This window comes from Pleurodeles waltl, chromosome 12, assembly GCF_031143425.1.
Source record: "Pleurodeles waltl isolate 20211129_DDA chromosome 12, aPleWal1.hap1.20221129, whole genome shotgun sequence".
Lineage (NCBI taxonomy): Eukaryota > Metazoa > Chordata > Amphibia > Caudata > Salamandridae > Pleurodeles > Pleurodeles waltl.
Window position 1 is genome coordinate 72,832,362 of NC_090451.1, and position 63,653 is coordinate 72,896,014.

Below are 63,653 nucleotides of genomic sequence, written 5' to 3' on the forward strand. Positions count from 1 at the left end.
CCCGGTGCCCAATATTTCCAAGGTACTGTTTTCCGATCTTCCCGACACTATAGCTGGCCCGCGACGCAGCTGCCTGCCTGAACTGTTGGATGTGTTGTTCATGATTCTGTAATAGCCCCATATTTTTAAGTTAATTCTTGCAAAATTCATATCTTTACTATTGTATGTTGGTTTTTTCTCATTTTCATCTTGTTTTACTTAGATAAATATTGGCAATTTTTCTAAAACTGGTGTGGTGTCCTTTTGTAGTGTTTTCACTGTATTACTGTGTGTTTTGTGGAAATGCTTTACACATTGCTTCGGAGACAAGCTTCACTGCTAGTGCCAAGCTACAAAGGGGAAGAGCAGGGGCTATCTGAGCTGGGTATCTCCCTTATCCTGACTGGACTGAGGGTGCCTACTTGGACAGGGTGCAAATCATCTGCCAACCAGAGACCCCATTTCTAACAGAATGAATAAGGCCCCTTTGAAGGGTATGGGAATCCCTTGATGGTTAGGGGCCCTCGTGCACCTGAGGTGCTTCAAGGGCCTGATTTAACCCCCTGGATAAGAGTACAGAAGTGGTCTTCAAACTTTTTAATGACCAGCCCCCTCAGTTAAAGAATATAAATCATTGCCCCCCTCAGAATGTTTCACCATTATTTTATAAAGATGCCAATGTTTAAATATGTCTAGACTCATCTAAAAATGCAATAACGTGTTTCTGCTTAAAATAAAGCACTGTTATCTGCATAATGCATTTTTGGGCCAGAGCCTGGTGCCCCCTCCACCCCACGAGATCACTCGAAGCCGCCCAAGGGGGCCCACCCCCCAGCTTGAAAACCCCTGGTGTACAGTGAAAGGACTTCCAGTGTCCCACTGAGCTCTTCTTTTCTTCTGGGGGGATAACAGCCTCCATAGGGCTAATTGTCAGATCCTATATTAAGTTCTACGGTGTCACCAACCTGCTCATGGTTGCGGGCACTTAGCATTTGCTAGCTAGGTGCCAGCCAATCTGATTGGTGGTGGACAAAACAATAAAATTGGCCCAATGACTTGTGGTTCCTCAGGAGAAGATGCATGAGTGGTGTGTTGGTGATGGCGTTCCCGCAGTGGTAGGGCTTTGAGACAAGGTCAAGCACTGAACCAAAAACGTTGACCATCCCGCTACAGGTGGCAAAGTGCCATCCTGCGTGATGTCATCATTTCTGACTTCCTATTTAAAGAGATGTCCCGTGGGTGCCGAGTCACCAAAGATGTCAGCAGTAGTGAAAATGACATCACATACCCTTTAACCCCAATGTCATCGCACGGTTGACCCCTCGTTTCACCTTTGGGTCCTCAACGCTCACGTTTTTGTTGCTGAGGACCAGGGGACTAGAAAGAAGTAGAAACTACAGAAAAGTAAGGAAGGCTTGGGCTTTCTATAGTTAACTCTAAACTACAACACTGGACTAACCACTATCCTTGGGGTTTTGGAGCAGCGTCCTGCCCAGCGTAAAGCGCTTCAGCGCCTCTTCAGTGGTGTTAAGCACTATATAAATGCAATTACAATCTACAGATTCTGCTGCTGCCTGCAACATCCCCGATCCCAGGAGTGGCCAGAGCGCTGGCAGGGGTACATAAGGCATCCTGTGGATAGCAGTTATGTCGCTGTCTGCCCCAGTGTGACGTTCATAAAAGCCCCATCTCTATCGGAGCTCGGGAGTGTTGGGTGCCTCAATAAACAAGCACAGACACCACTCACAGCCAGTGGCAGAGAGTGCACCAAGCATAGCCCAGATAAGAGAGGAAGCCCCCCCCCCCCCCCGCTGTGGGCTGCCCTCCCCCCCCCTTCAACACACAGGTACAGTACACACGTCTTCTCTTCCTCTGTAGGAAACCACCAGAGGCTGTCAGGCCTCAGCCCCACCGCAGCCCCGGGGAGATCTGGAACCCCTCCAGTTTCACAACAGCAAACATCACCTCCACCCCCGTCTGCACCCTCTCTCCTCCCAGCCTCTATGTTCTCTCATTTACACTCTTTCGTTTCGTTCTCTCTCTTTCCCTCCACAGCTGCTCTGTTCTTTTTAGCTGCTACTTCCATTTCTTTTTCTTCATCTTTCTCTCCCTCCCTTCCTTTATCCCGTACGTGTTATTTCTTTCTTTTAGTTTCCCTTTTTTCATAGTCTTTTCTATTCGTTATTTCGTTCTTTCTTCCTCTTTCATTCTTTCTTGTTATCTTTATGTCTTGCCTCACTATTTATGTTTCTTTTATCAGTCCTTCTAATATTCCCTTGTGACTTTTGTTCGCTTCTTTTTTTTAAACTTTATTTCACCTTTATTTTTACTTAATGTCTCGTGAACCCCCCTCATTTTCTTCACTCTCATCTCCCTACTTCGTTCCTTGTCTTCCTTTCTTCTTCTATCCTAGGCTACATTTTCCCCTTTCATTCTTGTTCTGTTTTTCTCTGTCTGTGCCCCTCTGTTAATTTCCCATCTTTTTTTTAATCTGTTGTCTTTCTGACGCTTTATCTCTCTGTGTTGCTCCGTGCTGCTAAGCTCCTAGGCGCTTGCTGCTCTATCTCGCATGTGTAAGAATTTTAGACACAACCTTATATTTATTTCTCCCCTCCTCAAGCTCATCAGATTGTGGTGGTGACAGCTGCAGGATCCAGAGACGCCCCCCCCCCCCCACACACAGAACTCCCCCACCCCACCACATGAGGCTGATTCTTCATGGCCCAGGGAACCAGGGTACCTCACCACCCAGAGATCTGCCTGACATTTCAAAAATGCCAAACTAAGATGGAAGGCGGCAGCTGCAGGCTGGCACGAGGCCAGCCCCTTTTCTCTCTCTTTTTTTTGCTAGTGTGTACGCCTGTATGCCTGTCTGTGTGCGTGTGCTTGGAAACGTTTAATATCTAGGTGGGTGCGCTCTCTCCCCACTCTCCCTCGCTCTCTCTCCCATGCCAGTGAAAAAGTGTCCTCCTGCGCCCCCCTAACGACACAAAGGTTGTGCCTTATTTACAATATGCCACACCATGCCGGTTGTTACCACAACAGCGTCAAAATGTTTTATACTATTTTGGTGCTTTGCTGCACTAGTGGCAAACATGTCGGCCAATAGGTCAATACAGGTGCAATACTTAAACTCGGCATTAAAAATGACAGAAAAATGGCGCAGTGAAATCTTGTAAATTTCACTGCGCAATGTTTTCAGGGCTCCGTGTGGGGGAACATTGGTGCAGGCATAATGTGAAGCAAGGGGATGCGCAGTGACGAAATGGATGCATTGCGCCACTTTGTAAATATGGCGTGGGGGGATGGCCTACTTAGCGCCGCCTTAGCGTAGAACAAAAATGAGGCTAAAGTGGCGCTGAGAGGCGCTAGGGGCTTGTAAATCTGCCCCTTTGTATCATGCCAGTGAAAACGAATGTACCACAATAAAGCACTATTTTTTTTTGCAAATGTACTAATAACTGTATATTCACATATCTATTACTGCAGCATATAGGATTACATCTGTCTGTCTGTCTGTCTAGCTATCTATCGGACTGTCTATCTACCTGAAGTCCAGATGGATGGACAGATAGATTGATAAGGAAAGGGCAAGGAACAAACTTCTTAGAGAGTTCCCGTTGTGGAAATAGGAAGAATGTTGGTTAAAGCCTGTATCAAAAACTGCTGGCGTGAGGACACAAGGAAGGGCATGGCTGAAGGGTTCCCCTTGTGGTTTGCTGTAAATATTCATAGTGTATTTGAAGAGTTATGCTGTAAAAAGGCCTGAAAGGTTTAATTTTAGCGCCAATACACCCTTTGAGTAAGGACTGGATCAGATTTTTCAACAACAAATCCAACCCCGAAAGAAGAAGAGCTTTTTGTGGTTGTTGAACCAGCGATTCCAATTGGGGAACCTCAGAGCACCTGCCCAGGCTAGCTGTTAACTATGTTTCTATTGATGAAGTCAACCACAGACGATGTTGTGTTATGTTATATTATGAGTTACTTATAGAATGCACTGATGCCAATGCTTCCTGTTATAGTATGTTATGCTATGCTAAGTTGTGTTGTGTTGCGCTGTGCTGTGCTATGCTTTGTATGTTGTCTTTTGCTGTGTTGTGCTGTGCTATGTGATGCTATGCTATGATATTTTTTGTTGTTTTGTACTATACTATGTTATGTTATGTTGTGTTATGTTATGCTATGCTATGTTATGTTATGTTATGCTAAGCTATGTTATGTTGTGTTGTGCTATGTTATGTTATTCTATGTTATGTTATGCTATGCTATGTAATGCTGTGTTACCTTATGTTATGCTATGCTATGTTATGTTGTGTTTGCTATGTTATGTCCTGCTGTTATGTTATGGTATGCTATTTTATTTTGTTTTGTGTTGTGTTATGTTATGTTATTCTATATACTATGCTATGCTATGTTATGTTGTGTTGTGCTTTGTTATGTTATGCTATGCTGTGCTATGTTGTTATCTTATGCTATGTTATGTTATGCTATGTTATGCTATGCTATGTAATGTTGTGTTGTGCTTTGTTGTGTTGCTATGCTATGATATGTTATGTTATTTTATGTGTTGCTTATAGAATGCACTAGTGCCAATGTTTCCTGTTATGTTATGTTATGAGTTATGTATAGAATGCACTGATGGTAGTGCTTCCTGTTATGTTATGTGTAACGTATAGAATGCACTGTTACCAGTGCTTCCTGTTATGTTATGAGTTACTTATAGAATGCACTAATGCCAATGCTTCCTGTTATGTTATGTTATGCTATGCTATGAGTTACTTATAGAATGCACTGATGCCAGTTCTTCCTGGCCGTAAGTGACCTTATGAGAACACCAAAAAACAGGAGAGCCGGGCACTTAGACAGTAAAAAGACAAGTTTTCAAATATTTTCTAAAGATAGGAAGGGAGAGGAGGGCATGGAGACAAGGCAGGAGAGTATTCCAAAGCCTGTCAGCGACAAATAAGAAGGTCTGCCTCCAGAACAGGCCTTCCAGGAGCTGGGAATGTGCTAAATGTACTGATTAAAGGATCTTGGAGAACAAGAAGAGCAGGACCAACTAAATACGGCCGCCAAGAATGATGGATAAGGTATGTACACTTTTCTGTATTTTTTTGTTTTCTGAAGTTTTGTATTTTTGTGTTATACTAGTTACTTCAGAGCCTTCATTATCACAGATGAAGGGTGAGCCTGTCGTATAAATTGGATGTAAGAGCTTAATTGAATGTTTGAACCTTGTCTAATGTCTTCATTGCAACTTTTTCATGAGTGAAGTTGAGATGTGTATTAGGCCCCTTTGAAGAGCTATTTGTTCCTAGTTTTCTGAAGAAGCATGTAGTTTGGGTTGGTTCTCGTGTGGATTGAAGGTGGTCCTTCTTTGAGCACCCTGGGCTCCCACAGATCTACTGCTGTAATTCAAGGTAGACGATCATGGATCAGAGGCTTCTGACTGGTGTGTAGTGGTGGGTGGTGTTACTCGGGGTAGGTAGGATGATCCTAGAGTGCCGAGGACCTTGATCCTTGCTTCCACAGGAGCCACTGCATGGCTTGAAAGGGATGTCTGAGGTGGATTTTCAAAGGTTCAGCCCCATTCCTTGAAGCCCAGTGCAGATGACTTTGCAAGACTTGAGGTTGGCCAAGACCAAAGCTCTTGTGAGCTGGACAGCTGCATGTCGGTCATGGCGTTGACTTGAGAGATGAACTGAAGGTCAGCTTAGTAGGTATTTGCCAGATTTCTAACTTTTGGTGATGCAGATGTTATTTACACTCTACAGATTACAAGACACAGTGCAATCCAACCTTCCCGGCTGAAGGGTTTAGGAGAGCAGTAGTATCTGAAGAAAAGGGAATGAAGTGAAGCTGTTCAAAGGGAACAGAGGCAGGCATGTGCCTGCGAAGGGGCAGTAGGTCTGAAAGTAGAGGAACAATGAGAACGCAAGCATGAAGGAGTAGAGAATGATGGACAGAGACAGACAGACAGAGGGATGAAATCTGGGAATGGCTGATGTATACCGAGAAAAACGTTCTGAGGATGGAGGGCTAGGAAGACAGAACGAGAGGAGAGAGCAAGAGAGAGGTCAAAGAGTGGAGGTTCAGTAAGAAAAAGCGTGGAGGGGAAAGGAGAGAAAAACACAGAAAGAAACAGAGCAAAACATAGGGGAAAAGAGGGGAGAGGTCTATGAGCAGAGGACAGAGAGAAGTGGTGAGGGGGACAAAAAGAGGGACTAGTCTGTTAGTGGAATGCCATGACGCCAGAGAGAAACAGAGAAAATTAAACATAAATATACAGACATCTCATACTAAAAGGAGGAAGAAGGGACAGAGAGAGTGAGAAAAAAGAGCGAAAGAGTGAATGGAGGTCTAAGGAAATTGTGGGGCAGGAAGAAAGAGTGTGAGGAGCAGAGATGGAGAGCTTATGTATCGGAGAAATGTATGTATGTAGTAAGGATGAAGAAGAGTGAGTAGGACTTAAAGTGTGTGTATTTGTGCGGATAGTATGCATGTTCGTGTGGGAGGAAGAGGTGGGGTGGCAAAGGTGCATGCACTGCATTCATGGAGGAGAACAAGTGAGTTGGTATGGGATAATGTATGAGAGGCACAGGGATTGATAGCTAGAGTTATGTCCTGGTAAATAGAATAGAACATGGTGGCCATTTAAACTATGGTGATCTGGCCTCACCGAGGCAGGAGTTGCAGAGGCACTACCTCCACCACAGTCCCGCATTGCCAGTCCTGTCAAATTTAAAGATTCCATCCGTGTTGCATTTTTTCCTGTTCTTCCCCCTCCACCCAAAGACGACTAGAAAGACCAGCACAATCTGGTACTAAGTCAGTAGAACTGATAAGAGCCTATGGAGGAGCCTTATACGGTAGAATATATCACTTGATGGTGGCTGCTAAATGCAACAAGAATGACAGTGTGGAAGGTTGCTTCCTGAATACTGACTTACCAGCTCTGGACAGTTAGTAAGTTCATGGAGGACACCCACTTGAAAGGTAATGGTCCGAGGTTTTCCTATGTTATGCAAGACTTCCATCTCAGACGTTTTCAAGAAAATGCGGTTGACCGTCTTCCAACATTGCTTTCATATGAGCACTTCATAACTCTTTATCACCCCTTTACTCTCCTGTAACTTGAGGTGTTTCTGGATATTGTTGGCATACCAGTGCTATCCAGTCCCCTAGCGGCTGAGGATTTGCACACTGGGACCATATATTAGTCTGAGGATCAGCATCGGGGCACATCATGCCAGATTTTGGTCACCTGTGATTGGTAGGACCCCATTTTAGCTGTTCAGTGTGGTTGACGGGGAGTGGTGCAGTCATTATAGTGTTGTCCAATCAATTCCAATAGGGTTCTTCAGCGGATGAAGCAATGTACAAAAGTTGCATCAAAAGCTGCAGAGTGATCAAGGAGGATCAGGGCAACACACATTCCTGGTCTCTAGTAGAAACCTCCTCCCTGTTAGCTATGAAGGTAGCTTTAGCTGGGTCTCGTTAAACGGAGTGTGGCAGTCGCTCAGGAGCTTCATTGGAAAGTGACCTTCAGTTCACAGACATTTGCAGGGCAAAAGAGGACAAGATACCACTCTGATGTATATTGCAATGTCTGTGTCAGTCATTTGCCTATGGGATGTGATGTCATGTTTGAGCTTGGGGAGGGGGGCTTTCCTATGTTCGAGTGACGTTGCACATGCCTTGATGATGTTGGTGACTTGGAATTGCCTGGTTGGGCTATACTTAAAGAGCGTGGCCATGGCACGTATGGCCTTGGGGATGTGCCAGTAGATGGGAGAAGTGGTGTTGCAGTGTTGCCTTCAGAGAAGGAAAGCTTCAGCAACTTTAACTACATTTCATTTCATTGTCAGTTATTTATGTATAAGGCTCATACATGCCCGAAACCTAGATTCAATTTCTTATTGTAGATTAATCCAGTAACATAAACATGCAATCGTAGGTAAGTTGATTAGGTGGAAAGGAGACGCCTTGGTAGCTGGATGTATTTGGGTGTCAAAAGACAGAAATGAATCATAGACTACTCCAAAATGTCTTGTAGTTGACACAGACTTTGACACGGGGCCTAATATATATGGTCTGAAACTTGGTGCATTTGGTTTAGGTGTGATTCCAGAATTTCACTTTTGCTTCTGTTTATGCTCAATCCACAGATAGTCATCCAGTATTTTACTACTCTAAGACATGGTCTGTAGCGATGTCCATTGACTGTCATAAACACCCACAACAATTTTGGGCTATTGTGTCCCTACATGGCCCTCCATCGTAAGGGCCAGCGGGATCATATAGGTTAAAGAGTGGGGCAACAAGGCAGAGGGCTGGAAAACTCCAGTGCGTAACTTGAGACGGTGGTTGCAGGTGGGGTCTAGCAGGACTTATTTTTTTAGGACGGATAGTTATTTTTTCTCATAAGACTTTCCCACAGATCAAGAGACAACAAAACACAAAAGGGGGAAAGAAAGAGATAAGAGAAAGACAGAAAACAGTGACAAGGGGAGAAAGCAGGGATGAAAAAGAAGTGGCAAGTGTGAGATAACGGGCCAGGGAGCGCCTGGTAGTGAAGTATGAGATGGAATCTGGACTGCATTGCCTTCGACATCACGACATTCAATAGTGTTGACCACAAACTCCTGGGCAAAACATTTGGCCTAGCACTTATTGACTATATAATTTTTTTTTAAATAACTGAGGATAAATTCCTCCCTGTAAAAAACATTAACCAGACATACTGTGTCCTCGGATAGCATGAAAAGGTTTGCTTTAAAAATGCAACTGGAAAGATACCTTACTTAGACGAACTCAGGTTTAGTTTTGCTACAATACAACCCATATATTTTGGACATACTAATTTTCATACATTAAAATAGCACTATGAGACCTATGTTACGTGTTGTTAAGAGAGGGGTCGCAACTTCCGCTAAAAGCAGTTATGAACACAGCCGGTAAGTCCAACAGAGGGAGTCTGTATTGAAAATCATTAGAGGCTGGTGACTTCTGATAAACTCCACCAGATGTTCCCCAAGATGTCAGGCAGATGTTGGGCAAGTTGAGGTAGTGAGGGCCTGAATCTTTACATATGGTGGACCTATAATGTGATTGGGAAGTTTTTGAAAGATGTGTTGGCGGGCATTAAATATATAGAGGGGGGTTCAGAGACTATTTCACCTGGCCATGAAAATATGAGGACTATGCCCAGTGGACTGGGAAGAGTTTGTCTAGGGCAACTGGAAATTAATATATCAACTATTGTTAATAGCCAGCATGAGAGTCGGACAATGGAAAGAATGAACAAGTTGACCTGGCATGCATTATGCTGGAAATTTGCAAAACAATGCCTGTAAAGAGGATGTCTGCGCACATTCATAAAGACTGAACAACTTGTTGGCCATCTGGTAACCGGTCCTAAGATACTTTAAGAGAAATCAACAGGAAGCCTCCTACGTTGAAAACTCTTAGAATGTTTGATGCATATGAGATGGGTATCACCTCTCAAAGTGTATAAACAGTGAATTGCCGGTCAATGACTGTTTAAGTCCTACTGATCAATTGTAGGCCGGTGTGCTTTAGTAAGAGTCCAATGTTGGGTGTGTTGGATATAAGACTCAAAGGTTGGGTGTGTTGTAGTAAGCATCAAAGGTTGGGTGTGTTGTAGCAAGAGCCTACAGTTGGGTGTGTTGTGGTATGAGCCAAATGTTGGGTGTTTTGTAGTAAGAGCCAAAGGTTGGCTGTGTTGTAGCAGGAGCCAAAGGTTGGGTGTTGTGGGCGGGGGCACGCCAATGCATGGCGCGCCCCCAGGACAGGTGCGGGCCGAATTGGACTGGTCCAGGGAGGCGGGCCAACGGTGGGCACCACGCAATTTAGAATTTTCACGCTCACCCCATGGGGTGAGCCTATTGGCAGATGGAGGCATGGGGGGGCTCCTGGGGCGATCGTAGACGTGCCCTCACCTCCAGAGGACTCTGAGAATTTTTTCCCACCCACCCATCCCCAGTGGATAGCACAGCCTGAGGACCTTGAGAGGGAAGGAGACATCATTGGGCACAAAGCAGGTGGACAACCTTGGCATCAAGAATACTAGTGCAGGTGAATTCAAGACGGAATCAGAAGCCTTTTTGGCTCAAACCAGGGTGACTGACGGTGCTGTGGGCTGTAGAAAAGGGGCTCGGGACGACTGCTACCACGAATATCCATAGCACCCCCCCCTCCACCCCTACCCACGGTACTCCATTACATGGCCCTGGGGATTTGGGGGGGGATGGAGACTGCGCCAGGATTTCTGCAGTAAGACTCAAAGGTTGGGTGTGTTGTAGCAGGAGCCAAAGGTTGGGTGTTTCGAAGTAAGAGTCAAAGGTTGGGTGTGTTGTAGCAGGAGCCAAAGGTTGGGTGTTTCGAAGTAAGAGTCAAAGGTTGGGTGTGTTGTAGCAGGAGCCAAAGGTTGGGTGTTTCGAAGTAAGAGTCAAAGGTTGGGTGTGTTGTAGTAAGAACCAAATGCTGGGTGTTTTGTAGTAAGAACCAAATGCTGGGTGTTTTGTAGTAAGCGTCAAATGCTGGGTGTGTTGTAGTAAACACCAAAGATTGGCTGTGTTGTAGTAAGAGTCAAATGTTGGGTGTTTTGTAGTAAGCATCGAAGGCTGGCTGTGTTGTAGCAAGATCCAAAGGCTGGATGTGTTATAACAAAAAGGTTGGAAGGGCTGGACAGGGCAGTACTCGAGTAGATACGCGTGTGGAGGTGGTGGGTGGCGGCTTGGAGCTGGGGCCCCAGACTGACAAGCAGCCCCGCCTCAGACACAGGATTCTAAGGACCTTGTAATGACTAGTCCTTGTGTGCCAAGTTTGATGAATTCTGGCTTTTATTGCAGATCTTGGATTTATTGTCAGATTGGGTGGGGGCGGCGAGGGCGTTCATCTCAGGAATTCAAATCATGGAACTGAGAGACTTCCTTGCAAGTGGTGGCCAGGTGCCAAGGTGAGCGCCAGCCCAGGGGGTTTACAGAGTAATGGGGGGCTTTCGTCTGGGGTTGGGGGTCTCCCATCCTACCAAGGCCATGGAGGAAGGTGACAGGCCCCGCTTTGATGTGCACACTTTATATTCATGTTCGTACCATAAATCTGCCGGGCTGCTCTTTCCCTGACAATGGAACTCATTCTGATGGAAATATCCTCAGGAGGACTGCAGCTTAATTACCTCCTCATTTGCATTTTTGCATATTAATGACTGCGGAGCAGCTAATTTTGCTGCATTATTTTAAAGGCGAAGTCTGCGTGTTTGTCTCTGCTTCTCTGTTGTCTGCCGACACCTCACATGTTGTTAAAGCGCCCTGCGACAAGATCCAGGGCTCACGTGGGTTCAAACTCACACTCGGATGTCACGTTATGTAACACACCACGGCCCTAGGACTCAGTCACGTAATACACAAACAATGTGTGTGTCCATCAGACTCGTAGGTGGCTTCAAACACGCACTGCGCCGTTACATCTGCCAACACTTTGACACCAGTGCCCTTGCACAATACTCTCACACCGGTGTGTGTACACAAGTGATACATCCGAGTCAACTCTGGTGATCTCGCGCCCCGTCTGACTGCGTTGCCCACATATAGCACTTGCACACTCATCTCCACAGCTCACAACTGGGTCCCACGGCAACCACAACACTCACACCTGAGTCCAGTAGAACAAACTCACAGCCAGAAATAGTACAACCTCACAACCATCCCAAAACATAACACTCTCAAAACGAACCCCAAACAGTGCACGCGCAGCTGGGTCAAAAGACAAGCTTTTCAGGCACAACTAAACACAGCTCTCTCACACAACACGTAGACACCGTTGTCTGATGGTCATGGACAAACACAACATTCTCGCAGCGGTACACTCGGACACGGACAGCACTCTTACACAATACTCTCCTGTGTACACGACACTCGCAGAGGCTTGCAGTGCTCGAGCACACGCTCTCACAGCCGGGCCACCCTGCGACGCTCTCATACTTGTGCACAGACACAACAATCCCACTTCAGCCACCCTCACCACATCCACTGCCCCGTGAATGTCCCACGGGGGCCACAGTCACACACAAATACGATCAGAAAACACCCTATTAGCCACACAACCTTGGTGACTACGCAACACTATTGAAACCACTCGTCCACTGTGATCCACCCAGACCTGGAGGGTGGGTGCTGTGAAAACTCGCCTGGTGACATCCTCTCACACGTAGGTGGCTTCCTCACACTCAGATAGCTTTAACACCCTGTCTCATTTCTCTGGCACCCAGCTGCTGTTCTCACACTTACCTGTGACTTCCTTCTCAGGCTCCCAGGACCCCTCCGAGGCCCTGCGTTGTGTCTCCCACAGACAGACCCTTTGTAGAAGCGGGCTCCGAGTCTCTGGCCCATGTGGTCTACAAAGGACTCCTTATTTCATCATCACCCCGTGGGAAGTGACTGTTGCTGATCGGGGCATCTTTCCCGAGCAATGAGACGCACATCTCCCGCATCAGAGTCGAACACCCAAGTTTAACAAGTCAGTGTGTGTGTAGCTCATTTAGTCCAAGTGCATTCTGGTACTTGTAGTTGCGTTTATAACAGAATAAAGGGGATTGCAAGTACCAGAATGCAAAACAAAGCCCAGGTTTTGGGGGATACTCAGGCGTGTATCAAATCGTACCAATGCAGAATTTAACTTGCAGCACATCCCTAACTCCAGTTACAAAGACTGATGGCAGGGCCACTGAAATGATCTGGTTTCTGTATAAATGTGGGTTTACCGCACTTTCCACATCATACAATGTCTGGTGTATACATTACAGATTTTTTTTAATGTGTTTATAGGTTAATAGATCAAAAGTTTCTACAGGAGAGCAGCACACGCTGCCGCACAGTGGCAGACTCTACACAAAGGCTAACTGGCCTCCTTTGAGTTGCAAATTGCTCTGTTCATGTGATAAACTGGTAATAATGAGGTGAAGGTTTACGTGGCAGCAGAGTGTGTGTTGCTTTAGGCCAAATTCCCCTTTTCTTGCCGCATAATTGAATCACCTTTCCTACGGGGGCCGAGGAGATTTCACGACGGGCAGCCAGGGCTGGGGCAGTGCGAATCATGGCAGGCGTGGCATGCCATCTCCTCTGCCCCATCTCTGGCGGGCTGTCAGGGGGAACTTGTCAGCTGGAACCACCCCCATTCCACTTGGGTTACCAGGCCAGTCCCCTGGTTCCATCTTTCAAAAGTCCTGGCCCCCTCCCTGCGTCAGAAGGATGCGTCAGGGACCCTGTACAGTCCCTCGAACTCCCACTCGGAGGGCGATCTTGCCAGCGCTCGAGGGCCAAGCACTCTCCCCGTCCCCCCTCCCCTCTTGCAGTGCCATTTGCTGCCCTCTACCCTCCATCTTTCTACTTCCCTCCATATTTCTCCCAGTGCTTAATTTGAGCCGGTGGTTTCCGGTGTGGGGCACCGGCACTTATCTTTGGGGGCCGGCACTTATTTTTCTGCCTCAAGCCGTTACTGCGTGCTAAAGGCACATATTTTTTAAAGAGGGAGGAAGATAAAAACGAGAAAGCGTCACAATGGGAGAAAGCAGAAAGCTTTAAGAGTGAGCTGAAGGGGCCGGAAGTGGCTCTAAATGGATTAAACACTGAAATGCTGTAAATATTGTGTAAATATAATGGGATTACTGCGTATAATTTTAATGGTTGGTGATTGATTTCTGTGTTCTGTCAATAAAAATACGGACAGGGGTTCATGACCGCCAAACCCAAAAGATGTGTGGTTAAGTACAAATCCAGGTAAGATCGGTTTGAGGTATCCTTGGAGGAGTGGTGTGGGAGTTTGAGGCGGGAGGCCTCGTCGTTACCTGGCCGTATGTGCTCCCACATTTAATTGCAGCAGCCGCATTTTTCAGGGGGGCCTTTGGGCACCGGCACCTTTTTATTTACAAATCAAGCACTGCTTTCTCTCCCCTCTCCTCTCATTCTTCACCATTTATTTCTTTTACATTTTATCTTCTCTTCTACTTTCCTTGCCATCTGCCCTCCCCTACATTCAGATGATTTCCGTTTGAATCCCTTCTGTTCCGTTTTCCTTCATTGCTTCCCTCTGGGCTCATTCTTCCTTTCTTGTCCCTTCTCTTCTCTCCCCCCCCCCCCCAGTCTCTTTTCCTCCCTCACGGTTTCCTCCTCGCTTCCCTTTTCCTCCGCTTGTTCCCTTCTCCACACGTCTTCACTTTGCGTCCCTTCGAAACCCCTTTTCTTCCTTCAATCCCCATCGTTTGACCCCCTCTAGTTTTTTTCCCTCTGTCTTCTCTTCTATCCTTCTCACTGCTCCCTTCCCCTGTTCTCCATTCGCCCACCCCCTCCCCATTTTATTTCCTTTCCATTCACTTCTTGTTTCTTTGCTTCTCCTTCACCCCTCCCCCCCCAAACTTGCTCCCTTGCCAGCCCCTTCTCACCTTCATCTTTTCCCCTTCCCCAGACCTCTGTAGACGACTGTTGGCATCAACTCCTTTTTTTAAAACATTTTTGCCCCCGCCCCCGTGCCTGTGCGCGCGGCTGGAGGCTCTGCGCCAAGAAGCGACTGTTTATTACAAATGCGTAATAATTCAATGTAACTCCTCGCCTTCTCCTCCTGTGCTCTGATATATCTAGGTCTCTTGCCATCTCTCCCTCTAAAGTCTGCCTCCCCCCACCCCCTCCTTCAACACTCTCACACCAGCACCGTGCGCCTCCCCTCCAGTGCGGGGCTGCCAGGCGCTCGCCCCTTCCACAAGACTCCAATGGAGGACCAGTGTCTTCTCCCACAACAGTCTCCCCCAGGGACAGGGACAGCAGGAGGGTTAGTCACCCGTCTCGAAGTGGGGGAGGGGGAGGCACAGACATAAATAAACCCCCTCACGGCCAAGACGTGTGCCCTCTGGCACCGGTGCCCGCAGTCCCCCATCCACTTCCGTTGCGGCCGCTGCCAGGCCCGGGGCACCGCAGGCGTTATCAGCCCTCCCATCTATCAGCTGGGAACTGTGCCCGCTCGTCTCCCCGGAAAATCAGCTGGCACGGTGCCCGGGCCTCCCCTCCCGCCCCGCAGGGATCAGCGGCGCGGCCCAGATTCCATCTTGGATCGTGCGCCAAGATGGTGCCGTCCCCCGGGCGCAAACGCCGAGCAGGGGACACCAGCGAGCCCAGCCTGCCCTGGGATAATGCGCAAAAGGGGCCTGCGTGCCCCGGAATCGTTCCAAAATGGGGCGACGGCCTTCTAAAGTGTGGGCCGCACCAGAGAACAAAGCAACTAGTATGGAGTCCTAGGGGGATGAACTCAGGCTGCACCAGACCGGAAATACCAAGGCCACAGGGCCAGGGGCTCACTGGGGACACAGGGCATCCTGCTGCTGAGGCCTATGCCCGGGCCATGGAGGGAGGCTCGACAATGTAAATATATACAGGCGCACTCGTCCAAATTATAAATGTGTTTGCATCAGGGGTACTGACGTGTGTTTTTAATACTGTAACACAGCAGCAGCTCACTAATATTACTGCAAATAATCTCTGTCACCCTCCCATTTCGCATATACAAGTCCCGTTTTGGTCTAAAAAAAACTTTTTTTAATGGAAATTGCATGAAATATAAACACATTTCTCTGCAAAACGTCTGTAATAGAGACTCCACGTCACCTACATTAAAAATGAATGAAAGGAAAACGGTATTTAAAACAATCTTTTTAAGAATTATTTCAGGTCATCAGGGAAAGACTCTACAGACGAGCTGTGACTCTATCAGGGCTCCCTGAACAGCTGAGCCCACTTTGCCCGAGCCTTAAAACGTCTCTGGGTGAGTGAGCATGGAATGTGATTTGGCACTGGGGGTCAGTCCTTGGTGCATGGTTAAAACGTCAGCACCCCAGTGCGGTTGAAGATTTTGGGGGGCCCGGTAGGAGCAGCTCCATGTGAGGTGGCTCGGGCAGGGCTGCAAGGGACAGGAAAGCAGCGATGGCACATCTCAGGGGACCTTTCTAGACTTCACCATCTGCCAGGGAGGAATGGGTGTTTCCTACTGACATTTTAAAGAGACACAGAGGTAAATACCACCCAGTGGCATCGTTTTACGCTTGATGCTGGTTAGACTGTAACATAGCAGCATTTTGTTAACCGTCCAAAAGCTCTGCCTATCCCCCTTGAATAAATGACATCGCTGTGTCATTATATTTGAGTATCTATACTAGGGCCACTGGAATTATGCAATTCTGCTGCTGCTGTGTTTTCCACATAATTATGAATTTTCTGCATTTGCCACAGGATTCACCATCTATTGCATAATTTGCAGGTTTTAACAAAATTTGCAAACGATGACTGGTCATCTTTCAGTTATTACAGTATGTGTTTGTTAAATTGGTACTAATGAGGTGAAATCTTTTGCCAAGACAGTGTTACCACGAGTACAAATGACAAAATAATGGTCATTCTATCACAAAATATGCCACATTATGACACATAATTTGTCATTGCTTGCCACATAATTTAGTCAACTCAGCTGCATAATTTGGTCCTCCCGTGCCGCATATTTCCAGTGGTCCTGCTTGCATCCCAACAAGCATTGACGGCAACAGGCTAAGGTGAATTATTTCAACTCTTGACTATGATAGGATTTCAGAGCCTTACACAAGACACCCTCTCCTTGCACAGCACCCCTTGGCACTGGTGTGTGGGCGCTAAAGAGATTGACACCTTAGCTAACAAATCTCTAAACAAGTTGAGCTCTGGACATACGTGTGATGGCCTCCAATGCCTGAGTCTAGAAGGCACTTCAGGAAATTTGTCAATGCATGTTTTTTTTTTACCATTGTTTTTGTAAAAGTTTACTTTTTGGGTTGCTGCTGGAAAGATTGTCTAAAAGCAAAAATATTTTCTGGACTCAAAAGGTAGACATTTCCATAGTAATCCCTGCTGAACTGAAGGGATGTGTGCGGATGTGGTCATTGAGAATGAGTAGAATGCCTTCACTCACAGTTCAGTTAGCCAAAGGCAGAAGTGGGCTGACCTACTGCCCCATGCTGTATCTGGCTGAAAATAAATATGAATCACATAATAACATAATGATGGATGAACAGGGATGCCTGAATGCTCCTACAAGTAAGTACACAATACTTAACATTTTAGTAAAATCAAAAGTTTTTGGCTTCGGCCAGACATAAAAACTGCGCAACAACCCTCCTAAGTTGCCATTTACAGTTGATCCGATTTTATGACTATATCTACCAATTACCCTGGTGACGAAAGGAGTTCTAGCAGCCTAGGGACTGGATTTTGGTTATAGGTGTGTGAGCAAAGTCTTTGAAGCTGCACCGTAAAAAGGCCCTAGATTTAGGTTAGTCACCCTGGGCTTTAGAAGTAGACCTGGAAACAGATGACAATCTTATGTGGGGGTCCCCAGTCCATCCAATCACCTGTTAATTTCCACTAATACACACAACAGTTTTCCAATTAAGTGATGTATAGCCATATTTTTCAATATGGTGTTGATATTTGCCTAAATCGCATAGTGAACATGAAAATGAAGGAAGTCCACCGACAAAAAGAGACATGTTTCTGCTCTGGAATCATGGATGTGAGGGGTAGAATCAAAATGCAATCCTTTTATGTCAGTGTAATGATCTTCCTAAGTTTGGTCTTGTTTGGTCATTGTTGCAAGAGATGCCATTTCCCCTTTGCTTTCTTCAAGTGGCAACTCTTTGTGTTTCCTACTAGAGTTGTGCTTATACTTTCAGTTTCATGTAATGAAATAGGTGGAGACTGCATACTACTAACTTTAATTTCAGAGGTTTATCCAATCAGTTCTTTTATTTGAAAAATAGATTAATCTTTTAAGCATGGCATTTCCTTCTATTATTGGCATAAATGCTTTTCTAATTCATTTTGCTGAGAGTACATTCCTAAATCTTGTATACCATATCACTGTTTTACCGATATCACTGTATTCAATGCATGAGCACCGCCGTGCGATCTTTGCATCATGATTCTAGCACTCCTTCGAGTCTCATGCTCGACATCCAAAGTTTCTGGGTGTCAAGAACATAAACCCATACCCTCTCCCATGGACCTGGAGGTGATAAGTATAAATAAATGTGACATACATTGAGCACTGCCCCAGATCTCACATGCGATAACCAAACTCTTCCAACATAGGCCACACTATAAACCCGCATTACACCGATCAGGAATAAAATATGGAACTCTATGATCTACCAACTCTTCACTTCACTCCAAGCTTAAGTGCAACGACAAGGCCATAGTAACATGACAATTGAACACTTGCAAACCTAACTCACGGCAACAAAACTCTTACTGAGCAGAGCACACTATAAAACCACACTCGACCAACCAGGTACAACAGAATAGTCTCATACTCAACAATGTTAAGTGTACATAAAGGTCACTGTGCCTTTTTACACCTCTTTGCTTCAGCTCAGCAACACTTTTCGGACATCACAGTTGTAGCTCTCTTCCGAACCTCTGTTACGAGTGTCAAGCTGTTTGTATGTAGGCCAAGAGGCGACCAGATACCTCCATCACACCCAGGGCTGGAGGAACACAATCCACTTATTTCTTAACCTGTCAAAGACAATTCCCGCTAATCATCTTTCCTCTCGGTTGGTGGCCCATCCTGTCCACCCAACAAAATGTTAAGCAAGGACCCGACAGCTGCCTCTGACGACGCCCAGTCTTCTTGCTTGAAGTGATAGCTTTAGCATTTTTTAAACATACATCAAACAGTGAAAATCTCCACAGAGAGCCCAGAGATGTGCGGCCTGCTTCATCTCCGCCCTCAAACACCCTGACCACATCTCAGTGGCTAGCAAAACCCTTCAGTGGTGTTGCTAAAACACTGCATCATTTTTAAGGCTGTCTTTCTGAAACAGTCAACCAGACAACTAAGGTCATCTTTCCAGAGATGTCTCTGTGACGATAAGCCAAAATATCAACACTTTAGAGGTGGCTACCCCTACTTCAAAGGCATCACTCTCTTGAAGTCTATCCTATTGCTCCACATCTTGAATCTCGAGTTATTTGAGGTCAAAAAACTGCTGAGAGCTGAAGGCTCTACTGTACCAGTGATCCTAAGATGTTTGGAAATCCATTCATCAGTCTCAGCCACGTCCTCCTGCTCTCTTGATATCCGTTGTGTCTACTGGAGGATTCTGTTGGAGACCACACTTGATTTATTCACATTTGTTTATGACTTCCTTCCATTCGTGCACTGGTTCTGTTGACTTGCGGCCACTGCAAGGTTCTCTTAAAAGCCAGGTGTCTTCTTTCTGACGTCTGGGAAGGGTCAATTGTTATAGCTAACTACCAGGTCAATGAGTAATGATGCAGTCATAGGACCTCAGGTATGGTTTAATTTTTTATATTTGTGTCCAATGGATTGTATGGTGCATGGCGCTGTCTTTAGGACATCAGTGTTGGATCAAGAGCTGTGGGGTTTCCATCCGAATGGATCTGGTGCACGTTTGTCTCCCTCTGAATATGGCCTGACCCATAGTGAAGAAAAGCCTGAACCTGAAGTCTCTTGCTCGATTGCAGCAGGGCGACTCATTCACGAGGCATACAGGGCCTTTGTCTCAGATGGCTGTACAAGTTTTAAAAAGCTCACCTCAGAGGGCTCCAAACTCCTGACGCTGCTGCTGCAAGCACCCAACTTCTCACTTGGTACATTCAGTGGTGGTGTGGTCTCAGGGGGTGATATTGATGAAGTTCCACCAAACAAACCTTGGTTTAACATTGCACAACCCCTCTTTACCAAACAACAGAAGACATAGGTTTTTCTCTAAAATGTTTCACTTGGTTGTGCCCTATTCTCAGTTGCCTTTTATTGGCCCACCCGCCTAAGTCTTGTGGTAGACTGGCTGAGAAGTTACAACATCCCAGGTTACCAACTCAGCAGTACTCAGTTGTATTCTCCCCCTACTTTTCCACCCCGTACCTTCATCCTGACTTCCTCCCCACCACTTGTATCACCCCTCCCCTCACGCATAGTGCTCCACCGTATTATAGATTTGTGTTTTGTAAATATTCTACATACTTCCATACATCTATACTTACATACACACATACCTTTAGATAATTGTGCCTAAGAGGCTACACCCCTCAATCAATCAATCATATGTTTTAGAGCGCACTACTCACCCATAGGCTCTCAAGGCGCTGAGGGTTGTGTCCTCAGAGATCAGTTGAGGAGCCAGGGCTTGAGGTCCTTCCTGAACTGAGGCAGCGATGGCGACTGTCTGAGATGAAGGGGTAAGGTCTTACAACCTTTGGCTGCCAGGTATGTGAAAGATCTTCCTCCAGCCCAGGACTTCTTTATACGGGGTACGTTGGCGAGTGACTGCTGATACGAACGGAGAGGTCTGGAAGGGGAGTACCAGGTAATGCTGTGGTTGAGGTAGCTGGGTCCGCTGTCATGAAGGACAAATAAAGGTCACAGCTGGCCTGGCGTGTGGTGAGCACCTATGGTGTTGTCGCCAGGTCCAGGTATCCCCTATTAGTGAAGTGTAGACAGTGTCTAGGAAGCCAGGGCTCTCTAGCGGTAGATGAGCAGCCAAGACTTATCTAGGAGACATGGAAAGCATATGCAATAACACTACAGACACACAGTACTTACACACATGAAAGAACCACACGGTGTTACAAAAATGAAGGTACTTTATTATGGTAAAACAAATACTAGAATACTGAATAGGCAATCCACAAACTGGAGGTAAGTAAACACATTATTATATACACATTAGCAATCAGTACATAGCATAGAAAGCAATAGGCATTGGTAAAAGCAGTAGTAAATAGTGAGGACCCTAGGGGAGGGCCAAACAATATACTAAAAAAGTGAAATGTGAAAAGCAGTCCCCCACCCAAAGGCAGTGGAATCAGTAGAAGGGAGCTGGAGGAACTAGGAACCCCAAGAGGTGAGTACCAGAGTGACCCCCAGCAATCATGAGAGCAGAGGTAAGTACCTGGTTTTCCCCATAACCAACAGGAGGAATTTGGTAAAGGATTATGCAAGACCTACACAAGACTGGAAGTACCCAAAGGTGGATCCTGACAGAACAGGACCTGCAAAGGAAGGGGACCAAGTTCAGTTCAAGTTGAAGTGTCCGGTTGTGGCAGGACCACTACCCACCCTTCTGTGTATGCAGGACCAGGTCGACGGTGGATGAAGAAGGTCAGCAGTGCAGCCCAGGAGCCGAAGGTGAATCCCAGAAGTGACGCAAGTGATGTCCCACGTCGGCAGTTGAGATGCAGTCAGTCAATGGTGATGGAAAACCACTAACAAGCCTTGGCAAATGCAAGAGTTGGAGAAGAAGGTTTGCCAGGCTGAAGAGGACCAGCAAGGTCCAGGGACTCGACCCAAGGCGGGGAGTCTGGGGTGACCCTGAGCAGCTGGGAGAGTCACAAGAAAAGGAGGCACCCCCACAAGCAGCCCACTGGCAGCAGGCATAGGAGCCGCAGTGAGGCTCACTCAGGATACCTGAAGAGGAGTCCCACGTCACTGGAGCAGCAGGCAGGAGACTGTGCTTTGCAGAAAGGAGTGCTAGAGCCGGGGCTACATGGAGCCCAAAGATCCCTTGGAGGAGGAACAAACATGCCTTGGTAGCTGCAAGAGTCAAGGTGTACAGAGGTACTGTTCTGCAAGGAGAAGCAAGGGCTTACTGTCTCCCAAGTTGGACAGTTGGTAGAGAGGACCAAGGGGACCACTCCCCACTCCAAACCACCACCTGTGATGCAGGATCAATGCAGCTCCGGAGGAGAGAAGATCCATGCAGCCAGTCGCAATTGCAGTTGGTGACTGCGGGTGCAGGGGAGTGACTCCTTCACTCCAAGGGAGATTCCTTCTTACTTCCTGTGCAGGATGAAGACTTGTCGCCTTCAGAGGATGCACAGCCGGAGAAATGTTGCAGTTGCTGGAAGGAGACGGAGAAACAGTGTTGCTGAGCAGAGTTGTCACTGGTGTTGCAGATTGTTTTTTCCTGCAGGGTCCAGTTGCAGTCCCAGTGGCCAGAAGATGAAGTAAATGATGCAGAGGAGTCCTGATGGAATCTTGCATGGCAAATCTGAGGACCCACCCAAGAGGGGGACCCTAAATAACCCAGGAAGGGGGTTTGGTTACCTAGCAGGGTGACCCCCTATCAGGAGGGGGCTGTGACGTTACCTGCCTGACCTGGCCACTCAGATGCTCACCTTGGATTCAAAATAGCAGAATTAAGTGTCCACCTTGAGGAGCTCTTGGCACCACCCCCAGGGTTGTGATGGACAGGGGAGTAGTCACTCCCCTTCCCATTGTCCAGTTTTGCACCAGAGCAGAGACCAGGGGTCCCTGGACTTGTGCAAACTGCTTTATGCAAGGAGAGCACCAAATGTGCCCTTCAAAGTATACCAGTGGCTTGGGGAGGCTACCAGGCTGCCCTTCCCAAGCCATGCAACCCCTATTTCCAATGGAGATGGTGTTACCTCCCTCTCCTACTGGAAATCCTTTGTTCCGCCTTCCTCTGCTTGAGCTGGTCAAGCAGCAGGAGGGCAGAAACCTGTCTGAGGGGTGGCAGTAGCGCGGACTGCCCAGAAAACCCCAGAAGACAAGTAGGAGCAATGCTGGGGGCCTCTAAGGAGCCCCCGGAGTACATGGAATCATACAACCAATACTGGCAACATTATTATGGTATGATTCTGATTTGTTTGATACCAAACATGCCCAGGTTTGGAGTTATCATTATGTAGCTGGACATATGTAGTGACCTGTGTTCATTAAACTCGTAAAATGGCTTCCCCGCACTTATGAAGTCCAGGGTAATGGGGCTGGAGTTCGTAGGGGCACCTCTGCTCATGCAGGGGTGCCCTGACACACAGGTGCCCGCACCTTGCCCTCTGGGTTAGGCGGGCCTACCATAGGGGTGATTTATAGTGACCTGGTGCAGTGACCTGTAGTGAACGGTGCATGCACCTTTTGACGCAAGCTGCAATGGCAGGACTGCAGTCACATTTTGCATGGGCTCCCCTTGGTGGCACAATACATGCTGCATCCCTTGGAGAACCCCTGGTGCCCCAATGCCCTGGGTACCTAATGTACCATATACCAGGGTCTTATATGGGGGCACCAGTATGACAATTGTTGGGTGGGTGTGCAAAGTCCTAGCAACCAAATTTAGAGGGAGAGAGCCCAGTCACTGGGATCCTGGTTAGCAGGATCCCAGTGAAAACTGTCAAAGCACACTGATGGCAGACAAAAAGTAGGGGGAACCGTGCCAAAAAGAGGGCACTTTCCTACAGTGGAAACCTGAGGTAGAGATGTGTAAGGCACTAGGGTGTGGAGGAGAGTATGGGAAGGAGAGATAGAATGGAGAAATGCAGCTGGGATATAATGTTGAAAGTGAGGGAGTTTCAGTGCGGATTTCTAAACTGAGGGCCCGAAACAGACTTCATACACAAGAGAGGTGAAGGGGTTCAGAAGTGAAACAAGGATGTTATTCAGTGAAAAGTTAATATCCATCCATGTGGTATATGTAGAACCTGTGATGTACAGCGTTTAAGAAGCAGCAGAAGTGCGCCGAGGCGCTATAAAGAGAAGTTATTATTACATCTCTCAGTTTCCCCGCACGGTTGGATTCCAGTGGATTTGGGAACGGCACAGAAGAGTAATCTCTGCCCAAGAACACAAACCGAGCTGGAGACGGACCAGACTCCACGGTGCTGCACGAGACACGGCAGGGGGAAGTTTGAATGGCCCATATTGTAGTTGTGCTTTTTCATGTATTTGTTTACCATCTTGAACGGGGAGGCAGACGTTCTCATCTGCCTTTATGTACGTGCTTTAAATTGATTTTACACACGGGTGCGGAGAGGGCTTCCAGACTTAGGGTAGAAAGCGTGGAGGGGGTGGGGGAGTATGGAAGTTACCCGGATGCTGTGCTAATGCTTCAAATTTCCCAATCCCTCGCTCCGCCTGCCCGGGAGTTAGTGGACCCCGCCGGGGGAAGGCAGGGGATTGGAGGATGTCAGGGGAGCTGGCAGCTGGGGGCGGGGGTGGGGGCATGGGGGAGCTGTGGGGGAGGTGCGAGAACAGAGGCCTGGAATTCAGAGGGAGGAAGCCAGCAGAAGGGGCTGCAGAGGAGGCGCGGCTGCTTCAAGGCTCTTTGTAGCCCGAAGTCCTGCCGGGCATGCAGGGCGCTTTGTCCTGCCCTGCCCTCTAGTGGCCACTGCTTGCTACGACAGAGGGAACTGCTCCAGATTCTTAGAAGTGAGCTTTTCAAAGGCTTATTTTAAATGTGTGTTCCAGTTAACTTTCTCAAGTGAGGAGTCGTAAAATCACACCCAAAGATGGGCTAATTTTTTTTTTAGAAATCAGGATAGTTTCAAGAGGAAGGTTTTTGGGAGAGCATGAGAGAAGCGCGTGCTTGCGTGGAACACAAACTCCGACTGCCTTTTGTTTTTTCCCTCAATTTGAGAGCTAAACCCTCCGATCGATTTGTAAGTACCGGTGTCAGAGTAGGGGGCGGGGGGTAGGAGGGATTTAAGGCACACTCCATGCAAGGAAATGGCTTCAGCAAGTTTAGATTTACTTCTGGTTAAAGACAAGGCAATCTGTGTGGAAGCGCTTTAGGGCAGCACATTTGTTGAGTTTCTTGTTCCCTTTTTAGAATTATTTGTCTTTTTTTGGACGTTACGACGTACACAGTTGCCTAGGTGAATCATTGACGAGTTTTGACAGCTTCTGTTTATTTGACGAAGAACAAAGCTAATAGATTTGCGCTTTATATAGCGCCCTCTACTTTAGTTGGCTGCCTCATAGCACGGTAGATAACAGTCGTTACCATTATTCCAGTCTAAACCTCTTGCCGACAAGGTGTTAATGCTATCCTGAGGGCATTAGGTCAATGCACACGTCCCCAGAACAACTAAAATGCTAATGAGATTAAATTATTAGTTTTAGGAGGCAGAACAGATGAGCCAGTCCTGGCGAGATTTGAACCCTTTTAAACTACCACGCGGAATTCAAACTTGCTCTGCCACAGAGGCGCAAGCTCACCATCACCCAGGAGGCCCCCGAGGAGGAGACCCCTGTGGAATGGCTTATATTCCCATTCAGGGCAGAGGGATAGCTGTTCGGCTCCATAGACCCTTTTGGGATGCGTCTCTGCTGAGCCCCAAGTCTCACTCCGTGAAGTTCAGAGTGAGGTAAAAACTTACATTGGAATCAACCCTGATGTAATCCCCATTTGAAAATGTTGATTCAAACATTTCCATCCATTTCATTTTTTTTTTGCTAAGTTGGAGGTGTATCCATCTCCATGTGAAGAACCCAAGAGTGCCTCATTTTACTTCAAAATATAACCAATAAACAGTGCCGGGTGTCACAATTCCATTCAGTACTTACATATGAGGCATCACGGCAGCCCAGCATAAAATAAACGAAAGAAGCATTACGCAGTCTTGTAGCCAGGACTACCCTATGCCCCTTTAGGTAACGCAGTGAAGTTTCCTCCAGGGCACCCATATCGCTCCAAAGCTCTTACGAGATCCAAGGCGTTTTCTATATGACCTGCTCCTCCATCGTGCATTAGGGCCCGATTATGACATTGGCGGTCCAAGGACTGCGAATGCCACAGTAGTATTCTGACCGCCACATTATGAGGTTGGCAGGCAGACCCGCCAACCTACCGCCACCCCTGCCAGGATCTTCGATCCTGACGGGCTGTTGGCGGGCAGAGGTTTCAATCAGCCAGAGAGGTGCTGAATGCAGCTCCACCCTGCTGATTACAAACTTGTTCTCCGACAGCCTTTTCATGGTGGTACCAGCACCATAAAAAGGCTGGCGTAGAACAGGTGCAGGGGTCCCCCTGCCCAGCAGCCTCGAAATGCACACTGTCTCATGTGCAGACAAGGCGCATTTCAAAGGTGCCAGTGCGCCCGGCATGCAGCAGCATTGCTGCCAGCTCAATCATCAGCCGGCAACAATGCTGCCGCCACTTGGGCTGGCCAGCGGAAACCTTGGTTTCTGCCGGACAGCCCAGCGGGAAAGTCATAATGGGGCCGACTGGGAAGTCGCCAGCATTGCAGCGACCACCCCGTCAGGAGTTTGGCAGACAGGTGTTCCCATCCGCCAAACTTACAATGGGACCCTTAGTCTTAACTCCGACTTCACTTGCCATAGGTTGGAGGCATTCAACCACTCCATGGTTTAACAATGTCCCTTCTGGTCACAAGCATGGCTCTATCACCAAAGATTTTATTATACTTGGGAGTGGTTACATGGTTGTATTGCTCCAAAATCCCAATAGAGTAAATGCTCAGGTAGTTCAGTTTAAAAATTGGTTTCAGTATTTCCAACTATTTATCTCCGGGCAGCACTTTTTCCAAGCCTTGCTTACAGCACACATGAGACTTCAGCTCTTCAGGCTAGGGTAGCTCTGCAACCAACAGCGGGGTGTGGTAACTTGAGGACACACATACATCCCAACAGGCCCCAAGTCATGTGCTGCACTTCCAGCTAGTGTTCACCTATCAAACTACAGCACTTTGCATTCTGGGGCTTGTATTTTTATATTTTCCCGTCGCACATATGGCCACGGGGAGGACGAGTGGGTCCATTGGGACAGTAAAGTGTGACCATGAAGCTGGAGGGATGGCACAGTGAGGGGAGTGCTCGTTGCTGAAAACTGCGGGGTTCTGAAGGTTACAACTTTTAATCCAGTAAAATAAGTACAATACATTGGATTATGGCGAAATAGTTTAGGTAGAGAACACAGAAATGACAGAAGTGTGGTACTTAGCACCATAAAACACAAGTTATTTTTATAATTTAAGAAGGACTGGGGCCAGGATATCCTTCCGAGTGGGGGGACGGTGAGGAGGGGGGAGGAGGGGTACTTGATCTTCTGATTTCTATACTTTATAATATAGTCCCTACAATCACACATTTCCAGACCTTCTGCATTAATCGGCGAGGTGTTCCTGAAGTTTCATCTCTCGGTAAACGGAGACCTCGAGCTGGGTGAGGGGACTCTGCAAGGCTTGTTTTATATAATCATATTTTGCCCCAGATCAAGAGGGAGGAAAGAAGAAAGAACGAGGAGGAGAAAGATAGTAAAACAACACCAAAGTGAAAAATTATGAATGCAAATGATCCTAAAAGAGTGAGATATAGAAATACAAAGTGTTGCGTGCTTAAAAACAGAGGCATTCTGGGGAATCAAGGCCAAGCGTCCTGGGCATCCGGCAATCCCAGAAGTCAACTTCACCGGCAGTAGACTCTTAAGAAAAAAATGTATATATCTCTTACAGATTAAGGTCTGGACCCATTTTATATTGCCATGAGAAAGGGAGCGAAAGTCGGAGATGAAAAACACCTCTAATATTTTGAACTTTTAGTTCCCCTCCACTCTTTCATCCTCTGTTGGACACAGTGTAAACAGAAGAGGGAAAGCAGAAGAAATAACTAAGGTTTTGGTTGACAAAATAAACTTGGTACCAAGAACACTGGAAGCAGCCCCAAGGGTCAGCTAAAAACATGACTTTTTTGGGGGACAATCTGCAGTTCACTTAAATAAAAACACAGCTGCGGCCTCTGAGGGGTTGAGAGAAAAATAAATCGACTCTTCTGTAGAGGTGAGAGTGGACAGCTCTGGAAGATGCACGGGGCAGATGCTACGAAGAAAAATAAAGTGAGAAAATGTTATTTATGTGGCTGCCTCAGGCTGTGGAATCACAACCCAGCCAGTCGGATTCTGTGACCCAGATTTACAAAGACTGCTGGTGTAACGTGACATGAGAAGACACAACATTTAGAAAGGGTATTTACTTTCCGCCAAAGAAGGTATTTGGAACTAAAATGCAGTGTTTTTTTCAGTTCAGATAGTCTTTTGCACCACTTTGCGTTAAGGGGTGTAACTTGGGTGTTTCTTGGGTGGATGTATGCACCACCCATAGTTTTTTTATTCAAAGCATGATCTACAAAGATAGCCAGACCAGACTTTGCTCCAAAAACGATTGCCTCCTTGAAGCAGCGCCAGCCAAGAGACTTGGCTTCTCCAAACATTCTGCACAATGCACACCTGCTGCACTGCACAACATACATTCAATGTGTGGAATGTTTCAGAATTTGTCTAGGCATAGGATTTGGAACTACAAGGGAATGCTTCTCTTGCAAGTCCTTCGTTGGACAGCATGCACATACTTCTGCATGGTGCAAAGATTGTGCATGCTGCTGGGCAGGGTCAGAATGGGACAGAGAATAGTCCCAAGCACCGAAATGAAAGTGGACCATGTTAGCGAATCAAATAGCTAAAACAAATGATCCATAGTTCCAAATCAGGCCAGTTTTAAACTTGTAAATGCGCGCTTCATGGGTAATTTGCAAGGTATACGAGATTGCATGCATTTGTGTTTGCTGCTGGCAATGTTTGTTTCAATATCAGGTGAATCAACACTAAAAACCAGCCCAACTAGCCATAAAACAATTTCACAAATGCTAAAAAATCAGCCCACACGTTGGGCTGCGAGACCAGTCCTTCGGGTACTGATTGCTCTATAGGCCAGTCCGACCGTAGTGCTCGGCAGCCTATATAACTCACCAGCGCAGGAGATGACAGCAGCAGTAGGCCATTGTTATTAATAAATATGCCTCTGTGTTACTTTCTCCCCTTATGGAATGTAGTGCATAAGGTCTTGTTGCTGCGCTGTGTTGCGCTAAAACAATAATGTCTGCCCCTAAGGGCTTGGAGATAGTTCATTAGAATTGATGAGCAACTGGTTCAAAATAATATAAAGCATCATTGCTTAATTGTGCACGCTTACATGTGATGTCATAATTCCGGATGATGCATGTTTATTCGTATACATCTTAAAAGTCTGGTTTTAAATGCGAGTTAAATTCTCCTCTGTTTGGCAACCAGCATCTCCTTTACAACTCTGCGACTGTGACAGTGGGCACAAATGGTGACAGCACATGGCCAGAAACACTGCAGCTTTAGCGGAACTAGACACTCTTGTGTCCTGCTGTATGTGCCGTCACTGTTACTGCGCTTCCCCAGTGTCCTGCTGTATGTGCCGTCACTGTTACTGCGCTTCCCCTGTGTCCTGCTGTATGTGCCGTCATTGTTACTGCGCTTCCTCTGTGTCCTACTGTATGTGCCGTCACTGTTACTGCGCTTCCTCTGTGTCCTGCTGTATGTGCCGTCACTGTTACTGCGCTTCCCCTGTGTCCTACTGTATGTGCCGTCACTGTTACTGCGCTTCCTCTGTGTCCTGCTGCATGTGCTGTCACTGTTACTGCGCTTCACCTGTGTCCTACTGTATGTGCCGTCACTGTTACTGCGCTTCCTCTATGTCCTACTGTATGTGCCGTCACTGTTACTGCGCTTCCCCTGTGTCCTACTGTATGTGCCGTCACTGTTACTGCCCTTCACCTGTGTCCTGCTGTATGTGCCGTCACTGTTACTGCGCTTCCCCTGTGTCCTACTGTATGTGCCGTCACTGTTACTGCGCTTCCCCTGTGTCCTGCTGTATGTGCCGTCACTGTTACTGCGCTTCCTCTGTGTCCTGCTGTATGTGCCGTCACTGTTACTGCGCTTCCCCTGTGTCCTACTGTATGTGCCATCACGGTTACTGAGCTTCCCCTGTGTCCTACTGTATGTGCTGTCACTGTTACTGCCCTTCACCTGTGTCCTGCTGTATGTGCCGTCACTGTTACTGCGCTTCCCCTGTGTCCTACTGTATGTGCCATCACGGTTACTGAGCTTCCCCTGTGTCCTACTGTATGTGCAGTCACTGTTACTGCACTTCCCTTGTGTCCTACTGCATGTGCCGTCACTGTTACTGCGCTTCCCCTGTGTCCTGCTGTATGTGCCGTCACTGTTACTGCGCTTCCTCTGTGTCCTGCTGTATGTGCCGTCACTGTTACTGCGCTTCCCCTGTGTCCTACTGTATGTGCCATCACGGTTACTGAGCTTCCCCTGTGTCCTACTGTATGTGCTGTCACTGTTACTGCCCTTCACCTGTGTCCTGCTGTATGTGCCGTCACTGTTACTGCGCTTCCCCTGTGTCCTACTGTATGTGCCATCACGGTTACTGAGCTTCCCCTGTGTCCTACTGTATGTGCAGTCACTGTTACTGCACTTCCCTTGTGTCCTACTGCATGTGCTGTCACTGTTACTGCGCTTCCCCTGTGTCCTATTGTATGTGCCGTCACTGTTACTGCGCTTCCCCTGTGTCCTACTGTATGTGCCGTCACTGTTACTGCGCGTCCTCTGTGTCCTGTTGTATGTGCTGTCACTGTTACTGCGTTTCACCTGTGTTCTACTGTATGTGTCGTCACTGTTACTGCGCTTCCTCTGTGTCCTGCTGTATGTGCCGTGTAGGAAGTTGGCTCTGTATGTACTATTTCAAAGTTAGAAATAGCATGCACAGAGTCCAAGGGTTCCCCTAATAGGTAAGATAGTGGCAAAAAGATAAAATTCTAATGCTCTATTTTGTGGTAGTGTGGTCGAGCAGTAGGCTTATCAGAGGAGTAGTGTTAAGCATTTGTTGTACACACACAGGCAATAAATGAGGAACACACACTCAGAGACAATTCCAGGCCAATAGGTTTTTGAATAGAAAAATATATTTTCTTAATTTATTTTAAGAACCACCGGTTCAAGATTTACAAGTAATACTTCAAATGAAAGGTATTTCAGGTAGGTACTTTAGGAACTTTGAATTAGAAAAATAGCATATACAGTTTTCACATAAATGACATATAGCTATTTTAAAACTAGACAGTGCAATTTTCAACAGTTCCTGGGGGAGGTAAGTGTTTGTTAGTTTTTGCAGGTAAGTAAACCACCTACGGGGTTCAAGTTTGGGTCCAAGGTAGCCCATCGTTGGGGGTTCAGAGCAACCCCAAAGTTACCACACCAGCAGCTCAGGGCCGGTCAGGTGCAGAGGTCAAAGTGGTGCCCAAAACACATAGGCTTCAATGGAGAAGGGGGTGCCCTGGTTCCAGTCTGCCCACAGATAAGTACCCGCGTCTTCGGAGGGCAGACCAGGGGGGTTTTGTAGGGCACCGGGGGGGACACAAGTTAGCACAAAAAGTACACCCTCAGCGGCACGGGGGCGGCCGGGTGCAGTGCACAAACAGGCGTCGGGTTCGCAATAGAAATCAATGGGAGACCAAGGGGTCTCTTCAGCGATGCAGGCAGGCAAGGGGGGGGCTCCTCGGGGTAGCCACCACCTGGGCAAGGGAGAGGGCCACCTGGGGGTTGCTCCTGCACTGGAGGTCGGATCCTTCAGGTCCTGGGGGCTGCGGGTGCAGTGTCTTTACCAGGCGTCTGGTCTTTGAAGCAGGCAGTCGCGGTCAGGGGGAGCCTCGGGATTCCCTCTGCAGGCGTCGCTGTGGGGGCTCAACTCTGGTTACTCACGGTCTCGTAGTCGCCGGGGAGGCCTCCCTGTAGTGTTTGTTCTCCACAAGTCGAGCCGGGGGCGTCGGGTGCAGAGTGCAAAGTCTCACGCTTCCGGCGGGAAACGCGTGTTGTTTCAAAGTTGCTTCTTTGTTGCAAAGTTGCAGTCTTTGGGGAACAGAGCCGCTGTCCTCAGGAGTTCTTGGTCCTTCTAGATGCAGGGTAGTGCTCTGAGGCTTCAGAGGTTGCTGGACCCTGGGAACGCGTCGCTGGAGCAGTGTCTTTAGAAGTGGGGAGACTGGCCGGTAGAGCTGGGGCCAAAGCAGTTGGTGTCTCCGTCTTCTCTGCAGGGTTTTCAGTTCAGCAGTCCTCTTCTTCTTAGGTTGCAGGAATCTGAGTTCCTAGGTTCTGGGGAGCCCCTAAATACTGAATTTAGGGGTGTGTTTAGGTCTGGGGGGTTAGTATCCAATGGCTACTAGCCCTGAGGGTGGCTACACCCTCTTTGTGCCTCCTCCCTGAGGGGAGGGGGGCACATCCCTATCCCTATTGGGGGAAATCCTCCATCTGCAAGATGGAGGATTTCTAAAAGTCAGAGTCACCTCAGCTCAGGACACCTTAGGGGCTGTCCTGACTGGCCAGTGACTCCTCCTTGTTGTTCTCATTATCTCCTCCGGCCTTGCCGCCAAAAGTGGGGCCGTGGCCGGAGGGAGCGGGCAACTCCACTAGCTGGAGTGCCCTGGGGTGCTGTAACAAAGGGGGTGAGCCTTTGAGGCTCACCGCTAGGTGTTACAGTTCCTGCAGGGGGAGGTGACAAGCATCTCCACCCAGTACAGGCTTTGTTACTAGCCACAGAGTGACAAAGGCACTCTCCCCATGTGGCCAGCAACATGTCTGGTGTGTGGCAGGCTGCTAAAACCAGTCAGCCTACACGGGTAGTTGGTTAAGGTTTCAGGGGGCACCTCTAAGGTGCCCTCTGGGGTGTATGTTACAATAAAATGTACACTGGCATCAGTGTGCATTTATTGTGCTGAGAAGTTTGATACCAAACTTCCCAGTTTTCAGTGTAGCCATTATGGTGCTGTGGAGTTCGTGCATGACAGACTCCTAGACCATATACTCTTATGGCTACCCTGCACTTACAATGTCTAAGGTTTTGCTTAGACACTGTAGGGGCATAGTGCTCATGCACTCATGCCCTCACCTATGGTATAGTGCACCCTGCCTTAGGGCTGTAAGGCCTGCTAGAGGGGTGACTTACCTATACCTATAGGCAGTGTGAGGTTGTCATGGCACCCTGAGGGGAGTGCCGTGTCGACTTAGTCTTTTTTCTCCCCACTAGCACGCACAAGCTGGCAAGCAGTGTGTCTGTGCTGAGTGAGGGGTCCCCAGGGTGGCATAAGACATGCTGCAGCCCTTAGAGACCTTCCCTGGCATCAGGGCCCTTGGTACCAGGGGTACCAGTTACAAGGGACTTACCTGGATGCCAGGGTGTGCCAATTGTGGAAACAAAAGTACAGGTTAGGGAAAGAACACTGGTGCTGGGGCCTGGTTAGCAGGCCTCAGCACACTTTCAAACATAACTTAGCATCAGCAAAGGCAAAAAGTCAGGGGGTAACCATGCCAAGGAGGCATTTCCTTACACAACCCCCCCCCCCCCAAACGAAAGAGGATGAGACTAACCTTTCCCAAGAGAGTCTTCATTTTCTAAGTGGAAGAACCTGGAAAGGCCATCTGCATTGGCATGGGCAGTCCCAGGTCTGTGTTCCACTATAAAGTCCATTCCCTGTAGGGAGATGGATCACCTCAACAGTTTTGGATTTTCACCTTTCATTTGCATCAGCCATCTGAGAGGTCTGTGGTCAGTTTGAACTACAAAGTGAGTACCAAAGAGGTATGGTCTCAGTTTCTTCAGGGACCAAACCACAGCAAAGGCCTCCCTCTCAATGGCACTCCAACGCTGCTCCCTGGGGAGTAACCTCCTGCTGATGAAAGCAACAGGCTGGTCAAGGCCATCATCATTTGTTTGGGACAAAACTGCCCCTATCCCATGTTCAGAGGCATCGGTCTGCACAATGAACTGCTTGGAGTAATCTGGAGCTTTAAGAACTGGTGCTGTGCACATTGCTTGTTCCAGGGTGTCAAAGGCCTGTTGGCATTCTACAGTCCAGTTTACCTTCTTGGGCATTTTCTTGGAGGTAAGTTCTGTGAGGGCTGTCACTATGGATCCATACCCCTTCACAAACCTCCTGTAGTACCCAGTCAAGCCAAGGAATGCCCTGACTTGAGTCTGGGTTTTTGGAGCTGCCCAGTCCAGAATAGTCTGGATCTTAGGCTGGAGTGGCTGAACTTGGCCTCCACCTACAAGGTGTCCCAAGTAAACCACAGATCCGTGCCCTATCTGGCATTTTGATGCCTTGATAGAGAGGCCTGCTGATTGCAGAGCCTTCAAAACCTTCCTCAGGTGGACCAGGTGATCCTGCCAGCTGGAGCTAAAGACAGCAATATCGTCAAGATAAGCTGCACTAAAGGACTCCAAGCCAGCAATGACTTGATTCACCAACCTTTGGAAGGTGGCAGGGGCATTCTTTAAACCAAAGGGCATAACAGTGAACTGATAATGCCCATCAGGTGTGGAGAATGCTGTCTTTTCTTTTGCTCCTGGTGCCATTTTGAGTTGCCAGTACCCTGCTGACAAGTCAAAGGTACATAAGTATTTGGCAGCACCTAGTTTGTGTATCAGTTCATCTGCCCTTGGAATGGGATGGGCATCTGTCTTGGTGACAGAATTAAGTCCTCTGTAGTCCACACAAAACCTCATCTCTCTCTTTCCATCTTTGGTGTGAGGTGTGGGGACTAAGACCACTGGGATAGCCCAGGGGCTGTCAGAGTGCTCAATGACTCCCAATTCCAGCATCTTGTGGACTTCCACTTTGATGCTTTCCTTAACTTGGTCAGACTGTCTGTATATTTTGTTTTTGACAGGCATGCTGTCTCCTGTGTCCACATCATGGGTACACAGGTGTGTCTGACCAGGGGTTAGGGAAAAGAGCTCAGCAAACTGTTGCAGGACCTTCCTACAGTCAGATTGCTGTTGGCCAGACAGAGAGGGTGTCTGAATAGATCACTCCATCAACTGAACCATCTTTAGGGTCTGTGGCGAGGAGATCAGGGAGAGGTTCACTCTCAGCTTCCTGGTCCTCATCTGTTACCATCAACAGAATCACATCTGCCCTGTCATGGAAGAGCTTGAGGCGGTTCACATGGATCACCCTTTTGGGGGTCCTGCTAGTGCCTAGGTCTACCAGGTAGGTGACCTGACTCTTCTTCTCTAGCACTGTGTAAGGGCCACTCCATCTGTCCTGAAGTGCCCTGGGAGCCACAGGCTCCAGAATCCAGACTTTCTGCCCTGGCTGAAATTCAACCATTGCAGCCTTTTGGTCATACCAAAAACATCTGGAGCTGTTGGCTGGCCTCAAGGTTTTTACTTGCCTTTTCCATATACTCTGCCATCCTTGAACGTAGGCCTAGTACATAGTCCACTATATCTTGTTTAGGCTCATGAAGAGGTCTCTCCCAGCCTTCTTTCACAAGAGCTAGTGGTCCCCTCACAGGATGGCCAAACAGAAGTTCAAAGGGGGAAAACCCTACTCCCTTCTGAGGCACCTCTCTGTAGGCGAAAAGCAGACATGGCAAGAGGACATCCCATCTCCTTTTGAGTTTTTCAGGGAGCCCCATGATCATGCCTTTCAATGTCTTGTTAAACCTTTCAACAAGACCATTGGTTTGTGGATGGTATGGTGTGGTGAATTTGTAAGTCACCCCACACTCATTCCACATATGTTTCAGGTATGCTGACATAAAGTTCGTACCTCTGTCAGACACCACCTCCTTAGGAAATCCCACTCTGGTAAAAATACCAATGAGTGCTTTGGCTACTGCAAGGGCAGTAGTCGACCTAAGGGGTATCGCTTCAGGGTATCTAGTAGCATGATCCACTACTACTAGTATGTATTGGTTCCCTGAGGCTGTGGGAGGTTCAAGTGGACCCACTATGTCCACACCCACTCTTTCAAAGGGGACCCCCACCACTGGAAGTGGAATGAGGGGGGCCTTTGGGTGTCCACCTGTCTTACCACTGGCTTGACAGGTGGTACAGGAGACACAAAACTCCTTGACCTTCTGGGACATGTTGGGCCAATAGAAGTGGTTGACTAGTCTCTCCCACGTCTTGGTCTGTCCCAAATGCCCAGCAAGAGGAATGTCATGAGCTAAGGTTAGAATGAACTCCCTAAACTCCTGAGGCACCACCACTCTCCTAGTGGCACCAGGTTTGGGATCTCTTGCCTCAGTGTAAAGGAGTCCATCTTCCCAATAGACTCTATGTTTTCCTGTTATTTTTCCTTTGGACTCTTCAGCAGCTTGCTGCCTAAGGCCTTCAAGAGAGGGACAGGTTTCTTGCCCCTTACACAACTGTTCCCTTCAGGGTCCTCCTGGGCCTAGGAGTTCAACCTGATAAGGTTCTAACTCCAGGGGCTCAGTTCCCTCAGAGGGCAGAACTTCTTCCTGAGAAGAGAGGTTCTCTTTTTCTTGTTGTGTTGAAGCTGGTTCCCCAGTCTTCTTTCCTTTTCTCTTGGAGGGTTGGGCCCTTTTTCCAGGCCCCAACACCACTTTTTCACCCTGAGCCTTGCACTGTGCCCTTGTCTTGACACACACCAGTTCAGGGATACCCAGCATGGCTGCATGGGTTTTTAGTTCTACCTCAGCCCATGCTGAGGACTCCAGGTCATTTCCAAGCAAACAGTCTACAGGGATATTTGAGGAGACCACCACCTGTTTCAGGCCATTGACCCCTCCCCACTCTAAAGTTACCATAGCCATGGGATGTACTTTAGTCTGATTGTCAGCGTTGGTGACTGGATAAGTTTGTCCAGCCAGGTATTGACCAGGGGAAACCAGTTTCTCTGTCACCATGGTGACACTGGCACCTGTATCCCTCAGGCCTTCTACACTTGTCCCATTAATTAAGAGTTGCTGCCTGTATTTTTGCATATTAGGGGGCCAGGCAGCCAGTGTGGCTAAATCCACCCCACCCTCAGAGACTAATGTAGCTTCAGTGTGACCCCTGATTTGCTCTGGGCACACTGTTGATCCCACTTGGAGACTGGCCATTCCAGTGTTAGCTGGAGTAGAGTTAGAAGTGGAACCTTTCTTGGGACAGGCCTTGTCTCCAGTTTGGTGTCCAGGCTGATTACAGCTACGACACCAGGCCTTTTTGGGATCAAAGTTTTTACCCTTGTACCCAAAATTGGATTGTGAAGAGGCTCTGGGCCCACCCTCCTGTGCAGGTTTTTGGGGCCCTGTAGAAGACTCTTTACTATTTTTCCCTTTGGATGTCTCAACACTCTTCCCCTGGGGAGTCTTTGTGACCCCTTTCTTTTGGTCACCCCCTGTAGAATTCTTGGTCACCCTAGTCTTGACCCAATGGTCCGCCTTCTTTCCCAATTCTTGGGGAGAAATTGGTCCTAGGTCTACCAGATGCTGATGCAGTTTATCATTGAAACAATTACCTAACAGATGTTCTTTCACAAATATATTGTACAGCCCATCATAATCATTTACACCACTGCCTTGAATCCAACCATCCAGTGTTTTCACTGAGTAGTCCACAAAATCAACCCAGGTCTGGCTCGAGGATTTTTGAGCCCCTCTGAACCTAATTCTATACTCCTCAGTGGAGAATCCAAAGCCCTAAATCAGGGTAGCCTTCATGAGGTCATAGGACTCTGCATCTTTTCCAGAGAGTGTGAGGAGTCTATCCCTACACTTTCCAGTGAACATTTCCCAAAGGAGAGCACCCCAGTGAGATCTGTTTACTTTTCTGGTTGCACAAGCTCTCTCAAAAGCTGTGAACCATTTAGTGATGTAATCACCATCTTCATATTTAGTTACAATCCCTTTAGGGATTTTCAACATGTCAGGAGAATCTCTGACCCTATTTATGTTGCTGCCACCATGGATGGGACCAAAACCCATCTCTTGTCTTTCCTTTTCTATGGCTAGGAGCTGTCTCTCTAAAGCCAATCTTTTGACCATCCTGGCTAACAGTAGGTCATCTTCACTGAGGCTATCCTCAGTGATTCCAGAGGTGCTGGACCCTCCTGTGAGAGAAGCAGCATCTCTGACTATCACATTTGGAGTCAGGGTTTGAGGAGCCCTGATTTCCCTAACTAGGAGTAGAGGTGGGACTTCCTCCACATCACTAGTTTCTTCCTCTGGGAGGTCATCCTCAGAGGGGTTGTTTTTAGCAAACTCTGCCAAAAGCTCCTGGAGCTGTAATTTGGTAGGGTTTGAACCAGCTTTAATATTTTGTAATTTGCAGAGAGACCTTAACTCTCTCATCCTAAGATGGAGGTAAGGGGTGATGTCGAGTTCCACCACATTCTCACCTGCATTAGACATTATGGGGGCCATTCTGACCCGGGCGGGCGGCGGTCGCCGCCCGCCTGGCGGGAACCGCCAAATGGCCGCCCCGCGGTCAAAAGACCGCGGGAGCCATTCTGACTTTCCCGCTGGGCCGGCGGGCGCCCGCCAAGGGAGCGCCCGCCGTCCCAGCGGGAAAGGGCCTGCAACACAGAAGCCGGCTCCGAATGGAGCCGGCGGTGTTGCAGGTGTGCGACGGGTGCAGTAGCACCCGTCGCGATTTTCACTGTCTGCTATGCAGACAGTGAAAATCATGCTGGGGCCCTGTTAGGGGGCCCTTGCAATGCCCATGCCAGTGGCATGGGCAGTGCATGGGCCCCCAGGGGCCCCACAACACCCGTTCCCGCCATCCTGTTCCTGGCGGTAAAAACCGCCAGAAACAGGCTGGCGGGAAGGGGGTCGGAATCCCCATGGCGGCGCTGCTTCCATGGAGGTTCAGCCCAGCCAGGGGAAATCCGGCGGGAAACCGGCGGATCCCCTTTTCTGACCGCAGCTTTACCGCCGCGGTCAGAATGGGCAATGAAGCACCGCAAGCCTGTTGGCGGTGCTTCCGTTGCCCGCGGCCCTGGCGGTCTTGGACCGCCAGGGTCGGAATGAGGGCCTATGTTTCTAAAAGTTGGAATACTTTTTAAGAATCTAAAACTATCTCTAGAACTTATTTCAAACTTTTACAAAACTTTTAAACTCTAAAAGAAATGCTAACAGGGACTAACACAAGGCCCTAGCAGGACTTTTAAAAATTTTGAAAAATAGCTCAAATTTCAAAAATCAGTTTCTAATGACAATTTTTGGAATTTAGTCGTCTGATCAGGTATTGGCTGAGTAGTCCAGCAAATGCAAAGTCTTGTACCCCACCGCTGATCCACCAATGTAGGAAGTTGGCTCTGTATGTACTATTTCAAAGTAAGAAATAGCATACACAGAGTCCAAGGGTTCCCCTTAGAGGTAAGATAGTGGCAAAAAGAGATAATTCTAATGCTCTATTTTGTGGTAGTGTGGTGAGCAGTAGGCTTATCAGAGGAGTAGTGTTAAGCATTTGTTGTACACACACAGGCAATAAATGAGGAACACACACTCAGAGACAATTCCAGGCCAATAGGTTTTTGTATAGAAAAATATCTTTTCTTAGTTTATTTTAAGAACCACCGGTTCAAGATTTACAAGTAATACCTCAAATGAAAGGTATTTCAGGTAGGTACTTTAGGAACTTTGAATTAGAAAAATAGCATATACAGTTTTCACATAAATGACATATAGCTATTTTAAAACTAGACACAGTGCAATTTTCAACAGTTCCTGGGGGAGGTAAGTGTTTGTTAGTTTTTGCAGGTAAGTAAACCACCTACGGGATTCAAGTTTGGGTCCAAGGTAGCCCACCGTTGGGGGTTCAGAGCAACCCCAAAGTTACCACACCAGCAGCTCAGGGCCGGTCAGGTGCAGAGGTCAAAGTGGTGCCCAAAACACCTAGGCTTCAATGGAGAAGGGGGTGCCCCGGGTCCAGTCTGCCAGCAGGTAAGTAACCGCGTCTTTGGAGGGCAGACCAGGGGGGTTTTGTAGGGCACCGGGGGGGACACAAGTTAGCACAAAAAGTACACACTCAGCGGCACGGGGGCGGCCGGGTGCAGTGCACAAACAGGCGTCTGGTTCGCAATAGAAATCAATGGGAGACCAAGGGGTCTCTTCAGCGATGCAGGCAGGCAAGGGGGGGGGGGCTCCTCGGGGTAGCCACCACCTAGGCAAGGGAGAGGGCCACCTGGGGGTCGCTCCTGCACTGGAGGTCGGATCCTTCAGGTCCTGGGGGCTGCGGGTGCAGTGTCTTTACCAGGCATCGGGTCTTTGAAGCAGTCAGTCGCGGTCAGGGGGAGCCTCGGGATTCCCTCTGCAGGCGTCGCTGTGGGGGCTCAGGGGGGTCAACTCTGGTTACTCACGGTCTCGTAGTCGCCGGGGAGTCCTCCCTGTGGTGTTTGTTCTCCACAAGTCGAGCCGGGGGTGTCGGGTGCAGAGTGCAAAGTCTCACGCTTCTGGCGGGAAACGTGTGTTGTTTCAAAGTTGCTTCTTTGTTGCAAAGTTGCAGTCTTTGGGGAACAGAGCTGCTGTCCTCGGGAGTTCTTGGTCCTTCTAGATGCAGGGTAGTGCTCTGAGGCTTCAGAGGTTGCTGGACCCTGGGAACGCGTCGCTGGAGCAGTGTCTTTAGAAGTGGGGAGACAGGCCGGTAGAGCTGGGGCCAAAGCAGTTGGTGTCTCCGTCTTCTCTGCAGGGTTTTCAGTTCAGCAGTCCTCTTCTTCTTAGGTTGCAGGAATCTGAGTTCCTAGGTTCTGGGGAGCCCCTAAATACTGAATTTAGGGGTGTGTTTAGGTCTGGGGGGTTAGTAGCCAATGGCTACTAGCCCTGAGGGTCGCTACACCCTCTTTGTGCCTCCTCCCTGAGGGGAGGGGTGCACATCCCTATCCCTATTGGGGGAATCCTCCATCTGCAAGATGGAGGATTTCTAAAAGTCAGAGTCACCTCAGCTCAGGACACCTTAGCGGCTGTCCTGACTGGCCAGTGACTCCTCCTTGTTGTTCTCATTATCTCCTCCGGCCTTGCCGCCAAAAGTGGGGCCATGGCCGGAGGGGGCGGGCAACTCCACTAGCTGGAGTGCCCTGGGGTGCTGTAACAAAGGGGGTGAGCCTTTGAGGCTCACCGCTAGGTGTTACAGTTCCTGCAGGGGGAGGTGATAAGCTTCTCCACCCAGTACAGGCTTTGTTACTAGCCACAGAGTGACAAAGGCACTCTCCCCATGTGGCCAGCAACATGTCTGGTGTGTGGCAGGCTGCTAAAACCAGTCAGCCTACACGGGTAGTTGGTTAAGGTTTCAGGGGGCACCTCTAAGGTGCCCTCTGGGGTGTATGTTACAATAAAATGTACACTGGCATCAGTGTGCATTTATTGTGCTGAGAAGTTTGATACCAAACTTCCCAGTTTTCAGTGTAGCCATTATGGTGCTGTGGAGTTCGTGCATGACAGACTCCCAGACCATACACTCTTATGGCTAGCCTGCACTTACAATGTCTAAGGTTTTGCTTAGACACTGAAGGGGGATAGTGCTCATGCACTTATGCCCTCACCTATAGTATAGTGCACCCTGCCTTAGGGCTGTAAGGCCTGCTAGAGGGGTGACTTACCTATACCTATAGGCAGTGTGAGGTTGTCATGGCACCCTGAGGGGAGAGCCATGTCGACGTAGTCTTTTTCTCCCCACTAGCACGCACAAGCTGGCAAGCAGTGTGTCTGTGCTGAGTGAGGGGTCCCCAGGGTGGCATAAGACATGCTGCAGCCCTTAGAGACCTTCCCTGGCATCAGGGCCCTTGGTACCAGGGGTACCAGTTACAAGGGACTTACCTGGATGCCAGGGTGTGCCAATTGTGGAAACAAAAGTACAGGTTAGGGAAAGAACACTGGTGCTGGGGCCTGGTTAGCAGGCCTCAGCACACTTTCAAATCATAACTTAGCATCAGCAAAGGCAAAAAGTCAGGGGGTAACCATGCCAAGGAGGCATTTCCTTATATGCCGTCACTGCGCTTCCCCGGTGTCCTGCTGTCTGTGCCATCACTGCGCTTCCTCTGTGTCCTACTGTATGTGCCGTCACTGTTACTGCGCTTCCCCTGTGTCCTACTGTATGTGCCATCACTGTTACTGCGCTTCCTCTGTGTCCTGCTGCATGTGCTGTCACTGTTACTGCGCTTCACCTGTGTCCTACTGTATGTGCCGTCACTGTTACTGCGCTTCCCGAGTGTCCTACAGTATGTGCCGTCACTCTTACTGCCCTTCACACTGTGTCCTACTGTATGTGCCGTCACTGTTACTGCGCTTCCCCAGTGTCCTGCTGTATGTGCCGTCACTGTTACTGCGCTTCACATGTATCCTGCTGTATGTGCCGTCACTGTTACTGCGCTTTCCCTGTGTCCTACAGTATGTGTCGTCACTGCTACTACGCTTCCCCTGTGTCCTACAGTATGTGTCGTGACTGTTACTGCGCTTCCCCTGTGTCCTACTGTATGTGCCGTCACTGTTACTGAGCTTCCCCAGTGTCCTACTGTATGTGCTGTCACTGTTACTGCACTTCCCCAGTGTCCTGCTGTATGTGTCGTCACTGTTACTGCGCTTCCCCTGTGTCCTACAGTATGTGTTGTCACTGTTACTGCGCTTCCCCTGTGTCCTACTGTATGTGCTGTCACTGCGCTTCCCCTGTGTCCTGCTGTATGTGCCGTCACTGTTACTGCGCTTCCCCAGTGTCCTGCTGTATGTGCCGTCACTGTTACTGCGCTTCCCCTGTGTCCTGCTGTATGTGCCGTCACTGTTACTGCACTTCCTCTGTGTCCTACAGTATGTGTCGTCACTGTTACTGCGCTTCCCCTGTGTCCTACAGTATGTGTCGTCACTGTTACTGCGCTTCCCCTGTGTCCTACTGTATGTGGCGTCACTGTTACTGAGCTTCCCCTGTGTCCTACTGTATGTGCTGTCACTGTTACTGCGCTTCCCCAGTGTCCTGCTGTATGTGTCGTCACTGTTACTGCGCTTCCCCTGTGTCCTACAGTATGTGCTGTCACTGTTACTGCACTTCCCCTGTGTCCTACAGTATGTGCCGTCACTGTTACTGCGCTTCCCCTGTGTCCTTCTGTATGAGCCGTCACTGTTACTGCGCTTCCTACTGTATGTGCCGTCACTGTTACTGCGCTTCCCCTGTGTTCTACTGTATGTGCCGTCACTGTTACTGCGCTTCACCTGTGTCCTACTGTATGTGCCATCACTGTTAGTGTAATTCACCTGTGTCCTACTGTATGTGTAGTCACTGTTACTGCACTTCCCCTGTGTCCTGCTGTATGTGCCGTCACTGTTACTGCGCTTCCCCTGTGTCCTGCTGTATGTGCCGTCACTGTTACTGCGCTTCCTCTGTCTCCTACTGTATGTGCCGTCACTGTTACTGCGCTTCCCCTGTGTCCTACTGTATGTGCCGTCACTGTTACTGCGCTTCATCTGTGTCCTGCTGTATGTGCCGTCACTGTTACTGCGCTTCCCCTGTGTCCTACTGTATGTGCTGTCACTGTTAGTGTAATTCACCTGTGTCCTACTGTATGTGCCGTCACTGTTACTGCACTACACCTGTGACCTAGTTTATGTGCTGTCATTCTGTGACTGTGCTTCACTTGTGCCAACGGGCTGGTTTATATGTTGGTGGTAAGGATACCCGGTCTATACATGGGATAGAGCATCTTTACCGCAACCATAATATTCCCCCTGCCTGATTCAAATGTGGGTGGACATTTGGTGTAACTCCCCTGGCGAGGGAGGCATTATTATTTTATTTTTTTCAAAAATAAAATCCTGCTTTGGGATTTTCTTCTTGCAAATAAAATAAATACATTTGACCGACAGAGCTGTGCGTCAAACTTGAAAAGGCATTGACAGGAACCTTTGTGATGGAGGTTCCAGCTAATGCTTGAGACATGACCACCGGGTAGCAGTCATTTCTAAATGTGGTGGGCGGGTACTCGGTAAAAGCAACAGAATAATTTACTCCATCGCCCTGCTGGACTTACCCTCCACCGGCCAATATATAAATTGCTGTTAGTGTATGTGCTGTCACTCTGTTACTGTGCTTCACATGCGCCCTAGTGTATGTTCTGCCATTAGCCTATGTTCTGACCACACATACAGTATGACACAGGTGAACCTCAGTAACAGCATAAACAGTAGGACCCTAGTGAAGCACAGTAACCGTGTGACAGCGTAATCTCTAGGACACAAGTAAAGCAGCCTGGACAAAACCACAAATGAATGTGTGAATTAATAAACAAATTAAAAATCCTAAAAGGCCAGGCTGCACTTGATTGTGTCTTAGAAATCATTAACCAATCAATTAAAAAGCATGTATAGATAAATGAATGAATAAAAGTCAGGGGCAAATCGGTTCTCAAGATGTATAACAGAAGCTGCATAGAAAGAAATGTATTGCAGCTAAACAAAATATGCATTGGAAAAGCCAGCATATCTGGTCTTGGCAAGCTGGTAGTGCGGCTCAATTCTTACTATTTTCTTTACTTTAAGGATATTCCACAAAAAGAAAAAAAAGAAAATAAGCAACTGCCTAAATTTGGTGACCATTTGCTTACAATAGAATGCTAAATACAAATAAGTCACCATTTCCCATGATTTAAATATAATAATGTTGTTTCTTCCTAGCAGATAAGTGAACATGACCAGATATAGAAACCCTTGCCAGTTTTAATGTACATCACTGCAAAATGAGATTCTTGTTGGCGCACAGGGAGAATCTATTCGCTTTGAATTACAGTAACCTGAAGATATAATTTCTAAGCACAAGAATAACTAAAAATAAAAACTGATGCAGGCTAGAAAGGAAACAGCAATGACAAAGTAAAACATTGGCACCTCACCCAGACCCTGGAGTGCACTTCTCTTCTGACAATGTTTTACATGTGATTGGGCAAAATACCATCATTCATGGTGCAAGAGAGCCGGTGGCTGTAGTGGGCCGACACGCTGCCCTGTGCTGTATGATGTGGTGGGAGGAAGAAAAATGTGAGTGATTGTTAAACCAACTAAAGAATAAAACGAGCTGACATAAAGCATCTCCATTATTTATTTGCATTTTATTTGCATGATTGTATTTAGTGCTTTGCATTCAAATCAGTCAAGTTGTACATTGGGACACGAACAACTACAACAAAAACATAATATCCTTTAAAGCACAGGTCCTTTGGGAAAATACCAGAGAGGCAAACAAACTCACTAATATATGCATAAAGCCATAAAAGCACAGTAAAAACTTAGGCCCTCATTATGACCTAGGCGGTAAATGCCGCTTACCGCCACGGCGGCGGCTGCCAAAAGACCATCGCCGTGGCTCCCTACCGTCTGCCATATTATGACCGTAGCTGGAATTCTGCCAGAAGGCTGGCGGAATTCCAGCTACGGTCATGGCGGCGGACAGTGGTATGGTGGCACTGCTGCCAGCAGCAGCGCCACGCCAGTAGACCGTCAACGACCGTATCATGACCCATGATACGCCCTGGCAGTGTTCTGCTGGCGGACGCTGCTGCTGGCGCCGCGTTCCGCCTCCTTCCGGAGGATCCCCTGCAAGCAGGTAAGTTGGGTGCTCTGACAGGGGAGGGGAGTGGGGGGGTGTTGAGTGTGTGTGTGTGTGTGTGTGGGGGTGTATGTATGTTTTTGTGTGTGTGCATGTGGGTGCGGGCGTTTCGAATGCGTGTGTGCATGAATGGGTGTGAGTGTGCATGTATGTTGTGTGGTGTGAATGCGTGTGCGCTAGGATGTATGTCAGTGTGTGTTGATGTGTGTGTGAATGAATGTATGCATGCATGGGTGAATATGGGTATAGGTGTGTGTATACGTGTGTATGTCTGTGCGTGTAGGTGTGTGTATGTCGGTGGGGGTGGGAGGGGAAGGGTAGGGATGGACTCTGGGGAGAGGGAGTGGGCGGGGGAGACCCCTATCAGAGTCAGGGAAGGGGCTCCCTGGCACTGATAGTGCCTACTGCCATGGTTTTCGTGTCAGTAAGATTGCCACGAAAACCATGTCGGTAGGCGGGGTCCTAATCCAGAGGGTGGGACAGTGATGGCCGCCTGGCTGGAGACCGAAGTCTCCAGCCCAGCGGCTGTTACCGCCCTGGTGGGCGGAGTGGTACATTGGCAGTTTGGTTTGAGCCAAACCGCCAATGTCATATTTCGGGGAAAGGTACCGCCAGCCAGGGACGTAATGAGGGCCTTAGTGTAGGAAACTTTTTCAATGTTTAGACATTAAAGGCAAGAGCTAAAAATAGAAGGATAGGATCTGCATAGGAACAGAAACTCTGATGAAAACATCAATCTGGTTGAGCGATAAGGGGGATACTGTAAAGAAGACTAGCTTAGGGAGCATGAGAGCAAAGGAAATATGCCAAAAAACATGTAGAACTTCTCAAGAGTGGTAATGAGGATATAGGGCAAAGCAATGGAAGTTTGGGTCAAATCCTATAGGTACTTTGTTGAATCAAGAGATACTGTGCCAAGGTAATGAACAAGTAGTGCCTATTTACATAGATCAGAGGAAAAAAGGACAGAATTCAAAGTGCCTCTGAAACAGGAGGAATTTCATTTCTTGGCTTTTTTAAACATAATTTGACAGGGCGTCGTATGTAAAGATGGTGGAAGTGAGCTCAAACGTCTTGTTAGGCTACCTGAAAATTATTGAGTCACAGAACAATCTTTTTTGAAGTGCAGAAGTTTTAGGAGACAAAACTCTGCGCTGCCTTGCAGCAGTTGCCTCAAACACTGCCTACAGCTAATCCAGACCTGGATGTCTGGTGCCTAACTGAAGCTCAATCCAATTGAAAGAGAATTCCTGTTATTTGCCGAGAACAACAAATAAGACCCAGTAAAATCCTTGTTCAGTGACGTGACCCTTGATGGTTTTGAACCCCACCTGTCACTGAATGCTAAGCCTCTTGGAATCACCCTGGGCACCAAGCTGACCCTCAAGGAAAATATTGCCCAAACAGATACAAGGCCTGGTACCAGCTCTGTCTTCTAAAAGGAAGTGAAACTATTTCTCCCAGAAAGCAACTTCAGAACTACAGTTCATGCCCTTGTACTGTTGCTGCTGGTTAGTGATAACGCTCTGCTCCCTGGCTTCCAAGGCTGTAGACTAGCACCCCTACAGGGCATCCTACACAATGCAGCATGTCTCATGAAGGGCCTGAAGAAATATGATCATATCACCCCTATCCCAATGGAAATTCATTGGCTCCCCTTGTCGGCTTGCACCATCTTCAAAACCATCTGCATCATATAGGAAGCTATCACTGCCAGCACTCCTGCTTAGCTTGCAGACAATCTCACCCTCTCTGGTGATTCCCAACACCTCTGCAGCCAGGACCACTTGCAGACTAAGAAGTGTTAAAAAAAGAAAAAAGCAGGACATTTTCATCCATGCACCCAGGATTTGGAACAACAACCCTGTGTCCACCAGAACCACCCCAGCACTGCTCCAATTTAAGAAAGAATTAAAGATGCACCTCTTTAAAACACTATGGCCCTCATTTCGACCTCGGCAGTCTTTTTCAAAGACCGCCGAGGAACCGCCGTGCTGAAGACCGCCAGTGCAGGCAGTTTTCCGTGCGGCGTATTGTGACTGCTGGAAGCCCTCCGTCCTTTTTCGGACGGAGGGCCGCCAGCAGCCATACTGGTGGTCGGTGGGGAAGTGGAGGTCGCTCCACCTCCACCGCCCCGTCATCAGAACACCGCCCACTGAATCACGTTCCATGATTCGGTGTGGCGGTGTTCTGGTGACGGGGAGCTGGCAGTGGAGCAGCCCCCATGGATCCCATCCCCTCCCGGAGGATCAAAGGACAAGGTAAGTTGATCGCCCGTTAGGAGAGGGGGGTGGGAGGGTGTTGTGTGTTGTGTGCGTGCATGGGGGTGTACGTGTGAGTATGTAGAGGGTGTGTGTGAGTGCGTGTATGCATGCGGGGGTGTTGTGTGTATGGGAAATGTGTGCGGGTCGGTCTGTGTGTATGTATGCAGGTATGTGTTGTTGCAGTGTATGTGTAGGGGGGGTGTCTGTGCATGTTGGGGGTGGGGGTAGAGGTGGGGAGGGGGTGTGTGTCTGTGCATGTTGGGGGTAGGAGTGGGGAGGGGGGTCCTGCCACCTTTGGGAGTTGGCAGGGGGGTGAGGGGGTCTGGGGGGAGGACTTGGGGTGGGGGCGCGGGGTGGGGGAGACCCCTATCAGTGCCAGGGAAGGAATTCCCTGGCACTGATAGTGCCTACCGCCATGGATTTAGTGGCGGTTCCAAACCACCCGAAATCCATGGCGGTATGCAGGGTCGTGATACCGCCGGCGGTCTGGTGACAGCCGCGGGGCTGGAGACCGAAGTCTCCAGCCCAGCGGTCGTCACCGCCCTGGCAGTCGGAGTGGAGAAGTGGCGGATGACCATGGCGGTAACCACCATGGTCATAATTCAATTTTTTTTCCGCCGGCCTGTTGGCGGTATTACCGCCACTTCTCCCCCGTCGGCCAGGGTTGTAATGAGGGCCTATATCACAGTGCATTAATAGTCCACAAACTAGCTACCTCGCCACTCGTTGACTTTATGCTTGCTGTCTTTTGGGTACGTTTGTGCTATAGAAATACCACATACATAGATACATACCAAAGTTCTGTGGTCTTGTTTGCTGATATTTTTTAATTGTTTCATAAAGCACAAAATCCACCAGAACGTATTAGAGCGCTTTACATAAACACCAGTTACACTACACAAGGACACATTCATTTTTGTAGACATGGGGAAATTAAGGGGCTCATTCTGACACCCGCCGGCGGCGGTAACCGCACGCCCGGCGGGAGCCGCCGAATGACCGCACCGCGGTCAAATGACCGCGGTGGTCATTCTGAGTTTCCCGCTGGGCTGGCGGGCGACCGCCAGAAGGCCGCCCGCCCGCCCAGCGGGAAACCCCCTTCCACGAGGATGCTGGCTCCGAATGGAGCCGGCGGAGTGGAAGGGGTGCGACGGGTGCAGTTGCTCCCATCGCGATTTTCAGTGTCTGCCACGCAGACACTGAAAATCTATGTGGGGCCCTGTTAGGGGGCCCCTGCAGTGCCCATGCCAATGGCATGGGCACTGCAGGGGCCCCCAGACACCCGTTCCCGCCAGCCAGGTTCTGGCGGTGAAAACCGCCAGAACCAGGCTGGCGGGAAGGGGGTCGGAATCCCTATGGCGGCGCTGCTTGCAGCGCCGCCGTGGAGGATTCCCTGGGGCAGCGGGAAACCGGCGGGACACCGCCGGTTTCCCGTTTCTGACCGCGGCTGTACCGCCGCAGTCAGAATGCCCATGGAAGCACCGCCAGCCTGTTGGCGGTGCTTCCGCGGTCGTTGGCCCTGGCGGTCCATGACCGCCAGGGTCGGAATGACCCCCTAAGTGATTTGCCCAGAACCACAGGATGTTCAGCCGATGCTGACACTTGAACCTGGTTTCCCACTTCCCAAGTTGGCAGTTCTGGCCATAGTGCCACATCCTCGGGGTGCAGGGTGGGGTGGTATGTGTCTGTGTGTGTACTTTTATTTGTGAATGGTGTATTTTTAGGGTTGAGTCTGCGAGTGCATGCGCTTGAGCTTGCGTCTCGTCTGCGAGACGCTCTTGTGTTCAGTAAGAGGCTTGGAGCCCGCCTGTCGCTCACCGTTTGCCGGTTTGCTTGGGACTCTTCTTTACAGCCTTGTAATTTGTCAAGACGTCTGGCATCATTTCCGTTCCTCTGTGAGGCGTAGGGATCAAGCACTAGTTGAGTCAACTTAATTAGTGCCCGTCCGCTGCTCCCAACGTCATCAGGTACTATTTTCTTCTAACTTCCAGTGCCCCGCAAACTGAAGGCTTGTGACCGGCAGAAACGTGCCCAGCAGACAAACACAATTGCAAAGTTTTATTTTGTAAAGCTAACTTCATTTTATCAAGTCGTCGTGTCTGCTTCCACTCGTTTTTTTTTTTTTTTTTTTTTTCGTGGGCACTGTTGTCAATATATGACAATTAACGCGTTCGAAATCTGCGAGACCCATTACATTGCAAATGCATGTTTATTACATGAAGCTGATTTGCGAGCTCAAGTTACTAGGCCAGACATAAAAGTGCCTGACTGCAGAAGCACACCGAGGAATTACGAGCGAGAACAAACTCCAGCAGCCTTCCCCCTCAGCTGCCCAATCCACTTCCGCTCCCGCCCTTTCCCTACAGTGACTCATTGGAGCACAAACAGAGATCCCAGACCCTTCCCACAGGAAGGCAGGAACAGTAAATAGGGCGGGCGAACAGTGCGAGTTGGCGACTGAGCCCGGAGCGCAGCTCCTTTGCAGCTACGTCACACCTGGCACAAGTTAGGACAAACTGTTTGTCCTGGGCAGCTGTAATGTACCTCTTTTTAAATGGACAACCAGAATAGAAATGTTTGTTCACCCCAAGTTTTCCCCTACTTTTTAGGAACGCGTATCCCCAGTTGTTTTATTCATTTGAAAAAAAATTCTAGCTATCCGATGTAACAATTACAAACTTTACAAGCGACTTGTATTGAAATCAGCACCACGCTTTTGTACATTAATATACCAGAAAAAGATGGATTGTGTTAGAGCGCCATCTAGTGTTTATGTGGGGAACTGAATTAAAGTTTACTTTTGTAAGGCGTTATCCAACGTTACCGGGAGAGTTAATGCGGTTTAGGCAGCAAAACTGCAAGTAAAAATGGTTTATATATTTTTCTTTTTTTCTATGATCACAGACAAAATATAAGACGTTACAACTGTAATTACTTTTAAGCACAGCCAATATAAACGGAAGCAAACTACAGAGGGGCCGCGAATTTCAGTACAATTCTGAAGATTATGCAATATATGTTAATCAATCAATCAATCAGAGAACTTATTAAGCGCACTATGTACCCGTCAGGGTTTCGAGGCACTGAAGGGGGGGGGGAGCTGCTAGCGTTCGAAGAGCCAAGTCTTGAGGAGTCTCCTGAAGGTGAGGAGGTCCTGGGTCTGGCGTGGCGAGGTGGGGAGAGAGTTCCAGGTCTTGGCGGCGAGGAAAGGAGAAGGATCTGCCGCCAGAGGTCTTGCGCTGGATTCGGGGGACGATGGCGAGGGCGAGGTTGGCAGAGCGGAGTTGACGTGTGGGGACGTAAAAGTTGAGTCTGGTGTTGAGGTAAGTGGGTCCGGTGTCGTGTAGAGCCTTGTGAGCGTGGATGAGGAGTTTGAAGGTGATCCTTTTTTCTATGGGGAGCCAGTGGAGGTCTTTCAGGTGGGGGGAGATGTGGCATCGGCGGGGTATGTCGAGGATCAGGCGGGCGGATGCGTTCTGGATGCGCTGGAGTCGTTTGATGTCTTTTGTTGGGATGCCTGTGTAGAGTGCGTTGCCGTAGTCAAGTCTGCTACTGACGAGGGCTTGAGTTACCGTCTTTCTGGTTCCTATTGGAATCCACTTGAAGATTCTGCGGAGCATTCGGAGGGTGTTGTAACAGGAAGAGGAGTCGGCGTTGACCTGTTTGGACATGGTGAGAGCGGAGTCGAGGATGAATCCGAGGTTTCTTGCGTGGTTGGCTGGGGTGGGTGGGGGTCCGAGTGCAGTGGGCCACCAGGAGTCGTTCCAGGCCGAGGGGGAGCGTCCGAGGATGAGGACTTCCGTCTTGTCGGAGTTGAGCTTCAGGCGGCTGTTGTTCATCCACTCGGCGATGGATTTTAGTCCCTCGTGGAGGTTGGTTTTGGCGGTGAGAGGGTCTTTGGTCAGGGAGAGGACGAGCTGGGTGTCGTCGGCGTAGGAGATGATGCTGAGGTTGTGTTGACGGGCCACTTTTGCAAGGGGGGCCATGTAGACGTTGAACAACGTTGGACTGAGAGAGGAGCCTTGGGGGACGCCGCAGATGAGGTTGGTGGCTTTGGAGCGGAAGGGGGAGAGCCGGACTCTCTGGGTTCTGTCGGAGAGGAAGGATGAGATCCAGTTGAGGGCTTTGTCTTGGATGCCGGCTTCGTGGAGACGGGCCAGTAGGGTGCGGTGGCAGACTGTGTCGAAGGCGGCTGATAGGTCGAGGAGGATGAGGGCTGAGGTTTCGCCGTTGTCTATTTGTTGTCTGATGTCATCAGTGGCGGCGAGGAGTGCGGTCTCGGTACTGTGGTTTCGTCTGAATCCAGATTGAGAGGGGTCTAGGATGGAGTTGGCTTCTAGGAAGTGGGCGAGCTGTGCGTTGGCGATCTTCTCGATGACTTTCGCTGGAAAAGGGAGGAGAGAGATCGGTCAGAAGTTTTTGAGATCGTTGGGGTCAGCCTTGGGTTTCTTGAGGAGGGGTTGGATTTCTGCGTGCTTCCAGCTGTCCGGGAAGGTGGCGGTGTTGAAGGAGAGGTTGATGATCTTGCGGAGTATGGGGGCGATGGTGGCGTCGGCTTTGTTGAATGCGTGATGTGGGCATGGGTCCGTGGGAGAGCCTGAGTGGATGGAATTCATGGTTGTTAGGGTTTCGGCGTCGTCCACTTGGGTCCAGACGGTGAGGCGGCAGGCGTGGGCGTCGTCGTCAGGGGTGGGGTCTGGCGGAGGAGCGGTGTTGAAACTGTCGTGGATGGCTGCGATTTTCTGGTGGAAGAAGGTGGAGAGGTCGTCGCAGAGTTTCTGGGAGGGTGGGACGTCGTTGATGTTGGCGTTATTTCATTATTATTGGAACCCGGGACCCTTACTGAATCATTATTGGAATCCAAGGACCACCCCCCCCCACTGAGAACCCAGGCATATACATTGTCGATGATTTGAACCGCAAAACAATACACCAAAAATACAGAATGAAGCATTCCGTCAAACACATGCACAAATGATTACACAATTTATTTAATTTACAAACAATTCAATTAAAAACAACATTGCATTTAATAGGAAGGTTGGAGCTTTCCTAAATTCAATTGAAGCCACACATCGTTCTTGCTATTTTCTGTTTGATACACCTGCACTGCTCCCATGAATCAGTTTAGTTGAGGAAACTAATTTAATCATTAGCCTCCAATTTCAAATTCATTGACAGTTACAGTGTGTTTAAACATTTTCAATTATACATTTTGCCACTTATTTATTTACACTTTTTAATCTGTCTATATTAGTTAATTTTCTGAGCAGTCACAAACCCCTTGAGGAGGCTTTGCAGACCCCCAGGGGTCCCCGGACCACAGGTATGTTTGTGGCGTCTGTCTAGTGCACCATCTGCCATTGGTTTTGCTTCATAGCACTATCCACAGTCCAGGAGTGCCTCAACATGTGATTATGGGGTTTCCACTGCAGACTGGAGTCGGATATATTGTGTGATCATTTGTTCTGAATGTTGCATTCTGATTTGCCTCTGGTTGGGTGCTGGTGTCATGCTCAGTGAGCTGCAAGTATAAAGCTCTTATGTCTTGGAAGTCTACTGAACATTATTTACTAGTGGTCTACGCATCTCTTAAGCAGAACACTTATCCCATAATTGGGCACAAGGGCTGAAACGTGTCTGACATCCCAAAACTGTCAGGATCTCACTTTCCGAATATGAAGCTCTGCAGAACAAGGTTATTTCCCAAGGTATCAATTTTTTTTAACATTGGGAGAGAGATACACATGAGTGACACTTCACCTGTCAGTCATTTCAGTGTGGCAGGAATTATGAAAATATTACTTTTGCTGAATAGAGAGTCAATAGATGAATGTAGGTAAAAACGGAGTTCCCATGTTGCCACTTTTTGCAGCCCCAATAGCTGTAGAAACTGCTGCATATGTAAGATTGGTTGAAATGTGTTACCTCATTCCCTAATCCTTTTCATAACTCCTACCGTCACCCCTTCCCATAACTACCACCCCACTCCATATGTTTTGCATTTGGAGGTTGAGCTGTAGGAACAAAAACTGTGACTCAATCCAAAAGACGAAAATGGGATTGCCTGCACATATCTGTGCACAGACAACATCCCTGACAGCAGGGCCGGCGTTACCACTTGGGGTGCCATGTGCAACAATCTTATTTGGTGCCCCCATGACTTCCTCTTGGATTCCCTCACTACCACCTGGCAAAAGTGCCCCTCGTCCTTCTATAGTCCCTATCTCACATACATTGCATTTGTTTTAATGCTCTGATAAAAACTAGCTTTATTAATCCACTCAGCTATCCACATAAAATACAGATCTGTTCTGTGCAGTATACATATTAACCCACTGCACTACTTTGTGGCGAGTCAAATTTGCCACTAAACAAAACTCTGATTTCTCTATGTCAGGAACATTAATCACAAAAGAGTTATCTTGAATTTTTTTTATTGTTGCCTGACAGCTGGTGCACATTGAACTTTGCTTCAGGTCCTTTTAAATTGTAAGCTACTGCTAAATACAGCGCCCCCTCCCCTGAGGTCAGCGCTTCCTTCCAGGTCAGCGCCCAGTGCGTCGCACCAGTCGCACCCCCTAAAGCCGGCCCTGCCTGACAGCCACTTGCAATATCTCTCACTCATATCTGGGGATGAAGCTAGCCAGTTAGGATATAATGATGTTTTATGAAGCAGCATAGCTGGAAAAGGCATGTCAGAAGTTTTTGTGGGACACGGGTCAAAATCATCATGCTGTCCCCCATGTTGAAAGCACCTGTTTCCAAGTTAAAAACATGTCTTCAAGGAAAGAGAAAACAGACAGCTCCCGCATCTGACACCATCTAGTGGGTTTAGGAGTGTTAGCTGTCATGAATAAACAGAACAGGCTTGCTTCGAAATCTACAAATAGATTTTGCAGTCAGTGCAGGGCTTGCAAAGCTCAGGGTATACAGAATAATGCCCCTTCTGTTCCCTCTCTCACCCTCTGATGGTCCTGAGCTGGGAAACAACATCACTGCCCAAACTGTTAGAAACAGAAGCAAATACAGCCGCAGGTTTTTCACCACGCCTGGCTTCTAGGTGAGGTTCAATGAGACAGAGGATGAGTTTTTTGCAAGATGCTGTTGGGTCCTGAGGGTCTACATATATGCTGATGATCTCAGGAATGTGGAAGGCAAACCATTACTAAAGGAATATAGCTTTGATTGTAGGCACTCAAGAAAGATGCAAGGAAACTGTAGAGACCCTGAATAGTATCTTTAGAAAATGCACGCAAATAAAAACCTTCTTAGCTCCCTGGCCAGGGTGTGGCTTAAAGAATAAACCTAGAATACCAGTCAACTCTTGGTACACAAAACAAGTGGCGAGGGTCTCCACTGAGGAAAGTGCCATGTTTTCCAGTGCACAGAGTTATTCTACGTGCTCATCAAATATATAGTTGCCATTGGTCAACACGTACAAGAGACTTGCTGCTTGGATTGTGAAACCCCCACACCACTTTTGGCTCCAGAAAGACCGAGGATACACAAATGCTGCAATACGCTGATTTGGACTACCTTTTTTTAAAAACATTCAAAATAAAGAAACAAAAACAACATGGATAATATCTTTGTGCAGTTAGCCAGGGAAGAATTACAAGAGAGGTGTGTGGAAAAAGTCAGGACCTGCTGACATGCATGCAATGATTGTGTACAAAAGCCAAAGTGAGACATTTCCCCAATGAACTCCTGAGACTGTGACCACCTTCTGCAATTTAAGATACAATAGTAGATGCATTACCGAATTCTTGGTTTGAGTGGATGCACAAATCTGTATTTTGTAAGTTGAGGGTATGGATACATCAAATTGCACTATGTGCATCCGTAGTTGAACATGGAGAATTGAGCATCATCCCGAAAATGTGAATGACAGCCGAAGTTACCATTGGATGACGAGGGCCTACTCACAGCCACTGAAGTATTTGTTCTCATCGTACTTGTGCGATTTTATATTTCTCATTTGCCCTAAAGGGAAAAGGATGCAACACCAGAGTGTTATACAAGTCTACTGTAAGGAAATGGCTCCCTGTTGCAGTTACCCCCCACTTTTTGCCTGATACTGATGCTGACTTGACTGAGAAGTGTGCTGGGACCCTGCTAACCAGGCCCCAGCACCAGTGTTCTTTCACCTAAAATGTTCCATGTTCCATCCGACGTACCCCGCAACAGCCACATCTCCGCACACCTGAGACACCTGCATTGGCTCCCAGTCAGCAAAAGGATCACCTTCCGACTTCTCACCCACGCACACAAAGCCCTCCACGACAAGGGACCGGAATACCTCAACAGACGGCTCAACTTCTACGTCCCCACCCGCCCCCTCCGCTCCTCTGGCCTCGCACTCGCCGCCGTCCCTCGCATCTGACGCTCCACGGCGGGTGGGAGATCTTTCTCCTTCCTGGCGGCCAAGACCTGGAACTCCCTCCCCACCAGCCTCAGGACCACCCAGGACCACTCCGCTTTCCGGAGACTCCTAAAGACCTGGCTGTTCGAGCAGCGATAACCACCCCCTTTGTCCCTAGCGCCTTGAGACCCGCACGGGTGAGTAGCGCGCTTTATAAATGCTAATGATTTTGATTTGATTTGATTTGATTTGATTTCCACAATTGGCACACCCCTGGCACACAGATAAGTCCCTTGTAAAAGGTACCAGTGGTATCAAGGGCCCTGTGACCAGGGAAGGTCCCTAAGGGCTGCAGCATATGTTGTGCCACCCTAAGGGACCCCTCACCTAACACATGCACACTGCCATTGCAGATTGTGTGTGTTGGTGGGGAGAAAAAGGCAAAGTCGACATGGCATCCCCCTCAGGATGCCATGCACACAAAATACTGCCTGTGGCATAAGTAAGTCACCCCTCTAGCAGGCCTTACAGCCCTAAGGCAGGGTGCACTATACCACAGGTGAGGGCATAGCTGCATGAGCAATATGCCCCTACAGTGTCTAAGTCTATTCTTAGACATTGTAAGTACAGTTATGGCCATATTAAGTATATGGTATGGGAGTTTGTCAAAAACGAACTCCACAGCTCCATATGGGCTACACTGAATACTGGGAAGTTTGGTATCAAACTTCTCAGAATAATAAACCCACACTGATGCCAGTGTTGGATTTATTAAAAAATGCACACAGAGGGCATCTTAGAGATGCCCCCTGTATTTTACCCAATCCTTCAGTGCAGGACCGACTGGTCTGTGCCAGCCTGCTGCTGAGAGATGAGTTTCTGACCCCCTGGGGTGAGAGCCTTTGTGCTCTCTGAGGACAGATACAAAGCCTGCTCTGGGTGGAGGTGCTTCACACCTCCCCCCTGCAGGAACTGTAACACCTAGCAGTGAGCCTCAAAGGCTCAGGCTTTGTGTTACAATGCCCCAGGGCACTCCAGCTAGTGGAGATGCCTGCCCCCTGGACACAGCCCCCACTTTTGGTGGCAAGTCCAGGGGAGATAGTGAGAAAAACAAGGAGGAGTCATCCACCAGTCAGGACAGCCCCTAAGGTGTCCTGAGCTGAGGTGACCCCTGCCTTTAGAAATCCTCCATCTTGATTTTGGAGGATTCCCCCAATAGGAATAGAGATGTGCCCCCCTCCCCTCAGGGAGGAGGCACAAAGAGGGTGTAGCCACCCTCAAGTACAGTAGCCATTGGCTACTGCCCTCCCAGACCTAAACACCCCCCTAAATTCAGTATTTAAGGGCACCCCAGAACCCAGGAAATCAGATTCCTGCAACCTAAGACGAAGAAGGACTGCTGACCTGAAGCCCTCAGAGAAGACGGAGAAACCAACTGCTTTGGCCCCAGCCCTACCGGCCTGTCTCCCCACTTCGAGAAAAACTGCAACAGCGACGCGTTCCTCACACTCCCCCTTGCCTGCCTTCTTCGCTGAAGAGACCCCTGGGTCTCCCATTGAAACCAATTGCAAACCCGACGCTTGTTTGCACTCTGCACTCGGCCGCCCCTGTGCCGCTGAGGGTGTAGTTTTTGTGCTGACTTGTGTCCCTCCCAGTGCCCTACAAAACCCCCCTGGTCTGCCCTCCGAAGTTGCTCTGAACCCTCAACGGTGGGCTACCTTGGACCCAACTTTGAACCCTGTAGGTGGTTTACTTACCTGCAAAACTAACAAATACTTACCTCCCCCAGGAACTGTTGAAATTTGCATTGTGTCTCGTTTTAAAATAGCTTATTGCCATTTTTGCCAAAACTGTACATGCTATTTTGCTGATTCAAAGTTCCTATGATACCTGAGTGAAGTACCTTTCATTTCAAGTATTGATTGTAAATCTTGAACCTGTGGTTCTTAAAATAAACTAAGAAAATATATTTTTCTATACAAAAACCTATTGGCCTGGAATTGTCTTTGAGTGTGTGTTCCTCATTTATTGCCTGTGTGTGTACAACAAATGCTTAACACTACCCTCTGATAAGCCTACTGCTCGACCACACTACCACAAAATAGAGCATTAGAATGATCTCTTTTTGCCACTATCTTACCTCTAAGGGGAACCCTTGGACTCTGTGCATGCTATTTCTTACTTTGAAATAGTACATACAGAGCCAACTTCCTTTATCTACTGAATGCTAGTAATTTGAAAAATGTGTGCAGTTGGTATCACATTGGGATTATTTTGTTTCAAGGTCCTATAAATGCTAAGCATAGAGATATGTCCTCTTTTTAATGACATCTTTAGGTTAGAAAAATTGTCCAACAATATATCCGAATCACACTTTAAGAATGTTCCACCAGTGCACTGGAGTCCAGAAAAGTAGAAGTGCGTGTCAGAGGAATAGAGTTTTAAACACAACTGAAAGAATTTGTTTAAGCAGTTGCCTTGACAGTCGAACATGATTGAAATGTGGCATCTTAGAACTTGTTTTTTAAGCTACACGAAGGTTAAATTGATCCTACAGTATCATCAGATCTTTTTTCTGGGTTGGCTATGTAGTAAGCTGAGTTCTGGTTGTAGCACCCCCCCACTTATGTTTTGCTGGTGTCATTATGTTTTGAACTTTATTGCACTGGGATCCTGACAACCAGGGTCCCTGACAACCAGGGTCCCAGTGCCAGTGCTCTCTCCCCTATATTTGTTTGCTTGGTAACTTTTTACACCCACAATTGACATAGTAGTGGCCCATGTCAGTCCCTACTATACGGTACTTAGGTACCCAGGGAAATGGTACACCAGGGGTTTGCAGCATTGTATTGTTCCACCCATGGGAGCCCATGCAAACATTATCTGCAGGTCTGCCGTTTGCCATTGCCGCCTATGTGAAATGGTGCATGCACCCTTTCACCAGATATAAATCTTGCCTTACTTCCTAGTCACTGCACTTAGGGACATGCACCCTGCCCTTGGGCTGAAGGGCCTACAGAGGGGTGACTTGTGTCTGAATGTGAGGGTACCCCTGCATGAGCAGGGTGCACTTACAGACCCCAGGCTACATTTTCTGGACTCTGTAACTTCAGGTAAGCCATCTTAAGATATGTAGTGAACACTGGTCAACACGAGTGGTCCAACTACATAATGGCTTCTCCAAACCTAGGCATGTTTGGTATAAACATTTTTGGAATCCTGAACTACACCAATTCCAGTGCTAGTTGCATGATGTAATGTACTCTGGGGGTTCCTTAGAGGATCCCCATTTCTGCTGACAAGCCTGGCTCAGGCTGGAGAGGCAGAACAAAGGATTTTCCGCAATGGAGAAGTGTGACCACCTCCCCTTGTGTATCAGGTGTCCAAGGGCTGGGATGGGGTGGGCACTGAGCGCCACCAGACTGCTTTGAAGGGCACATTTTGTGCACCCCTTGCATAATCCGGTTTGCACCAGTTCAGGAATCCCTGGTTCCCGCTCTAGCACAAACAGCACAAATGACAGGGGAGTGACCACCCCCTATCCAGCTCCTCCCCCAGGGAGGTGCACAGAGCTCTGTCAGGTGACCACTTGATTGTGTCATCTTGGAAACAAGATGGGCAAAGGTCCCTGGGATTATCTGACTGGTTAGGCCAGGTAGATGACGTCTCTGACCCCCTTTGATCGGTGGGTCACTTCAGGGAGTGACCAACCCCCTTTTAGGGATACTTAGAGGCTCCCCCATGGATGATTCCTAAGATTCATCAAGCAAGACTCTGCAAGGAACTCTCTGCAAGACTTTCTGCTCTTGGCCTCAGCCTCTGGAACCACTGCTGGTCTGCTTTGGAACAGAGCAACATCTGCCTCTGGTTGGAAGGCTCCCATTGCAACATTGTTTTTCCAGATCCTGCAAAAATTATGCAACATCCAAGGCTGTGCATCCTCCAGGGTCACAAGGACTCTGTTTGCACCTGGAAGCACGAAGGAACCTCCCTTGGAGTGAAGGAGTCACTCCCCTGCATCCAAAGACACCACAAGACAATGTCGACCGGCTGGTGGGGTCTTCTGTTTCACAAACATCGAAAGGCTCTGCTTCACAGGTGGTGTGTCTGTGGCTTCCTCTAACTCCTGCTTGTCATCTGACCAACTTGGGAGGCTGTGGGCCCCTGTCACTGGAATGGAAACCCTGTGCATCACGACTGTTGCACTTGCCAAGGCTTGTTGACTCTTTCTCCAGGTGATCCTCAGGCGCCAAGAAGCCCCGGCCTCCAACACTCTGCAACTCAAAGATCAGCCCCTGACCTGCAACTACTGCGACGTTGGACTTCCGTTTTGTTGTGCTGGTGAGGCCTCCGTGTGACTCCCTATGTCCATCGCCTGTGTCTCACTCTTGGGGGCTCCAATGTCTGCTGCTGCCCTCCTGTGTGCTGAGGGCCAGTCCTGACATCCCCTCAAAGGTAGGGTCTCCTGGACCTTGCTGGTCCCCTAAACTCTTCAAATGCCTTTTCAGCTCCTGCTTGCATTTCCCAGTACTTGTTGATGACCTAGCTGGTCACTGACCCTCCAGCAATCCGGTGACCATCGAGCGAAAGCTTGTATGTGACTCCTGGGATCTTCTTCAGCTCCTGGACCCTGCAACTGGACTTTTTTCTCCACTGACTTGCAGGAACTTCACCTCTAGGAGGCTGGGCATTGCCACTTGCACCACCTGGGCACCTCTAAGGGTGCTGGACTCTGTCCACTTCCTTTTCATGTCCTCCACACCCAGAATCCATTCTTGGGTTCCACTGACCTCGTCCAGTGATCGTGATAGCAGCTGGACAATCTAAGGCTTCCACTGACTTCAGAGAGAGTCCCTTCTCCCCTCTGTACCTGGGTCCCCTGTTGTAGGTATTCCTATATTCTGGGTATCCTCGGGTGGGGGCACTGTCCAACCTTCCTCTTGTCTGTTGGTTTCCTGTGGGTTCACTGGGAAGGGTTCTGAATCACAAGAACTCCAACCACTACTCCCTGTGCTTGTTACGTACTGCGCTGGACTTTTCACCTCTGGATACCGGGTTGGCAAATACACCAAGTCTTCTACAGGTTCTGGATACTCCCAGATAAGGGCGACCCCTTCTAGTAGCCACGGTGCCACTTGATTAGGCTATGCCAAAGCAGTCTGTACCCTCCAGAAGGAGTCCCAGAGGGAAAAAACCCCAACACTGGGGAAAAAACCTCAAACAGGAAGTTCTGAAGAAAAACAAGAAAAAACAGGGCTTGACACCAGGAAACAAAAATAGGCAAAAATCTCCCAAGGCAAAAAGCAGCAACAAAGAACAGGCAAAAATCTCCCAAGGCAAAAAGCAGGAACAAAGAATAGGAGCGAACAGCACAACCAGAAGGAAGTGTTTGCAACGCAAGGTGGAACAAGACTGACTGACTTATATACTGAGAAAAGGGAAGGGACATCACAGGAAAAGGAAATAACACCATCTTGAATTGGGAAGAGCCCATAGACCAGTATAGGAAAAATAAAGTAGTATAAAAGAAAAACAGAGCATGCTGGGATAAAAACATGAAGAAGACAAGATGGACACAACATGAACAGAGACAGGCAAAAAGACCAGACAAACCCACAACCAAAAAAGAGGAAAAAAGGGCTACAGGTAAGTGTAGCGCGACCGGGAGCGAAATATATGCTTCCCAGAATGTGTAGTCAAAAAACGCGGGGAACGGCTCTCCGAGTATCGGTAGCGCGTTCCATCCACTTTTGCCCACTTCTTGGTCCTGGGGAGTGCAAGCCCACAGTCTCTCTAGTGGGTGGTTTGCCCACTGCTTGGTTCTGGGGAGTGCAAAGCCACAGTCTCTCAAGAGGGTGCTTTGACCACTACTTGGTCCTGGGGAGTGCAAAGCCAGTCTCTCAAGTGGGTGGTTTGCCCACTGCTTGGTCCTGAGGAGTGCAAAGCCACAGTCTCTCAAGTGTATGCCTTCTTCCACTGGTTCTGGAGGGGGCCTTGTGCCCAGTGTGCTTCATCCTGGCAAGGAGGGTCTAAGTGGATGCCTTCTTACACTGGTTCTGGAGGGGTCCTTGTGCCCAGTGTGCTTTATCCTGGGTTGGGCAAGGTCACAGTCTCTCACCTGTATGTCACACTGACAGGTGTTGCAGAGGCCAGGACGAACTGCAGCCCATGTAGACACCACTACACACTGCTCACCGGCGGTGACGGCTGCTCAGTGGATGCCAGTTGCGCTGCAGGTGGTGGTGCTGTCAGTGGTGGTGGTAGCCTCCAGGCCTTCACCTGCAGCCTCGGACGGCTGCCCACTGGGGCTGCTGCTTCTGGCAGTGGTGCTACTGGCAGCGGTTCAGGTGGCGGTGCTGGCCGCGGTGCAGGTGGCGGTGCTAACCCGTGGCAGGTGGAGGTGCTGTCAGTGGTGGTGGTAGCCTCCAGGTCTTCACCTGCTGCCTCGGACGGCTGCCCACTGGGGCTGCTGCTGCTGGCAGTGGTGCTGCTGGCAGCGGTGCAGGTGGCGGTGCTGGCCGCGGTGCAGGTGGCGGTGCTGTCAGTGGTGGTGGTAGCCTCCAGGCCTTCACCTGCAGCTTCGGATGGCTGCCCACTGGGGCTGCTGCTGCTGGCAGTGGTGCTGCTGGCGGCGGTGCAGGTGACGGTGCTGGCTGCGGTGCAGGTAGCGGTGCTGTCAGTGGTGGTGGTAGCCTCCAGGCCTTCACCTGCAGCCTCGGACGGCTGAAGTGCCATGGCTGCTGTTGTGTGCCCCTTTCTGCTCTTGGCAGATGGTGGTGCCTCCTTACTTCTGGCAGCTGGTGTCTTTTTCTTGCCCTTGCTGGTTGGTGGTGTCTCCTTCCCCTTGCTGGCTGGTGTCCCCTTCTTGCCCTTGCTAGGTGGCAGACCCTTCTTGGCCTTGGCAGGTGGTGCTGGCACAGTGGCTGGGCTGACGGGTGCCTCCTTGGAGCATCTCACACCTGCAGTTGCTGCAGCAACCAGAGTGGCCGTGGACTGGGAGGCTGAGGTGCTGGGCTGGGTTCTGGGCACCCTGGCCCGAGGTGAAGGACGGGAGAGGGAAGGGGTAGGGAATAGGTCAATGTTGGCGAGGAAAAGCCACTTATGGACACTGGGGCGGGAAGAGGGTGAAGGTTTGGGTGTGAAGGAAGAGGGAGTGGTTGTAGGAAGTGTCAGTCTGCTGTGTTTGGGTGCAGGTGCATGGGCTGGATGCTGTTGTGAGGTGGATGGCTGTTGGGTGTCTGAGTGCTTGCGTTTTTGTACTTTGGGAGGAGGGGTCACAGACACAGTGGCACAGGGGACGTGTTCATGGATGTGGGGGTGGTGACTGCCAGTAAGGGGCGTGTAGTGAGAGGCGTGCTGCTGATGGAGGTAGTGGATGAGGATGTAGTGCATGCAGGTGTGAGTGGAGACGCTACTGGGAGGGAGGTGGGCGAGGAGGAGGGGGGGACACAGTGGAGGCAGTGGATGTTGGTGTGTCTGCACGTGGATGGTGCTTGTGCGAGTGCCTGTGAGATGAAGTGTGGTGCTTGTGTTTGCCTGAGCCACTTTTGTGTGTTGATTTGGGTGATTGCTGGCCTGAAGGTGTGCTTTGGATAGGCTGGGGTTGAGGGGATTGGGACTGGGTAGTAGAGGAAGTTGGAGTGGGTGGCTGGAGACAGGGACAATGGCTGCCATCAGTGAGTTGGCCAGAGCCTGGAATGCCCTCTGTTGGGCCGCCACGCCAGAGTGAATGCCCTCCAGGTATGCATTTGTTTGTTGCAAATGCCCTGCTAGACCCTGGATGGCATTTAGTATGGTTGACTGCCCAACAGAGAGGGATCTCAGGAGGTCAATAGCCTCCTCACTGAGGGCAGCAGGGCTGACTGGGGCAGGGGCTGAGGTGCCTGGGGCGAAGGAGATGCCCACCCTCCTGGGTGAGCGGGCACGGGAAACACGCTGAGGGGCTGCTGGGAGGGAGGTGCTGGTACGGGCGTGGCGGCTGTACCTGTAGTT

General features: G+C 48.8%; 1 protein-coding gene across 1 annotated transcript; it reads right to left on the reverse strand.

Annotated features, from left to right (window-relative positions):
- Positions 1–29,347: 29,347 nt before the first annotated feature.
- Positions 29,348–42,898, reverse strand: LOC138267053 (uncharacterized). Its single transcript, XM_069215901.1, has 2 exons — positions 41,685–42,898; positions 29,348–30,401 (listed from the first exon to the last, which is right to left on the reverse strand). Exons 1-2 carry the CDS (start codon positions 42,896–42,898, stop codon positions 29,348–29,350), a joined length of 2,268 nt encoding a protein of 755 aa, XP_069072002.1.
- Between the last annotated feature and the right edge of the window lie 20,755 nt (positions 42,899–63,653).

Bases quoted from the DNA above. Each gene is read 5' to 3' on its own strand.
- LOC138267053 (XM_069215901.1), bottom strand. From the start codon at position 42,898: ATGAAGCGCAGTAACAGTGACGGCACATACAGTAGGACACAGGGGAAG. The intron at 30,402-41,684 runs GTAAGAGTGACG...ACTTTGAAATAG, and splicing joins AGGACACAGTGTGAAGGGCA to TACATACAGAGCCAACTTCC.